The sequence below is a fragment of the Mytilus galloprovincialis genome, chromosome 13 (genome assembly GCF_965363235.1).
Source record: "Mytilus galloprovincialis chromosome 13, xbMytGall1.hap1.1, whole genome shotgun sequence".
Taxonomy (NCBI): Eukaryota; Metazoa; Mollusca; class Bivalvia; order Mytilida; family Mytilidae; genus Mytilus; species Mytilus galloprovincialis.
Window position 1 is genome coordinate 24385075 of NC_134850.1, and position 72089 is coordinate 24457163.

The 72089-nt window shown below is 31.7% G+C and overlaps 2 protein-coding genes across 5 annotated transcripts; one reads left to right on the forward strand and one right to left on the reverse strand.

Moving 5' to 3' along the window:
- Nucleotides 1–10000: 10000 nt before the first annotated feature.
- Nucleotides 10001–50551, reverse strand: LOC143057733 (sodium/myo-inositol cotransporter-like). 3 transcript variants are annotated; one of them, XM_076231107.1, is made up of 17 exons: nt 50336–50551; nt 26162–26320; nt 24970–25105; nt 23780–23851; nt 22250–22354; nt 21486–21545; nt 21076–21180; nt 20140–20245; nt 18941–19021; nt 18440–18657; nt 17356–17491; nt 16647–16754; nt 15965–16115; nt 14834–15002; nt 12437–12655; nt 11567–11795; nt 10001–10255 (listed from the first exon to the last, which is right to left on the reverse strand). In XM_076231107.1, exons 3-17 carry the CDS (start codon nt 25090–25092, stop codon nt 10032–10034), a joined length of 2106 nt encoding a protein of 701 aa, XP_076087222.1. In that variant the 5' UTR covers nt 25093–25105; nt 26162–26320; nt 50336–50551; the 3' UTR covers nt 10001–10031. The 3 variants fall into 3 exon arrangements, with proteins under 3 accessions (XP_076087222.1, XP_076087221.1, XP_076087223.1); XM_076231106.1 differs by lacking the exon at nt 50336–50551 and adding an exon at nt 50244–50331; XM_076231108.1 differs by lacking the exons at nt 26162–26320; nt 50336–50551 and adding an exon at nt 50244–50267.
- Nucleotides 50552–56872: 6321 nt separating this feature from the next.
- On the forward strand, nt 56873–60985 carry LOC143055902 (uncharacterized). Of its 2 annotated transcripts, XM_076228947.1 has the most exons (4): nt 56873–58229; nt 58740–58808; nt 59488–59649; nt 60023–60985. In XM_076228947.1, the coding sequence occupies exons 3-4, from the start codon at nt 59562–59564 to the stop codon at nt 60490–60492; spliced, it is 558 nt and encodes a 185-aa protein (XP_076085062.1). In that variant the 5' UTR covers nt 56873–58229; nt 58740–58808; nt 59488–59561; the 3' UTR covers nt 60493–60985. The 2 variants fall into 2 exon arrangements, with proteins under 2 accessions (XP_076085062.1, XP_076085063.1); XM_076228948.1 differs by lacking the exons at nt 56873–58229; nt 58740–58808 and having other exon boundaries at nt 59428–59649.
- Nucleotides 60986–72089: the final 11104 nt, after the last annotated feature.

Below are 72089 nucleotides of genomic sequence, written 5' to 3' on the forward strand. Positions count from 1 at the left end.
AACTCTGATGACAATATAGAAAATTATATAGCTACATGAACATGTACTACGACATTCATTAAAGGTGTTTTTGAAGTCAGGTACTTCCAAGATGACCATTATGAAAAAAACCAAGGGAGCTACCATTTGATTTTTAGGGGGGGGGGAGGGGGGCTAGGATGAAATTTGAAAAAATAGGCAGGACAGAGTTTTGAGTAAAAAAAAAGGCAGGATGAGACACTTGCAAAAAAAAAAGTCAGGACAACAATTTAGGTAAAAAAAAGTCAGGATAAACTTAAAAAAAGGCAGGACAGAGATTACAGCTAAAAAAAAGACAGGACAAAATTTTTCATCCTAGCCCATCCCCACAACAACAACAGTACAGATCAGAGTACTCGCAGTTACTTACTGCTAGTTCAAAGTCAAAAACAACTACTTAATCATGCATCTAAGACTAAAAATCAGTTGAAAAAAGCTTAATTCATCAGATGGATACAAATAAAAATACTACACAGAGTGGATGTGGCCGGGTACTTGTACATCCCCACAACAACAACAGTACAGATCAGAGTACTCGCAGTTACTGACTGCTAGTTCAAAGACAATAACACTAAAATACTTAATCATGCATCTAAGACTAAATGTTAAATGGTGTACTGGTACCGATATTAATATTATGTAAGTCATATATCTGCATTGACACTCACAATATGCTAGTTTATAGGGATATTCATGTATGTAATGCAATATATGCGGTGTGTATAACACTGAACTAGTTATAAGTTATATGAGTACTAAACAATGATGAATACAACCACTTAAAATGATGTATCAAATGAGGATTAATTCGGTGCACACCCATTCAAATTGCACTAACTCTATTTAAAATATGACAGGCTTGTCAAGTGCTTGCTATTGTTTATATCGTATTGACTTACATATATTACTAACTTAAAATAAGATAGATGGAAAAGACGCCGTGATTTCAGCTAAATGTATCTTCCGTTTACCTTTGTTATTTTTATGATAACATCTCAAATGTATAGCAGGGGCTGTGATTGATTTGCATCTCTAGTAAGATACAGGTGTGAATGGCTGTTAGTTTTCGGACTCTTCTAATTTTAGATATATTATGTTTATCTCATTACACGTTACTATATTTAAATGTTTTAATTTCTAGATAGATACATGTATATCATGTTATGCGTATCGGATAACAGACGTGACAGACTAAGAGGCAATGAGCTAAACAAGGTAACAACAATATCCTTTATTAGAAAAAAAATTAAAAGGTCCTTCCGTATGGTCTTTTTTTTACAATCATAGATGTTCAAATGGTCCGCAAACTATCAAATATAACAAGGACCTACTATCTACGGTTCCACAGCTACACAATGTTTGTATGTCCATATTCAGAATCTTCATATAGATTGTCTTATGTTATGTCTTTAATATTTAGAAGAAAAAAAAGGTGTAAAAGAGCGATTTTGATAGGATTTTGATATTAGTAATGCGACTTTTTTTTATTAATGTATATCCATCAACTCCTCAAATTTACTTAAATCTGGTTAAATATTTATGTATGTTGTTAATTTATGTCGTTTGGTTTTGTCACAAAACATATTTATCTACTTCCCCAATTCGTGCATAATGCTTTAAACAATTTTTTTTCTGTTTTATGACAAAACTCAAAGTTGATTGTATTCAATGTACACCTCTCGTTATTCATATCTTGAAAAGAAAAATATTTTAGCTTTGAAACTAGAGCGTAATGATATAAGAAAATAATTTGAAAATTATAAAAAGGTTTAAGATTTGTCAAGAAGTATTTTTCAGATTCTTTCAATTGATCAATCTAAAAGGCAATATCAATTGAAAACCAAACGAATTATTGAAATATTGAATATTAAATACTTTACAGTTAAATAAATAGGCCATTAAACAGGTCATTTATTGAGATAATGATAAGTATCATTATAAATGTCATTTAATATCAGCATTATGGAATCTATATATAATATCTATTTGGAGACGTCTAATGTCAACAATTGTAGATGATATCACTGAACTCTTTCATTAAATCACATTGGTCCAGCAATTTGAATGGGTGTCCTTCAATAGTCAAGTATCCGATTAACAATTTAGATTTTTTTTAAACTCTAACTAGAGGCTCTCAAGGGACTGTGTCCCCCTCACCTTGGTCTATGTGCATATTAAACAAAGGAAACAGATGGATTCATGACAAAATTGTGTTTTGGTGATGCTGATGTGTTTGTAGATCATACTTTACTGATCATTCTTGCTACTTACAATTTTCTCTATCTGTAATAAACTTGGCCCTTTAGTTACAAAGGAAAACCTTTTGTAAAAACTTACCAAAATTTACCAAATTAATAAAAATTGACTATAAAGGGCAATAACTCCTTAAGGGGCCAACTAAACATTTTGGTCATGTGGACTTATTTGTAGATCTTAAATTGCTGAACATTATTGCTGTTTACAGTTTATCTCTATCTATAATAGTATTCAAGATAATAACCAAAAACGGCAAAATTTCCTTAAAAATTACCATTTAGGGGGTAGCAACCCAACAACCAGTTGTCCAATTCATCTGAAAATGTCACGGCAGATAGATATTTACTAGATAAACAAGTTAACCCCATGTAAGATTTGCTTTAAATGCTTTGGTTTCAGAGTTATAAGCCAAAATCTACATTTTACCCATATGTTCTATTTTTAGCCATGTTGGTCATCTTGGTTGGTTTGGCGGGTCACCGGACACAATTTTTAAACTAGATACCCCAATGATGATTGTGGCCAAGTTTGGTTAGATTTGGCCCAGTAGTTTCAGAGGAGAAGATTTTTGTAAAAGTTACATGTAACGACGACGGACGACGACGGACAACGGACGCCAAGTGATGAGAAAGGGCCAGGTGAACTAAAAATAGAAAATAAATACAGAGTGTATTTAGTCACAATTTTATTCAGTGTACTTCAAATAGATTTTTACAGTGTCTGCGTCGAAGGACGCGTCTATCGTGTTCGTCCCAAAGACATGCGATATTGTTTAAATCATAAGGCTTTGAGGACCATAGACATACACCAAAGACGTTTCCAATGAATGAATCATTGGCTACTCTTAATGTGGGGATATGCATTTCCTGCTGAAACACTTCCATCTTTCAATCAATACTATTGTACATGTGTGACTGCAAAATATTGTATCATTAACGTTGAGCCATCATGAAGCAGCCACTGCCAACCATATCATTTTCTTGTTCTCAGACAGCGAAATGCTTATTTAGACGCCTAAAGCTTTCGACAGATTTGTCCTACCCAGCTTTGGAGAATAAAAACAAGAGTCGTCGCTCTACGAAATAGTTGAATTTTTCAGAGCTTCAATGAATAAATAATCCAAGGTATATATGCCCATCTGTGTACCTGTGTCAAAATATGTCCACCATAAGATCATTTATGCAGCAATGCATTGATTAATTGAGCCTTGAATTAATTCCTTGATCAGTTTTCGTTGCGTTTAAAATCAGTATCAATTGATACTAGCAACTTAATCAACACTGTTCTGTGTCTCATAGGCAGGACAGCGGTATACTAATGTTGCTTCTATTTGATCTTATTAAGCACGAGCGAAGCCTGTTGTCCATTATCGTGACTGAAAGTCTTTATAAATCCTGTATACTATTAGCTGTACTCGTTCTTGAGAGAATTGACAATTTAAACTTTAAATGTGTGTGATTTATAAAAAAGCATTAGGCCCGATACAAGTTCCTACGTTAAATACTATGTGTAATGCATCGTTTAATACTGGTGGTATGTTCGTTATTAAATACAACAATAAGCAAACATATTGTATGAGAGGGGACCGTTCAGGGCCATTGAACCAGCTAATGCAAGTTTCGGTGTGTTACTGCAAACTATCGATTCGTTATCATTCAGCCAGCATGATGCTTTCACTGCAAAAAAAGTATTTTTCTTGTTCTCATATAGGGTTGCGCTTTTTTTTCACACTTGAAAACAACAATTCGTCCAACACATTTCTGGAGAAGAAAACTACTTATCGCATAATCAAGTCCGTTACAGTTCCTTAAAGTCCATAACTTCAATGAATAAATGAACCAAGGAACATGTGCCCATCCGTGTACCTAGGTAAAAGTTATGTTCATCATAAGATCTTTTCTACAATTATGCGTTTCTAGATTGATCTTTAATTTAATTCATATTCGACTATCTTACAATACACTAAAATAAATTATGACTGACTACTAAGTATTTACCCATTTCTTGTTAATAATCTTACGTATTAATGTGTTGCACACATAGCCGGTCTACAATAAGGTTGAGTGTGAGTTTTTGTTATCTTTTTCAATGGTTGCTTTTATTACTTGCCATCACTATACCATGCTCGATTGTGTCGGTCTAATAACGGTAATTAAGGATAGGGTTTGCGTTTAAGAACGCGTCTATCATGTTCGTCCAAAAGATATTCAGTGATGTTTAAATCCGGAGACTTTGAGGGCCATGGACATACACCAGGGGCGTTTCGAATGAGTGAAACATTGGTTACTCTTAATATGGGGATGGGCATTGATCGCTGAAAAACTACCTTTTTAGTCAATAATAATGAACATGCGTGTTTGCAAAATGTCGTCTCTATAACGTTGAGCCATCATGATGCTTTCACTGGCAACTAAATATGTGTTTGTCCACAGACATGGAAACGCTCATTTTGACACATGCATACACCGTTTTGTCTAATACGTCGTTGAAGAAGAAAATATGACTCATCGATTAGCGAAGCCCATAAATTTTAAGAATAAAGAACCAAGGCATATGTGCACATCTGTGTTCCTCAGTCAAAATATGTTTTTGACCGCATTATGATAAGAGCGTCACTGATGAGTCTTGTGTAGACGAAACGCGCGTCTGGCGTACTAAATTATAATCCTGGTACCTTTGATAAATATTTACACCACTGGGTCGATGCCACTGCTGGTGGACGTTTCGTCCCCGAGGGTATCACCAGCCCAGTAGTCAACACTTCGGTGTTGACATGAATATCAATAATGTGGTCATTTTTATAAATTTCCTGTTTACAAAACTTTGAATTTTCGAAAAACTAAGGATTTTCTTATCCCAGGCATAGATTACCTTAGCCGGATTTGGCACAATTTTTTGGAATTTTTGATCCTCAATGCTCTTCAACATTTTACTTGTTTGGCTTTATAAATATTTTGATAAGAGCGTCACTGATGAGTCTTGTGTAGACGAAACGCGCGTCTGGCGTACTAAATTATAATCCTGGTACCTTTGATAACTATTAAACGTGAGCGGAGCCTGTTGTGCATTATCTGGGTGGAAGTCTTTGTCAAACAAGTGTACATGTAGCAATGTTTGTTCTTTAATAATTATAGCTTTCATTTTATTTTGATGTATAAATACTGTGGATTTATCATTTTTGTCGGATACGGATTTTCGTGGAATACGTCCTTACAGAGAAACTATGAATTTACATGTTTGAATATTTACATATTATGGTAAAGAAAAATATCTACGAAATGCACCTATATCCTCCATACACTAAAATTGATAACCACGAAAATAAGTGAATCCATAGTTCGCCGCGCATTAAGTCCTACTTAATTAATATGTGCAATGTATCGTTTAATACTATATGGTCTCTCAATACTTTAAGCAAATCTTTGAGGGTCAATTATTCAGCCAAACTTCTGCTTCCTTCCATTAAACTCAAATTGAGCAAGTCCAAATTTGGTTCCTTAATCCTGGTCGTTACACTTTACAGAGTCTACCTACACGTATGTGATATCTAGCTTAGTTATATGAATTTTGGAGAGAAAAAAAAACATTCAATTACAGTTGATATACAAGACAGCAAAGCAAGCAATATAAAACAATAACCGATTTCCTTCGTTACAAACTGACGTTATCCTTACAAGTTTACTATTATTTAAGGTAACAGTAGTTTTCCGGTGTTCCAATCTTGAAAATTGATTAAGAAAAGACGAATCAAAGTCATACACAAACACGGATGCTTCAGAAAGGTAAGTAATCTGCTTTCACTTACATAACCTGCAATGCAAATCCATCAAAAACGTAAATAGGTATTAGGACACATTTGGTACAATTACAATTTAGACTGGTTATACTGGTATCTAAAGATATAAAACCTCGAAAACTTGTCGTTACCTGAAGTGCGTTGAAACTCATACACATCAATTTATTAAGTAGTTTTCAGCATAGCTCAATATTTCTCTAAGGAGAACATCCCTTTAATAACGATGTCAGCAAATCGAAACATTCAAGAGACTGAATCTGAGCTATATTTAAATGTCATACAACAGAGCCGATGGTGTGTTATTCGAAAAATTTTCACGTTCATCATAGGTTTCATTATAAAGTCTTCCATCTGTGCCAATATCGAGTAAAAGTTCAAAATATGAAGTAGAACTTCTTCTTTTGGTGGTAACATTAGCTCAAAGGTCACTGGTATATATGAGATGAACGCATTCGTTGAAATGTGAATAATTGAGTTGCAGAAAATCATCAAATTATCTGCTGAAACTTTCAAAGTTGTTTACTCTTAGGGAGCTACCATTTTATTTTTATGGGGGGCTAGGATGAAAAATTTTGTCCTGCATTTTATTTAGCTGTAATCTCTGTCCTGCCTTTTTATTTTTCACTCTGTTCGGTCCTGCCTTTTTTTTTTAGTTTATCCTGACTTTTTTTCATAAATTGTCATCCTGCCTTTTTTTTTTGGCAAAGTGTCTCATCCTGCCTTTTTTTTTTTACTCAGAACTCCTGTCCTGCCTATTTTTTTCAAATTTCATCCTAGCCCCCAGCCCCCACCCCCCCATTAAAAATCAAATGGTAGCTCCCTTAGTTTTTGGGAAGGTTCTGTGTGAATTCGGCTTCGTATTAGTACAAATAAAATCAGACAGCAGTTGTTCATGATAAGTTCCAATTGGAATTACAACTGTCTTCTGAAATATTAACCTGTAAATTGCAATCGGAACAAACATGTTATCGGTAAAAAGAAATCCAGCATTGTAATATGTTATTGTCGGAATCCGTGTGGTTCTTCACAAATCAAGATGGGTCACGACCCCAAAAACAATTGAGTTTTTATCCAAGTTTTCATTTTTTTTTTCGAAAACATCTCTTTTAAATGACACGATTTGGTCCACATTTTAATTGATCATTAGTGATAGGAGTGTAACGTGTAGAAAAATCAACGGTTTTAATAATATTACCAAAAGGTTAAGGTTTTTGAGTGTCTGTATTAAAAAAACAAACCCACATATGATTGACACCGTCTGATGCTTGTTAAATATACATCATCATGATCATATAGAATTGAGAATTAAAACAGGGAGTATGTAAAAGAGACAACAACCCGACCAAAAATTTTTTATGAAGGTCATCTATTATTGTGGATTTAATTACGGTAAGAAAACACATGAAACACATTGAATAATGATTTGTTTTATTATAGTATACATAAATATATGTAACAGATTTATTTAATGTAAATGATTGCATACATAATACAAATTCGAATCAACTGTAATTATATTACTTAAAAAAAATATAGATTCCACAACAGCAACAAGTGTATTACGATATATTTCTACACTCGAGACAGTTAGATTTTAATATTTAAAGCGTGAGGCTTGCCGAGCTTTTTAAATTATTAAAATTTAACTGTTGAGAGTGGAGAAATATCGTAATACACTAGTTACAGTGGTGGAATCTGTTTCTCTTATGATTTTTATCCTTCCTTTTCAAAGATTTGAGGAAAGTTGTGTACTTTTGATGTGACGTCTTTTTTCTATGACCTCACAATAAGAAAATTCAGAAGAAAACAAGAAAATTCAACTTCACAATTAAATTTCAACCAATCATTTGCCGAGAACAGATTTTTTACTAGTGAGAATAAATATTTTTCTCACACCGATCAAGAAATGTGAAAATAGCACAAAAATTAGAGAAATATGTATATAAAAAAATCATGGGGATATACATCAAGAAGACATTAACCCAACAATACAAATAAAATACAAACAAACCCCCAACTCCGAAACTGGTAACGTCTTCCATGCTACGCTACGGTGATAGTTAAGCGAAGCAACGTCACCAATGTTTTAGAGTTTGTAAAAAGACCTTACATACGTACAATGTATAAAAAAGTGTAAATAAATCTCAAAAACAATCTCAGAATAGATATCGAATGATGCCGATACATGTTAAGAAGTATGTTAAAGCTGCTTACATCTATGTAGTCACTATGTTATATGTGTTCTACCACTACACGAATAACTGGGGAAAATATGAGCATTTGATATGTTTAAATTTAAACAATAATACATTTCGTTGCTTTATGCGATTATTGATAACAGTTAAAGCTTGGTCGTTGTTAATATGAAAAGAAGCATCGCATATATTTTAGAAGTTCCATGTTGAACAGATCAGGAAAAAAACATTCCATGGAAAATTATTCTTCAATAAATGAAATACAAATGTATACACTGTAAGACAATATAATTACATTAGATGTATGTTTCATTATAAAACGTTATTCTGATTGGCTAACTGCACATCACGTGTTATTCCTTAAGCAATTTCATTTCACTATAAAACTTATCATTCATGATAACACGAGGACCGTCAATAAAGTGCACAGGTGAATTAAATAATAAAAAATTGATAAAATTCGTATTTTTATTATCCTAGCTAAAAAAATGTAATTATAAGTATTGAATGCTTCTTTTTGTAACTTCATATGGTTGTAAAAGCGTTGACCGTGCGCACTTTTTTATCCTTCGGTCAACGCTTTTACACCCCAATGAAGTTACAAAAAGAAGCATTTAATTCTTAAATAAAGTAAAGCACGTTTTGGAATCAACAATATTAATACAACTTCTGACATTCACACATATGTTCGCGCTGTTTTATTTTTATTTTATTCAAATGCCTCGGCACAGAAGGACATGCAAGTCCGTATAAGGATGATGAACAACTTCCACACGTGTAAGACATTCTAAGTCTCTATTGCGTTTATAAACGTTGTATTTGGGAAGTATACTTTTACAGTTTCGTACAGTACAACGTGAAATCAAGCTGAACTTTATTCCTTTAATCATGCCTCTTTCCATTTTTGTTAAATTTTCGATGCACATTTAGAAGTTATCACAGTTTTTCCAATTCAAAATAGAATATAGACTAGGAAGACAGACATTGGATAGGCACACCTATATTTTTGTTCTTCCTCAAAAGTTCAAGGAGGTTTAAATTTATACAGCGGAAACGATTTTTTACAGTGGTGACATAATTGAACTTAGATCTTGACTACGATTTCCTTCCTAGTATATGACACAACATTTATCTGTGCTGAATAATCACGTCAAGCCTTATTACCTAACTTCAATGGATTTAGAAGTAAACAAAAATGAAACATTTTGTGGCTGAAGGACGGACATACGGAAATACATTCTGCAAATTGATGCGTGGTACTTTAATCATTCTATATAAATTTATTATATGATATGTTACTTTTAGCTTTTGCACTTTAACACTAATCACTTAATTCTCAATATTTGCACTCACTGGAAATGAAACATTGCGTATTTGTTTTTCATTTAATAAAAATAATTGGATATTTTTGCCATTATATAAAATTATTCGATAATTATTTCATTGAATTATAAAGAAACAGACATTGCGTTCTCAAATTATAAAGAAAGATTGCATGTTTTCAATTGATACAATAATGTATATATTTGTATGATTCCGTAACATTTATAGTAATTAGTATTTATAAAAAAAAACTATTGTTTAATCTTCTAAACGTTTTTTCGAAGTATAAAAATATACCTTTTTCTACATTGTATTTTAGGAATCAGAATGCACAATGTCACTTTTGATGCGTTCTAAAATAAGGATACACAATGAAAACTGCATGTTTTCATTTCTGTTATTCTAACTGTGCATTTTTCTTTCTTTCATACAATAAATAATAGTTAAGGTTCATATTTCCAGTACGACCAGAAAAAGTACAGAAATGTTCCAATTGCAAGAATTACAACCATTCCAAATCGTAGTCCAATCTTTGTAACAGAACCTTGTTGTAGAGATTGAACCTTTTTCACATGCGCCTCTAATGCTTTCGCTTGCTCTTCGTCTTGTTTTCCCTTCCCAAATCCACAGAGTAAATTAACAGCCTTCTCTCCACACGAGATGTCATCTGCAAGACAGTTATATCAATATAGTTAACGGTATTTATGTTTTAGTTAATGAATTTCTATATATCACTTAAGGGGGCTCGCGGGTCTAAATCATTTTTTTTTTAATAATATGGGATTTCGCCGTCTTTTCCTATGAATGAACTTTATCTTATACTTGATTGAAAAATAAAATAAAAAAATGAGGTCACCGTCCATTTACGCTCACAATCTGCCTTCGAAAGAAGCATAATTATTTGAAAAAAGTACTTATTTTCTGTTGAACTGATATAAGAAAAAGAGGTAATATCGAAATAAAAAAAGAACCTGTTGGTGACCCTCTGCTGTTGTTTTTTATTTGGTCGGGTTGTTGTCTCTTTGACACATTCCCCATTTCCATTCTCAATTTCATAATTTACAGAAATCCCTAAAATTTTACAATAGTTTAGTTTAAGTACAGATTATTTGAAAATAATGATAAAAAATATAGGTCACCGATGATTTAAAAAAGATATTTCAAATTTAATTCCAAAAAATGGCAATTTTGCACCAAAGGGAGATAATTTGGAGCTTTTTCAATGATAAATACATTTTAAAAGTCATTTGGGGCCAAAACGAATTAATTTATTTGAAGGATTTTTTTACTTCATGATAAAGTAACAACTAATAAAGTAATAAATAAAATTTGTAATGAAAAAAAACAAAATTTTTCTCGATCCTCACACACTAAACGTACTTCAACTTCATGAACACTCTACGATTGTCACCATCTTTCATTAATTTCATGGTTTCTCTTTAATTGTTTTGAGAGTCTTTTAATCTTTATTAATGGTTTTGTTTTTTTGTCTATCTATGGTGTTAATTGTTCTGCTATTCATGACTTCTTTGCATTACTATTTTGTTTATCTTGCAAACAACTTTATCAAACATTTGTGAGTTTCTACAAACTGAGATTTTTAACAAAACTATGGCCTTTGAAAGTTGCATTTTTCTTTCGTTTTCTTATTTTTAAGGTATGCGAGTGTTTCTGTAAAAATCGTTACCAGATATGTTGACACATTTCTAAATGTGTTGCTGTTATTTTTTTTATATATAGTAAGGTGAATGGATGATAATTTCTGAAACTTTCGTTTCACATGTTATAGATCTTTCTTTTTATATTTGCTTTATGTTAATCAGATGCGATATTGCTTTGTAACTAGCGATTCACTAGCTATTTGTGTTGTCCTTTCGTTTGATGTGTTTGAGCTTTTGAATTTGCCCTTTGATTAGGGACTTTCCGTTTTGAATTTTTCCCCGGAATTCAGTTTTTTGTTATTTTACTTTTTATATACCTGATGCGCTTTCTGGTTTATCGAGGTCAGGATCCCTAAACACCTGTCTCTGTTCACCAGGATGTACAGTAAAGACTTGAGGATCTTTGTCCCCGTTCACACGCAGATGAATGTCATTTTCACTGGCTGTATATGCGATATTGATTTGTGAATGTTTAGCCCCAAGTGTGTCTTCTAGGTCTGGTGGAGGATCATTTCTGTGTCTTGTCCAAAACGTTGTTCTGTACAACTGTAATGAGAGTACATGATATGATATACAAAGTTCAATTCAATATGTTATCGATGGCTCATCACTCAATCAAATACGACATAGCAATAAGTTTACGATAAACGGTTCTTAACTCCAAGAAGTCCACTGGACTGTTCTAAGGGAAACTGTCAGAATCGATTCTAGGGTGAAACTGTTGCATCAGTCTCAAATGTTGTGGAAAAACATGTTAATCATTAAAATAGCAGTGTTCCACTTCAGCAGATTATAAACCCCAAAATTAAGTCCCAACTATTTACGGCTGAGAAGGACATTTGTATTGGTTAATGCAGCTATATTTTGTTTATGATACCAACTAAAAGTTAATATGCACTATGAGGTTAATGACTTTCTCTCGAGTAATGATAACGATAAAGTTTATCACGTTTAACTCTGAAAACGATATATGACTTTTTACTTGTCGGTATATATATTCATTGCATATGCTGTATTACATTTGTGGATACCCCGTCCACAAGTGCTCCCGTTTTAAAGGGGTAGTTTCTAAATAAATAAATATATATATATATATATCATTCTCATCTAAAAATAGTTTTGATATATTTATATATTTATCCAAAATGTATTTCAGTAAATAAAAATTAAATTAACAAAAAACATACATATTTATCTGCTGGTGGTTCTGTAAATAAACTGATGATGATGGCCAAAGCACCTGTCATGAGTGTAATGAACAGTGAAAAATACATATAATGAAAGTTCTTTAATATATCTGGTCTGTTGTCTGGTTTGTCACAACCACCTGAATCATGGTACACAAAAACTAAGATCATTCGAATTATTCCTGTCAGCAATGCTATCATCAATGACCAAAACGCTCCCTGAAATGAAATAAAAGTGAATGATGCTGAACGAACGGCAGGTATCAACTAGGTTTGTAAGCTGCAATGATGCACATGAACTCCTTTGTAACAAAACGAACTTTGTTTTCGTATCATCATTGTTTTTTTAGGTTGGCTTGCCACCTTGTTGTCCCGATTTACACATGTGCCTAGTGAAACTTGTTACACACAAGGAGATATATTGGTGTTTTGAAAATTTATATATAAATACCAGTGGCGTAGCTAGGTCATTTTTACGTGTACGCCCGAACTTCGGCGAGGAGTCTAAGGACCTGCCGGTAGTCGGTCCAAGTGAGGGGACAAAGCCCACGAAAGCAATATTGTATCGATAATGATATACCATTCCTGTCACTAAATAATCATCAATATTATTATACTGTGCTCAGAATCTAAATGATTTTTTTTACGTATAATCTATTCATCGTGTTAATTTAGAATCTAACGGTCATTGGTTTTAGAGAAATCGTCCAAACCAATTACTTTCAAATATGAGTAAAAGGAGCTGTTGAGCCAAGCATTCTATCAACAACCAAAAAATCGTTAATGAACTTGAAATAATTAATTTTCAGAAATTTTCTGGTGCAATATGAACTATGATTCGCATTCTAAGAGTTCTGTAGAACCCTGGTTCTCGCCTGGGATTTCTTGCAGCAAAAAGTGAATCCATTTATAGGTCCTTTACAGCAGTTAAAAAGATCGATCATTATTTAAGATATTTTTTCTTAATCTGGAATATTGACCTCTGTACAGGTGTCATTACTATCTATGCAGGTTTCAAAGTTAAGGAAGCTACCATTTAAATTATAGACAGGACAGGGGTTTTGAGTAAACAAAAAGGTAGGATGATCAACTAGGAAAAAATAGAAAAAAAGAAAACAGCATGTCAATTTATGTAAAATAAAAATTAAAAAAACCGGTATACTTATAAAAAAGGCAGGACCGAAAAAAAGTGAAAAATACAAAGACAGGACAGAGATTACGACTAAAAAAATACAGGACAACATTTTTCATCCTAGCACCCTTTCCCCTAAAAATCAACTGTAGCTCCCTTAACAAAATCTGAGACGTTTGTTAATTGCGTAAAGATAAGTCTGTCAGTTTGGTACTGAAAAATGTACGATTATTTTTCAAAATTTTGGCTTTAAATATTAATCATTATAAAGCTTCTTCCAAAGTTGACGCAGTAATTGATGTATAATAAACATTAACCCCAAAATGTAACTACTTTTTACCTGCAAAAAAAATCTTTTCTCAATAAAATACGGGAAAATTAAACATTAATTCTATTATTAAGCTCTGGATAATCTTTTGATCATAAACAGTTTCTGTGCAACTTCCGTAAAGTTTCACAAATATTTTACAAAGTTATTTATATTTAAAAAAAACTTTAACCACATACTGAAACTAAACTGACGCCGCCGACGAAAATTTAGGGTCGCCAATTTCCCTTTTCGTGACATAAATCAAAGGCTGGACACAAGTTCAAATCACATAAATTATCGAATCTCATCGGGGTTGCGTTCAATTTTGTAGCAGTAACATATTAGGGCTACATACATTTTTGACTACTGAACGTGTAGCTAACCTTAAGCTTGCTGCTGTCAAGATTTAAAAATCCACGTAGCCCTATGCAGATTTATGTAGCTGCTACGATATTGAACGCAACCCATATAATGCATTTCTTTGAACAAAAGAAAAGTACTCCGAACTCACAGTATTTCATACTTTTAGTATTACAGAATTTGAACAAATATATATATGATACGATATCATTTGGATAAAAAATGTATATTTCGTCCCTTTTATTCGCATACAGTATTACAAGCCTTTGAAGAAAGAAGTGCACGCGCGTGGCTGATGTGCATTTAACAAGTTCTTTTGATTTTATTCAGATTTGTTTTTTTTTTAATCAAAATTCAAGTGTACGCCCGGGCGTTTTGACGTAAATGTAGCTACGCGCCTGAATACTACAAAACCTTAAAAAGGAAGAGCAATCAAACAATTATAGAATTAATATTAGATGAAATCCTTGTAAAGCGAAATGCAAGTTTTCGTTAGGACTGGAAAAGTTTGGTTATAGCCCTATTTTGTAAACAAGCAATACAGTAACTATTAATTGCAGATTGCTATAAAGAAAATATCATTTGTAATCAATACCTTTTCATTCACTCTTGGAACAAGCACAGCTAACAGAAAAACAGCAGCAAAAGGAGGTGCGAGATAGTCTGTTATTTCTTGTATATAGATGAAAATCTGACCACCTTGGATTTCTTTGATCACTGGGATCCATGCAATTGACACACCAATCATAACTAAGATAAATATTCTAAAATAAGATATATAACATATTTAAAGAAACCAACTGCTTTTGTTTAGGTGGTTAAAGGAGGAGCGAAAGATACCAGAGGAACAGTCAACCTCATAAATCGAAAATCGAAAATAACCTGACAACACCATGGCTAAAAAAGAAAAAGACAAACAGACAAATAAATATACACAAAAAAACAACATAGAAAACTAAAGACTGAGCAACACGAACCCCACCAAAAACTGGGGGCGATCTCAGGTGTTCCGGAAAGGGAAAGCAGATCCTGCTCCACATGTGGCACCCGTTGTGTTGAACTACGCGTGTTGTCTTGTAGATCCTAAGTAATTGATTGTCACACTCGAATCTTATTACAGTGCTATCAATAATTTAAAGTTGTGTCTGTGTTCGTAACGGTATTGTATAACATTAACTACTATATCGTATACAGGAATATATTGCATGTGCAAAACTACTGTAGCAAACATCATCCTATCCCTGCACAATAGAAACGGTTGTTAGATCACTAAACATGACTAGAGCAAGATATCACTCTTTAAATAAATAGTTAATTGTCGTCATACGTTAACTGTTCCCAACACAGCAAATGAAACCGTTTAAAATGTATGGTAATTTGTTGTTATGTAAAAAGACATGTAAATCACTATTTGGTTTACCATTTTTATTAGTATACTGTGGATTCATTAAGATTCGTTGGATACACATTTTTGTTGTTTTCATGGGTACAGGGAAACAACGAATTCAAAGGTTCAACGAATGACAAGTTTTTTTATTAGAATGTGTGCAGACTTTGCAAAATCCACGAAATTAAATATCCACGAATCAATATGTAAGTTTTCCTCAAACCACGAACATTGGTACCCAAGAAAATAAATGAATCCACAGTATTTCCAGAAAGAACCGATGCTATCAGTTGACCCTTTCTCATGGATACTACTGACAGATATGTTGTTTGTACTTACCTGCCAACAATCATATCTTCCCTTACTGAAGAGTTCTTCCGTATTCTGTTATAAATATCAATGGTGAACAAGGTACTAGCACTATTGAAGATGGAATCTAAATCGCTCATCAGAGCAGCTACCATGACGGCCATCATTAATCCTCTCAATCCTACGATATCACGAGGAAAATAAAAATATCATGTGCACTGATATATTGTAGGGTAAAAAGGAAATGTAATGAATAAAAGGTAAAGTTGTGTATACGTAAAGAGACAGCAGACACCAGCGATACACAGATTAAAAACATAATTACAATTACAAATAGACAAATATCAGCGCATGAGGAGACTTTTAAAAAAACATTTTGAAAAGAAAATTTAAAGTTTGCCATCGGAAATGAATTTAAGGTATACCTATATAATATGCTAAATAAAACACTTCAATTAATATTTTTAGGCATGTGTTTCGTGTTGCTAAATCTTTTTCTGCATAGTGTTTGTGTACTGTTTTTTTTTTATCTTTTAGTCCTTTACATTTTAAACATTGAGCTTTTTTTTCTATTTCATCACCAAATGATATTTCAATGCTTCTTTTGCTGCTTTTCTTCTTCTAAGAAAAAAAGGCATATGAAAATACGTTTAATGCTGGAAAGAGAGACAACTCAGTCTTGTATTGTATCGGTTTGAATCACCAAACTTACCATCTGGCATCAATCCTAGTACTAGTCTTGGGTAAGCTATATTAGTACAACCAGCCTCACTCTGACAGATATGGTAACAAATGTCGGGATCCACACAAGCAACCTCGTCTGATAAAAAGAAAACAAATGTCACATATCAAAAGTGATATTACGTGCCCTCAATAAAAAATTGGTCTGTTCTGTGGCTAAGTTAAAAGGCTGATAGCATATTAAGTAGACACTATAATGATATTGACCAATACTGGTGTTTTCTTGTATAAGGAACATTAACAAAGACTACATGAAATACATTAATTTATTGATTGAATGATTATTGTTGGATAAATGACCAGTGGCAAATATTTCAGTCATCTTCCAGAAAAGTAATAAACTAAAATATAGAACAATTTTAAATGAATCAGGGAGGTTCGATTTCCGTTAAAAATGATCGAATATGCTTTCTATATATAGACATTATAAAAAAAGAAATTTATTTAAACAAAGACCAATCTTATAACAAAATGAAGATTTCAGATGCGCCATTATGCATAAATGCGTACTCAAATCAGTTAATTATAAATGTTGGACAGCAAAGTTACATTTAAGTCAGTATTCATATCACTCCAATTTGCATAACATACATGCATTGTTCACAGTTGTGTATGTATAAGCGCACTTTGCAACCGTATCACCTGAGTAACCTACAATGTATATGAATAAATCATAATACCTGCATATAATATGCGACTAATCATTCCAGGCATCACCATCATAAACAATGGCAGTATTTTAATAAATCCCGCGAGAAGTGTGGCACCTTGTGCATGGGAAACACTTTTGGCTGCCAGTAGTCGTTGGACAATAACCTGTAAAATTCAACGTTAGCATTCGTATCAACACAAATATTAATACGTGTAGTTAGATTCTCTCATGTTTCACATACGCTTTTTTTTTTAAATATCATAATGTTTACAACAGCTGTATGTTTTAAATGTATATTTTGTGTTATTCGTTAATATAATAGTGTAGTGTCAAGCACAAATACGCATGCTCACCTACAAAAAAGTGTTCATATATTTCTCAATATTTAAAAAAAACTTTTCCATGAGGTATTTTAAAATCTTGTTTTCTATTAGTTTATTCATGCAAATAAAAATCCATTTCTTCCAACTGATTGAATATGAAAAGTTCACAGACATTCATCAGTATCAAATTTTGCATTTTTAATTTGTTCTATACAATGTAACACAAAAGAGGGGCGAAAGATACCAGAGGGATATTCAAACTCATAGATCAAAAATAAACAGACAACGCCATGGCTTAAAAAGAAAAAGACACAGACACAGACAAATAATAGTTAACAAGACTCAACATAGAAAACTTAAGACTATCAAACACGAACCCCACCAAAAACTGGGGCTGATCTTAGATGCACCGGGTGGGTAAGCAGATCATGCTCCAAATGTATGTGGCACAAAACAAATCTAACATTTCAAACCGTACGCATACAAAATACAGCAATTGATATTCTTCCAATATGTATTTGAGTTTCAAAGAATTTAACAACGTTGATCTAAGAATCCTCAACTAGTTTAATATTTTAAAAGAAAAAAAGTGCAAGAGAAAAAAAAATGGTTGCTTGTTCCTTAATATCTTATATGTACACATCCACACGATGCCAAATTTTAAGTACATAAAAATATATGTCATTTTTTAAAGATAAAAACATACGTAAATTCTGAATTTTGGTGTTATTTGTATATGAAAATAGTCAGAAAATAATCACGACTTTTTAATTTAAAAGTCAGACGAACCTGGTCTGCGCACCAGTACCATATTGAACCAGGAGTCTGACCTAGCAGAAAGCCTGGCCATGGCATGTAATCGTCGTCTGCTTCTCGTAACATTCGGAACGCATTTGGATCTGGCTCGTGGCAGGTAGTATTCGGAAGTCTGTATGAAACATTCGTACTTGCTTCTTCCGACATATATCTTCTCACTAAGCCGTCATAACCTCCAATTTTGTTAAAAGCTGCAAATAAATCAACGCAAATGTAATGATAGCACAGAAGAAACTGGGATATTATACTCACTACCTATAACCCCGCATAAAGAATTCTGTAAACGGGAAGCTGATGATCAATGAAGCTAGAAAAATTTCAAACGGTAAAACATGAAGCCTGTCAACAATTTCAGAAAGTCAACGGACTATAAAGATTTTTTTTTTAATTTTCTTATTATTACACAATTGGCTTAAAAGACACAAAATTAACATCATAAAAAGATTTAATTGTATGACAAATTGAAATGCTTACATATGCCCATAAGGGTCAAACCTCCTCCAACCATAAGGATTGCCTGCATAGTATCGGTATAAATGACAGCTGTCAAACCACCTATAATAAATATTAATGGGTCGATGATGAAAGTAAACAACCACAGAGGTTCCTTAAAGGAAAACACGTATAGTAGTCTACGAATTGTTCATTACTGTAAGTGAACCATCCATCTGAAAGTATTAAAGGTTAACTTACATTGTTAACTCTATCCTTTCTGTAAATGAAATAACAAAATAGGTACTTGTTTAAAAAACAACTACACCAGCTTTTAATTCATTATTATATGTGCAGGTAGTCTAAATTATAGTCCTATAATATAAGACTCTGAAGGTTCATATCATTTACATCAACGTTTTTTATCGGATTTTTTTTTTTACTATCAATGTTGAACCTCAGATACTGACATAAGTTTACTTAAAATTCCTGTAAACATTGTCAAATTGTTGTTCAAAGTTCCCACAAAAATTCGTTGGGAATCCACTACGAGAAAATGGATGGTTGTTATAAGACTCTGAGGTTCAACATTGATAGTAAAAAAAAATATCCGATAAAAAACGTTGAATGTAACTGATAAGAACCTTCAGAGTCTTATATTGTAGGACTAGTCTAAATTGATGGATGCTTGCTTTTGGTTTGTAATACTGTGTTACTAATCGTAGGTCGTTGGGGCAATATATTTTAATACTATTAAGTATTGTTAAACGCTAAAAATACTATTCGGTGCTTGTGTGTTGTTCGGTTGACATACCTTCAACGTACCGAAAAGTCCTTGTCAAATTATATAAAAAAATCCTAAGACATGAAGAATATGTTTTTAAGGTGGAAGAATTAATTGTATTTTGAGAAGACAAAGTATAGAATTTTGTTCAAACGACGAAACTATCTTCAATTAACCAACTGAAGTATAAACCGCAGGACTGTGTTTATTTTAACCTATGATAGGACCCCGTTGCACAGTCGGACGAATAATGTTTGAAGAAATATGTTTTTCTTGCGTTTTTTATATTGTTTCCTTTTTCATGTCTCGTTTTCTGCCTTAGAATCTATCTATCATGATATATAATGGAACAATGCATGTCGACTCGTTTCAGACTAACAATTCGGGATCTTAGTCTTTGTCAAAAAAGTGAAAACAACACGATAGAAACTGCATGCGCCAAATACAATGCATTTACCTGCGATTGTAATGATACCAGTTATAACAATGAGAATGAAAATGCTCAGGTACAAATCCCAACCAAGAGATTGCTGAATGAACAAGGCTCCGGTAAATAAATCGCCCTATAAAAAAGAAAATCAGTTGGTATTGAAAAAAATCGGGTAAGTATACATGGTATCTGGTATTTTCTCAACAAGCACTTACATCTTTGTAATGAATAAGTGTTGCAATGATTGATATTATATTTGAATCAAATATATGTAAAATTGATATGTTAAAATTGTTTTAGCTTAAAATGGCTGATATTGAAGTAAAAAAGCTTGTCTGTAAAAGAGTCTAAGGAGTTAACTTACAAATAAAAAAAAAATATTATTGCATGCCTGTCGTGGGTTAAAGTCATAAGAAACGAGTGACCGGTAAAACACAATGTTATTTCAATTCGTGAACCAATGCATACAAACATCATAAACTTAGTCTTCTGTGCACGATTTTATCATTTTTTTTCCGCATAAATTTCGTATAATCGTCAATTTTTTTTCAATCGGTTAGGTTGTTGTGAAAATATGGCAGGTAATAAAGTTCGTGTTTTGAAGCCGATGTTTAACGATTGTCACCTGTGTGTCAACAATCAACAAAAAAGCATGGATATTGAGGACGTGTTTAACATGTATAATCAGATAATAGTTTATTTTAAGGACATTCATGCGTATTGCGATCACCGCATTTTTACGAGATGGGTCACACTGAGGTCACTTTGCATACGGAAAATATATCGGGAATTTTCTTCAGAAAACAGTAAATATACATACAATTTATAATTAAAAACTATCCATTGAGTTATAAAAACACATTTGCATTATTTTTTTTCAATTTGAGGTTTCTTATTACTTTAATATTTTAGTTCTTGGAATTATTATCTTGTAATGATTTATAACATCAACATGAAACTCACAGAACATTTTGTAAAAATGTAGAGGATAAGAGATAACACTGCAAAGTACACACGAAGTCTGACTCCTCCAAATCGTTTTGACAGATATTCTGGCATAGTTACTGTCTGAAATAGAAGTAATAATGCAAATATGATTATATCATGTGTAATTTGATTTATTATGTGACTATCTTCACTGGACATCACAGAAATGTATTTTTTTATAATTTTACCATAGCAATCGAACTTTGAACAAGCAGTTTTAGTAAACATACAGGTTTCTTTTTAAATTACGTCGTGTAAAATAATAAAAATGTCGAACGAAGCATATTTTGTTTTGTCTGAAATTTAGCTTCATGACAAGAAACACAAATCGATGGCATCATGCAAGATCAACTAAAGATCAGAGTTCGTCCACAAAATATACTTACTCCACATGCTATATAGACTGGTATAAATACGAATCCCAACAGTTGTAGTAACAGAATAGCCTGTAAAGAAAGAAAAATGTTTTTTTTTTCTTCATAAAGCAAAATAAAACCAATTGAGATGAGCGTAGAACATTTTGCTCTGTAAAAGGTTTCTGAAAGAAAAAGATTTCAATAGGTGAATCAGTTGGTTTTGGTTTGTTTTCATTTTAAAGGATTTATTCAGATTAAAATATCTTTATATATAGAAGAGAAAGAAAAAGAACAAATATAATTTATCCATATTGTCATACTAAATATTTTAAGGCAAAAGCGAAAACGCAAAATAGAGAAAAAGCCAAATTAAGAAATGATTTCGCGTTTTTGCGTTCATGATTTCGTTTTTCAAAAAACAAATATAAACCCGCTAAAAGGCATAATTGGTCGCATCTGGCATGCGCTACACGAACTATTGTATCTTACATTTATTTAGGAACCTGACCATAGTCTTTACGCATGTACATGTATTTGTGAAAATCATGCATACATCTTTTTTTCTTTTTTTTTAAGAAGAAAAAAAATATTAATGATATGATGAGGCTTATAATTTTGTATGCCAGCCGCATGCAGATCGTTTATCTTTTTATTGTTTATCTTCTATTGTTCTTGTTGTGGCATTGTTCGTTTTATTAAATGAATACTCTTTTGGTAATTTCCATCGCTCTGTTTATTTTCTAACACAATTGCATGTACTTCGTTTTGAAATTTGATAATGTACATGTACATACATTAAATTCCCATGCTCCAACACTTATGCCATTGGCTGCTCCAGATCCTGACAATCCAATGAAATGCTCTGTTCCTATGTTGCTGACAAACAGTGAAAGACCAACCTAACAAAGAATAAAAATTGTTTGTAAATAAAGTAAACAACATTTTAAATGCTTAAGAAATCCTTTAGTCTGTTATATGTTTTTTTCTGAAAAAAAAAATCAAGTATGTATCTATAGATATGTGTTTGTTAAATTTCATACTCGGAATACTTTGGAAAAAATATCGATAAAATAAAAAAAAAATCCATGTTAAAAATAGTAGGATAATGTCAAATCTGCTTAGGTAAATGAATAAAGGTCGGGAATTTCAACTACCACTTGAGAATAAAGGTATGTCGAATTTTACAAATTTTGCATTGCAACATGCCAGCTTTAGACCCCTCAGATGGTTGAGTTGTTCCAAAGTTTATTTTATTCCAAAGAAGCATGGTACTCTATTAGTTTCTACATTTTACACCAATTTTCCGACTTTACGTGTCTGCGTATCTATAATACTAAAATAACGATGTTCAATTTGTCAGCCGTCATTGGGTAAAAACGACAAATCAAAGAATTCAACTTTATATATAGCTAATATAGGACAATGGTGTTGATTAAAAAATAGTTATATACTTTATTCCAGTCACGGACCCGCGATATCACGGGTGTGTTCTAGTTTATTTGTACATCTCGCACATCAATCTAACAAATTCTTTAGTTCTTGTTTCACGGACCGATAGAAGAAGTATACACTATGTTTCAACGACAGCATTTGTTATCTACATTTGAAATAGTGACTATCATATTCAAGATTTTCAGTTGGTGTATTTTATAATAAACAAGATTGTGTCCAATGTACCCATCCGCACTATCATTTTCTATGTTTGGTGGACCGTGAAAATAGGATAAAACTCTTATTTTGCATTAAAAGTAAAAAGGTCATATCAAAAAGTAACATGTGTACTAAGTTTCAGGTTGATTGGACTTCAACTCCATCAAAAACTACCTAGACCAAAAACTTTAACCTGAAGCGGGACAGACGAATGAACGGACGAACGAACGGACGCACAGACCAGAAAACATAATGCCCATAAATGGGACATAATAAATGGGGCATAAAAATAAAAGTGAATCAATAAAGATTGCATACATTGTGCATCGAAACTTTGGTCCATGTTGTTTTAAACTCCCTGTCGATAGACTGAAATATCAGTCTCAGTACTTTGAGTTTTGTTTAATTCAAATTTCAAACAGTTATCTCTCTTTCAATATTTTTCCACTAAGTTATACCAAATTCAATTTTCTGTATCATTTCAAAACCAGGAGTAAAAAATAAATTATGCGTACACCACGATGTAATTGGTTTAAGACTTAACGTTATTTTCATTTTATGGTATTTATAAACAATGAGATTACCATTTTAGATTCTTAAAAGGCGAATTCAGTGTTGACTAAAACTATACATATTGTAATAAAACAATATAAACATAAATAAAATTTATTTACCGGAATAAAATACATTGCTCTTCCTGCCAAGAAATATCCACTGACTGTACCCCTGTTTGCCCTCCACATAGCCTGGAAGAAAAAAAATTATACATGTACAAAAATGCCTATGATTTATTTAATACTGTGCACATCGACAATTTAGTACATAAGTATGGTTTTAGAACTATGCACATTTGTTTTTCAAAAATTAGATTTAAAATCGTTTATTTTTAAAAATGGGTAAACTCAAACAGACTATAACAAAAGCTGCAAAACATATAGTTATCAAGAAAAATAAATATTTACTCACTAGTAAAATGGATCGACATTTAATTTCGTTCTCACAAATGCTTAATTACATTGTACTTGGTTTGATGATCAGTTTTTTGCTTTAATATTAATAAAGGAAGTCTCTCCAAGCCTGTAGTGTATGCCCATATATTTTTACTGTTGGGGTTTTTTGCTTGTGAGAGAGCTGTTTACATATTTCATTATTTTAATATTTTATGTGTTTTATTGCATTGTTACCCATATATTTTTACTGTTAGGGTTTTGTGGCTGTAAGAGAACTGTCTATATATATTTCATTATTTGAATGTCCTATTTCTTTTACTGTTTGGTCTTTTGTGGAGTGTTGTCTCATTGGCAATCATATAACTTCTTTCTACTGCTAGACCACCAAAAAGGCGTTTGAGAACTATTTCAAATTTGTAGAATCAATAACCTGAAATGACTTTTTCGAATGTTCTCTGCCTCATTTTTTACCTGTTTTTGTTTTAAAATAATTAAGAAAACCAAGAACTCTCAAATAAGACATGTTCACCGTTGCTTCAGAGAGATATCAGTTGCTGTTGGTGTTTAAATTGTAATACCTATTATTTGTCTTTAGATGTTCGATCGATCGATCTTCTTGTTTGGAATTTTTGGTTTTATGTTCATGTAGGACCATTAAAAAAAATCCCCGCTAACCCCCCATTATCTTTTCATAATTTTATTATATACAGTTTAAAAAGCCATATATGAAAATCCAACAATTCTTATTATGTTAACGGACTGAAGTACGTTCACTATTCACTTTTCACTATTTATTATGTTTCACATTTTTTCAAAGAAAAAGGGTACTGATGTTAAATATATGAGAAGTCTAGAAATAATTATTTTCAGTCAAATTTTCAATTGCTTATATATCATTATTTTGTATTACTTACAAAGATTCCAATGAGAACAACCAAACAAAAATAACCAACAATGACGCCGATATCATTTTTGCTCAGTTTGACGAGTTCTTGTGGATGGTTTTGCTTAAACAGCTCCAGCCTTTCTTTGGCCATTTTGAACGGTTACCTGTAACGGTAACATAACACATAGTAAGAGTAAGGCAAAAGTGCAAGAGCTAGCTAGTTCATATGAAATCAATAGAAAACCAGCAGTTGCATTCAGAAATATAAATAATTTCAAATCTTTATTTACATTCACAAATTTTGTTTACATGTGACATGGGGTCAAGTTACAAATCAAACATAATAAATAACAGAATGGACGGGAAGACTCTTAGCTTTTAACTGAAATTTACATTCTAAAGATTACTAAACTGTGAATGCATCTATTCGGATGAGTTATTCAGATGAGTGTAGATAGTATAACAATAAATATAGATACAAATGTAGTATCTCTAACTTCAAATGCACTTGAAATTTCATTTTATCGATTACACCTTGTTCAAATTATCTATGAGGCCCTACATGATTTTGCCTGTATAAGTATTATGCATATAATATGTAGATACGATAAAGGTAACGACAGAATTACACCGTAAGAATATAAAATATTTAGTAATGTATAAAGTTAACAGCGTATACAAATGTTTAAAAATAAAAGTTATTTTTCAATTTGACTATTAAAATCATGAACTGCCCAGACCACATTATATAAACACATTTATAAAGAATTTTACTAATACATTTTACATAAAATACTGCGTTTTATAATGCCATTGAAAATTCGTTGTCTTACTCTATCGAATTATTGTACTTACACCCGAGAATTCCCGACTTTCGTAACGTTATAACATTGTGTAAATATAAAATATGGAGTTGTTTCCTATTATTTAGTTAGATGTATTTAAGGTATTGAATTTGCCTTTTTATAAAGGACTTTCCGTTTCAGTGAATTTCTCCTTGCCGTTCGGATTTCTTGTTGTTTCACTCTCTACTGATGTCCACTGATGTTTGTAATTTTAAGAATATGCCAAAAATAAAACAAAGATCAAATTCAAAAATTTTAAAATAGAATAAACAAAAAAAGATAACAGTAAAATTTAAAACTTGCAAATTTTTAAGTAAAGCTATTTAGCATTAACATATGATAAATGTATTTTACAAATATAGCAATGACACTGACCTTTGATGCGTGAGGCTTCCGAAGTTACATGCAGAACGACCCTTTCACACCCAACCTGAAAACACAGTAAAACAAGTTATTCTAGGTGTTAAACAGTGTTAATCTTAAGTTACAGGGTAAACACCATTTCAAAAGATCGCCAAGGTTCTAACACTTCACCTATTTAGAATAAATTTGTATTAAATGTAAATTAATGAACTCAGTGTCATCTTCAAACACGCTAAGATTTGTTTAAATTCCTAAACCAGTATTCGCATTGGGCGCATTGTCCTCTTACACACTACTTCTAAATCAGTATTTGCATATATAAACATGATATGTAATTACTTTCCAGATCACGGTATGTTTATTCATCAATCTTAAGGTACATGTTTATATTGCTACTACATGTACAATGTAACATGTATATAATATAATGAAGTAAACTGTAAATTTACTATATATTCACTTTTAAAAGTATCTCTACTATCTTGTTTCATTGATAGTTTGTATTTGAGTAACGATGTAACGAGTATGGGTCATCTTGTGTCCACAAGCAACACAAAATGGTCAATTAAAAATATTATTTTTTTTTTTTTGTTATTTTGTCTCTATCTAATGCCACAAGGGCAACACGTAAGAATTTATTTAGTTATAGTACTGACGAGACTGTTGATGGCGTTTTTTTGGCGCCTGTCCCATTTCAGGAGTCTTTGGACTGGGTTATTAGTCTTGTATGTTTTTTTTAAATTTAAGTTCATGTATTTGTATTTGTTTGCAGTGATATTGTTGGCTTTTTTCAAAACTACCTCTACCCTTTTTTATTGGGAAAATATGCGTCATTTTCATCAAATTGGGAAAATTAAAATAAACCATGAATTTGAATGAAACTTCAATTTACTGACCCATTTTCAAGAGTCATACCCTGCTTTAAAATAAGACCCCATTTTGTCAGTGATGATACATGTACATAAATAGACCCTCAAATGTGCACAAATAGTCATTTTAGGAAAGAAAATTGTTGAAATGAGTGTTTTTCAGTTTGTATTCATGCACAATTACTACTGTGACTGCACTGTTTGGGAAAAAAGTTGTCTTTTTTGGGAATAATTTTAAGCCATTTTTTTTTTCAAATTGGGATTCTTTTCCAGGGTAAAAGACTTTATTCTCCACTAATTTAAGGCAAACAATATCACTGGTTTGAAGTCCATTTTCACTGAACAAGTAGTACTTCACATTTTTTTATTTTTGGGCCAGCTTAGGCCCACCTCCGTTTGTGGGATTTTCTCGCTATGTTGAATACCCATTAGTGGCCTTCGGTTGTGTTCTGCTCTTTGATCGGATTGTTGTCTCTTTGACATATTCCCAATTCCCATTCTCAATTTTAGTACTCCTTATACATGTACCTCTCCTTTTTCTTCTTAAAAAGGAAACCCCATACTACTATATATGCAAACAACCAATTATATAAAAAAATATATATAAAACTAAAAATACATCAATGAATACATTAATATGATAAAAGAAAACAACACAAGATGATCATATAAATATGAAGTAAATTTAGAGCAATGTATAGAAGTCAACTGAGGACACAAGCATGCATTGGTCTAATATCAGTACCAAAAACAGACGCAATAAAATGTAAATGTACAATATATAAAATTTTAATTTTCCTCATTGAATTACCAAAATGTTCATTTCAGAACATACATCTACATAAAATTCATTGTACGACTTTGCCCCCCGCAGAGCTATAGAAAAACAGTACATTAACGGGTGTTACACGGACTCTTTTTAGACGATACACGGACTCTTTTTAGTTGTTACACGGACACTTTTTATGAATAGAATCACTCGTGCATGCTCAGTGAGTTCATGGGCACTTTATCTTTCAATTAGATTTGAACTTTTTGGTTCACCGACTTATTTCTCGTCTTTTTATTGAACAACATCAATATCTTTTTTTTTCAAACATTTCCAGTTAATTACTATTCACATCAGTACACTAAGGGATTAGACATTTAACTTCAATAGTGGGGGGTATTTTCTCCTAAAATAGATATTTTGGTCCCAAATTATATGAGAAAAAAATTATTATGGTCAAGCAGATGACAAATTAATGTTTTGAATGATTCCTGATTTTCCAAATATCGTTAATAGTGCTCATTGGCGGATCCCAGGGGGGGGGTCCGGGGGTTGGAACCCCCTTTTTTGTTGGCCGATCAATGCATTTGAATGGGGACATATAGTTGGAACTCCCCTTTTTAAAATGACTGGATCCGCCCCTGGTGTTAATTTAAACAAAAACATTTGGGTGATGGCGTTGAAAAGTAAATAGTTAATATACTAAAAAAAGAACATACCGCCCCCTTTATGAAGCAAAATATTCGGTCAATAAATGTTTTCTTAAATATATGGACATGAATAGTATTTTGGACAATGCTGAAAGTAAAGAAAGGATGATACTGACGTGAACATTTCAATAAAAAATAAGACAGGAAATAAGTAAATAAAAATCAAATCTAATATCAAAAAACATGTTCTTGGATTAATTTGCACTTCTCATAAGTGCAAATTGGAACCACACTTTTTTTTGTCGTAGAATCATCAAATTTGGCAATAATGTACCTCTGGGGATAAATAACACAATACAAAAACAAAATTTGTGTGGCTCGCCCGGTTCGGCAACTGGAGTGAAAATAGTGACAAAATCCTGTAGGATATTTTTTTCTCCCATAGGATTTTTAAAAATCCTACAGGATTTTGAGAAATCCTATAGGATAAAGTCATAATCCCATAGGATATTTTTTATATCCTACAGGATATTTAAATCCTAAGGGATTTATAATCCCTTAGGAACATAAAAATATCCTATAGGATATAGTTTCGCCCTTAGGATTAAAAAAATCCCTTAGGAAAAATAAAAGCATTTCCTATAGGATATTTTTTATCCTACAGGATATTAGTCTAATAAAATAATCCCATGGGATTAAAAATATCCGATAGGATTAATAAATATCCTAAGGGATTTCATAACAGAAAAAATATCCTGTGGGATAAAAAAGAATCCTAAGGGTAATAAATAAATCCTCAGGGTAATAAATAAATCCTAAGGGAGATTAAAAATCCTAAGGGAGATTAAAAATCCTATGGGAGATCAAAGCAACTCATAAGAGAGAAAAAAATCCTATGGGAGAAAGAAATCTCCTATAGGAGAAATAAATATCCTATAGGAGAAACAAATATCCTATGGGAGAATGAAATATCTTAGAGAAAAATCTACTTGTGAACTCAACCAAAGAACAGAGAATAGTTTTATATGTTTTTGTAGTAGGTAAGGATATTATTTTATTGGAGCAGACCAAATATTCCCAGATATTATTGTTTAAGAATTGTTAATTTTTCTACCAATGACACAAATTACCGATAAGTGTACTTCAAACATGGAGCTTGCATTGAGTTACTGCTACTGGTCCGTTTGTTATTTTATGTTTATTATTGCCATTTGCGTAGTTTCTTCTGTTACCTATTTCTACATTTGACTCTGGCTTCTTTTAAATCGAGTTTTCTCTTGTTTAATGCATTGTGGTTGTTTATTCCTCATTTGCTAAAGGAATAGGGGCCGGTTGAGATATCAAAAGTCCTGAGTATACATCCATCGCCTGTCTCAAAGCAGAAACCTTTATCCTTTGGTAATCTCATGTGCTTTTTTTCAATTTAAGTTCAAAAGTGCATTTTAGTGTTTAGTGTAGCAACCATTTCTCTGAACTATTATTCATTATTGTTTAGTGACCAAAAGAGGCCCGCCTCTATGTGCGGAATTTTCTTTCTGCATAGAGGACTCATCATTTTGAACTCATCAGGGTTCCTGTACTCAGCCGACTTGTTGGTTACTGAGACATGACTGTGACACCATCTGAACAAAAACTGTGAATAAAATCAGAAGCAATTTTAAAACAACACATGGTGTTGGGGCTAAGAATACCACCAGCTTTTCATTGAAAGTAATGACAAGACAGAAACATGCGTCCAACGGGTATATCCAATACACTACAATTACTTAAACAACTTTGAAAATCGTACATAAGTGTTTTTTATTTTTTTATTTAGTATAGCTTGCTTTCCGTGAAGATATTTTTATTGTGGAGATGCCTGGATAGATTTGCCAGTAACCATACTTCTTCTATTGTGTCCTCAATATGCATGTAGTATTTGCAACTGAACATTTACATTAACTTTCACCAATAAATTCTTCAACAAAATTTGATAATAACTGAAATTTTATGGAACTAAACACTAGATGTAACTAAAGACAGTATTGTTCACCTAGGTATATGTGCATCTCTGACAACAGACACATCAACACGTTAGGCTAGAATATCACGGTACGTCTAAACACTGCTAAGGACTCCTTAGTGCACTAAGGACTCCTTAGTGCACTAAGGACTATACAATGCCACTAAGGACTAGAAGGAGTGCTGTTGTGTGTATTATTTTTACATATTATGTTAGAGATTGATATTTTATGCATAAATTTCAAATTTTATACAAAAATAATCATAAATAAACAAGATATTCAACATTATTTAGGCACGTGCCCGTTTTTCTTTGATATGCCGAAAATCAATGAACCGTTTGACACGTGCCAAATGACAAAACAATTCATTAAACAATCATAATCTTTTTATTTTAGGTAATAAACAATTGTATCTAAAAAAATGTATGCTTAATATTTATAATTAAATGTGTTGTTCTTATGAAAAATGATTACAGAACAAATAGTTTTGTTTTTGTTTTACTTCTTTCCCGACAAAGTTATTTGCCACAGGTGCACGACTTTGATGTGCGCCTACTAAATGACTAATAAGTTAGAGTGTGGTCAGCTTGTTATGTAAGAGATATGAAGACAAAATAAATATATATATTGATAAGTGTTTTGTTTTTATTTCAATTTCGACAAAGATGCGTGTATATATACAAATGGTTTCACTAAAACAATACGATGGAATTGAGAGAGAGAAAAGTATGTGTCGTTCTTGGGGTTTATACAAACCACTAGTTTTCAACCAGCTTGATATTTGTTTACAAAGGCTTCATACGGTACTTATTTGTTTGTATATTTCGACATTTTATTATTCTTCTAAAAGTAAAAGAAGTTAAAAAAAATCATTTCCCGATTTTAAGTCAGATTAAGTTTCATTTTCAAATATATAAAAGAGACAAATGTTTTAAAAATGTTCCACAGTTTTTAGTACAGTATTCACGAATTTTTTTTTCAGTATGTGTAAATTTAGAGCTAAAGATATAATTCTGACAGAGAAAGAGAATGCTTCGTATGAATGCAAAGAAAAACAGGCACGTGTCTAAATAATGTTGAATATCTCCTTAATTTATTATTATTTTTCTATAAAATTTGAAATTTATGCATTAAATATCAATTTCTACCGTAATATGAAAAGAAATTGCATGTAACAGCTCTCCATCTAGTTCTTAGTGGCATGTTATCAGTCCTTAGTGCACTAAGGACTCCTTAGCAGTGTTTAGACACACCCAGAATATCATTCGTAACTAAAACTTTTAAAAAAAATCATTATTGCTGATAATTTCAGAGATTAAAAGGACAAATCATTTTGCTTTTGTTTTATTTCTCTTCCTATAAATATTTTCGTGTGCATGGCTTTGATGGGCGCCAACTCTTAAATTAGAATATGGTGAGCTTGTTAAAATGTTTATACATGTACATGTATTAAAAAGGTTTATCAAGAAAATGTAATAGAAATATCGACAATAACAAACTGAGATATTCTATGCTGAAAATAGATATAAATATAATTAAAATGTCAATTGTTCTTGAACAATTGAGAGGTCTTTCCTTTTATAATGTAAAATATATGTTCCAATAGACGTAGAATGTATTGAAAAGCTTTAAAACACACTGAAAATCCCTTAAATAAGGTCAAAAACACATAATTCGCTATATGGGACATGACCTTGACCTTTGACCTTGTGACCTTTGTCAAGGTCATTAGTCCCCAATGTCATTGCTGAAGACCCCATGGGTCTAGGACCTTTGGTTATATAGTAAAAGCTGATTTTGTCTTTTCAGAAACCTAAAACAGGGGTTATGCTCCTTATAAAAAGGTCAAATCTCTTTGGTCAAAATGTAACAAAGTTGCGCCGTAATGACCCAAACATTTTCCACTATTTAAAACATCTGTAAGTATAATGGTTGCTGAGATTATCCCATAACAAGGTGTTAGGTCAAAGGTCAAGGTCAACATACAAATTTGACCTTGAGGTATTTTTCAAAGATACATGAATTGATGATGATTGGTGAAGATCCTAGGTGTCTACGACTTATAGTTTCTGAGTTTTGGTGGCCAACCGACACCGGTTAATTTTCATAGGGGCATAACCCTTCCAATGAGTCGTTGAATCTTTTCGATCCAAATATAACGAAGAACCAGGGTTCGGTCCTGAACAAATTTCACCCTTCGGTTTTTTTCTACCTATTACGGTTACGGTGTTGGAACGATAACAAGGTTTTTTGGTTTCGGAGGGATTACTCCGAACCGACAAAATATTTTGACTAACAGGGTGAGTTCCAGATAGATATTCATGACACCGATACAAAGTGTGAACATGAAAGCGACACGTCTTACGGTTAAGGCTGCTAACTTCGTCAAAGTTTGGCGGAACAAAAAGAATAATAATAATAATCAGAAGAAATACAGTAAGGTCTTTCCTTATAGAAAAAGGAAAGACCTTAATAATAATCAGAAGAAATACAGTAAGGTCTTTCCTTATAGAAAAAGGAAAGACCTTAATTAGTGGTATGAGTGCTAATATTACAGTTGATTTGGCAATGGAGAAAAATGTTCGTATACATCAAAAATTTTAAAACTTTACACACTCTGTGTTCTCTTTGATTTTTTTTCTCCATTTCCAAGTTGTGGTCCATTACGCGGAATTTTGTTGAAATTTGAAGACTATTAAAAATTTAATAGGTCAAAGAATAGCCTTCAACATTTGAGGCTTTTTATAGCCAAGGCTGCGTTTAGTTTAAACATATTTTATTTAAAAATTGAATAGGTCAAAGAACAGCCTTCAACACGGATCCTTGGAAATTAGAAAATTTGCAATTAGAGGCCGCAAGAATAGTAACAGGTCTACTAATATTTACAAAACCTGAAACTTTATATTCTGAGGTTGCCTGGGAATCTCTTTTTGAAAGAATAAGGATGTAGTCGTAATTGCGTGTCGATATCTTGTCAATCGTACTGTTGTTTTATTCGACTAACTAACTTTATACGGAAAAATTTTGCATTTTTTTTAAGTTACCATGGTCTGTTGTTTTTAAACTGTTAATATTGGAATTAAGTAAAGAGTCAAAGTTGAAATCATGAATAAGTGTTCCGTGAAAATTGTTTTCGAAAATATAATTTGTTCATAATTCTTTAAAGTAATAAACTTTTTTCAAATAAATTCTTATCTTCCCTCATCTGATCACCAGCATGGCTTAAGGTATTACTTCCAAAGGTATTGTAAGGGGTGTGAGGTGACACTTCCAGGTATTCAAGCGATTTCCTGTCGGACTTGCAAGTTCATGCATCGTTTCACTTCTGCAGGTAATATTCAGTGTACACGGCCGATAACTTATAACTTTCCATTTTGAACTATCAGATGTATAATATACAACTCTGTCTTACTTGTCATAACTAAACTCATACGCTTGTTTATAAATAACATTTCTGGTGTAAAATAAAAATATAAATAATACCCAAAAAATAAGATTTGATGAAATTACAATCTATTTAAATATTTTTTCCAAGGTTGACTTTGGGAAAATGTAATATATACTCGATGTCAATAGTGAAGGACAGATTGGAACATACCAGAAATATTGATTTAAAAAAATGTACGCACTTGTCGATGATTCGTCTATACGACTGGGTAGAAAGTTACGGAACTATAGCGTAATTTAAAATATATACATGTATACATTAAACATAAGAAAAAAAAATATATTTTGAATAAATTGGGGTAAACGTTTTGTAAATAGACTAGTCCACGTATGCCAACAGTGTGTAATCATCGAATGTCGATAGACTATTGTATACCAAAAGAAGAAGACGAAGAAGAAGAAGAGAACCAATTTGATTTAGATACAGGTCGATGTTTAACTTGCTTTGGTTCATCGAAGTTGTGGACATAGTAAAATCACAGATTTATATTGACGTTACGCACGGTATTGGTGCCACTTAGCGTTACACGACGTTCCTAATAAAACAACGATTTTGACGTTGTTCCAAAAAATGTACGCACTTGTCGACGATTCGTTTATACGACTGGGTAGAAAGTTACGGAACAAGACTGAAAAATACGGAACAAGACGGAACAAGACTGAAAGTTATGGAACAAGACGGAACAAGACTGAAAAAGTTTCAAACGTTGACCTTATATTTTACTCATGTGAAAATGCCGCTTAAAGTACAGAGAATTTCGATGTTGCTTCTTTATATGTTTTTATTTTTTTCAAGCGGGTGCAAATGCAAAATTCCATTTAATTAAAATAATTTTTAATATTTGAAAAGAATTGTCTGCAACAGTAACACAAAATAACAATTTGATGTCTTGTAAAATGATTTAAATATATAAAAAAGATGTGGTATGATTGCCAATGAGACCACATTACACAAGAGACCAAATTGTCACAAAAATAAACAACTATAGGTCACTGTACGGCCTTCAACAATGAGCAAAGTCCATACCACATAGTCTGTTTTACAAGGCCCCGAAATGACAATGTAAAACAATTCAGTCGAGAAAACTAACTGCCTCATTCATGTTACAAAATGAACGAAAAAGTCTGTTTTGTATATTTTTTTACTTTTTTTTTTTTTATCTTCGAAATGTTTTAAAACTTTCAAATGTGAGGCTCTTATTTTATCAACACTTTAATTCTTGGACTATTATACTAACGTTAATAAAATAGTCCCAGAATTTTATTTTTTATTTTTCTTAAACAGTGACTTATATATTGTAGGCAAATAATTAAGAAAATTCAGGTTATCAAGGAATTTTCACATTTTGTACATAAATCAGGCCGTTAGTTTTCTCGTTTGAATTGTTTTTACATTTATCATTTCGGGTCTTTTATAAATGACTACAAGGTTAGGGTTTTGCTCATTGTTGATTGCATATAGAAATAAGATTGTTATGTATGCCACTGGACGAACACTAATTGTGAATATTTTGATGGGAAACTATTGAGTATCAAAGTTCCAAATTAATTTCGGGATTAATTTTCTTTCTCGATATTCAATAACAGAAAAAAAATGCTTGTCCGCTAAATATGGATTTTCTTGTTAAACATCGTTAAAAAGATGTGTGTCTAAGGTGAACGCCACAAGAACCCTGTAATACTAGTACGAGAGTATAGCATGTAAACATTCCTTCTTAATGATATGGTTGTTTTGGAAATCTTTTCTTACAACTCATGTCGGCGCTAACATGTCCTTTAGTAGTTATTTTTTTTTCCAAAAGTCCAATTTCACGTTTCCGCATTTTCGTGCATTACTTTTCCGAAATAAGTAGCGGCGTTTTTACGTTTCCGCAAATTGGTATTACTTTTCCAGAAAAAGAATTACTATTCCGGAAAAAAATTAATTAAAGTATACCTGTTGATTGAAATAATAAAAAAAATAAATATTTATTAAGTTAAAGGTCATCATAACAAAGTCTACAGTAGTACATATACATTCACCGTTTACTAGTTTTGTATTTTGGTCAAGAAAGAAGTCCATCTTTTCCTTTTCATATTTCTGAACGTTTTTTTTTTAAAGTTAAAGTTATCATCTTTATGCAAAATTGAATGATTTCGTATACTAGTAGTATTACGTTTTCTGTGTCTCTTAGATTTTTTAAGAATACATTTTCGTATGCTTAAACATGATAAAGAAAGCACGTCAACTGTTGGACTCGTGAAAATATTTTTCAACTTTTTAAAGCTTCATCTGTGTGATCGAAATTGTCGAAAGATTTTTATGACAATTTTAATAAAAAGTGATGCAAGTACAAGGGACCAGACGATATGATATAATTGGCACTAGGGAATGAATTATAGAAGTAAACTATTTCAAAATAAATAATTCAGTATTTTATATTAATAACATCTTTAAGAATTACAAAATTTAATGTTTTATCGACACATGCCACGTTCAATAGTGATTGCAATCTGTGTAATCGATTGAAATTCATGATCATTCAACCATGGACCGCTAATCACGCACGTGTGTACAAACAGTTTGACTATGAATATGTTTTTTCGGCGACTGTTTTTTCGTCATGTGTTTGGTATTTCAGTTGGTTTATAAAACAGATTATGGATATCAATAGGTCAATCGGGAAAAAAAATATTCCATTTATCATAAAAAGCTTCACAAGTTCCAAGAAATGGTTTGACACGAAATAAAGATATGTATCTGCTTTTAAGCTATTCTATAAAATATATATATTATAACGTTACTTAAAACTGCGAAAAAAAAACTGAACCATTTGTCGATAAAAAAACGGACGAACGAAATTGTAAAAAATATATATTATCTTTAAAAATTTTTAGTATATTTATTCTAGTTTATAAATCAAAGGTTGATCACCAGCAGTATGTGTGCCTTACTAGTTTATAATGTCGTGGACTGTGATGTATGCTGCCACCTTCGAGACGTATTTGCTAACGGTTCATTAAAATAGAGGGTCAGGATGGGGTCGATGAATAGTGAATAATGGGTTAAAAGTGCTGAATAAAGGAAAATTAATAATGACTACAGAAACATAGAGAAAAAGATAAGGAATAGAGAATGACGAAGTGCTTATATATATAAAAAACACAGAAAAAGACTGAACAATTATAGAATTAAGGACCCCCGTACAGGTCCTCATACAATTGACACATCTTATTTTCACACCTAGCAGTTTCTTGGTATATACACATAGTGGTCAGCGTACATCTGCAATGTTCAATTAGGTGTGAAATTTTAATCTGGTAATTGAGATTAAATATAAAAGATGAATATAATGATTATTTCATTATAGTGTCGCACATTGGTCTTACAGTTAAAACAAAGATTGATAGCCAGCCTTCATAAAATTACGAGACACTAAATTTACAATAAAATTAATTAAAATATATACAATTATGAATTAGTTACAACAAGGATTTGTATAGTTACACACACATCTTTATCAATGAAATCCAGGATTTGTTTAGTAAATCTTTGATGAAATTAAAATAATATCCACATTTGATATAAGCAGAGACATATAACACATATGTATTATATGTCCCTGATATAAGTAACAAAATAAACGAATAAAATCTTTATTAAAATGCTAATATTCTGATGATGGATATTATAATGAAATTGTCAATTGAAATTATCTTTGCAAAAGAAAATAAAGGTATATAAACTTGGGATTTTATTTGAAACACATCACAGTAACCTTTATGTAAGAAACAAATATGCACAAAGAAAGACAAAAATAATACTGAAGATATATTGTTTGTAAATCATAATTTCGTAAAAACTTTTTTCTTCTAATAAAAAAACTATTTATTGTACGAGCTAAAAACTTTTGTTTGTATTTACAGTTCATATGAGCAATACATCTTTTCTCTGTGTTCATTCTGTCAAAGTTAATATGTTCACATGATGTTTTAAAAAGTTCATTTCGGAAGTCTGTATATAAAAGACAGACCATTAAAACATGTATTTCGTTTTCCACACAGTTCGAACTACAAAATTTACAAAGTCTATCATTAAATGGTATCTGCGGTATGGAATATCGTTCCGTCTTAACGGCTAGCAAAGTTATGATTTCGCAGAAAAAAATATGAAGATGTTAAATAAAATTATTTAAACCTTTCTCACAGATTTTTTCCCAACGTGTACACTTTGATTACATTTTTGTGACTTTCGTCCTACTTATAAAAACATGTGCGACTTTTCCCTCAGCATACATGTAAATCATGGGATTCGTAGAAATACTACAAAGGACCTCCTTAGTGCACTAAGAACAAAATTGTACACTAATGACCTGATGGAAAGATACTATCACAACGGATATGGCATCTAGAAAAAGACTTTGTAAAAAATCATAAAATCAAATTTTATAATTATGTCATTTTTAATTAGAAAGTTATCTAATATTTTCTCGACACGTGCTTCAATCGGTTGATTGCCACCTTTAGTGTAATCAGTAGAAATTCATGTTCGCTCAACCCTGTCCCGTTTATAATCCGCTTGTATATACCGATTTTAACATGTATATGGTATTTCAAATTGTTCTCTTGGTTTTTTTTCGTTTGTTTGTTTCTGCCGTGTTTATTCTGTCTGGTAAATTTTTTACTTCTAAGGTAATAGCGTCTTCTCAAATATTTTCAGTTTTTGGAAATGTTTATCCTTTTTTATTTTTATTTTAAAAATACAAATAATTGTAAACACTTCACGGAAAGGTGAGGTTTAATACTTGGTTGCTTAACGTCCAGTGGCCTATACTTCACTTTTTTTTCTGATGTCAGAAACCATGCCTCACCGCAAGGTTTTTAAAAGGATAGAACACAGGCAAATGCAAAAAGATTCTAATGACTATCTTTGCTGCCTAGGTCTCTATATAATGATTTATGTTTTATGGGATACTAAACTCCTGTTCTACAAAATCAAATATATTCAGTTTAAGTGAGGTTTTAGTCTGATCTAAGTTCTGATGTGATTTACTGAGAATGTTTCACTTATTTATAAGAGGCAGTACCAAACATGTTTATCTTTAACATGTGGTCAGGTTAAATACATATAGGGTTAAACACTTTCCTCGACATGTTTAGGAGAGGAACATATTTAGGGTACGAACTTGTTTACAAATGCATTACAAGTATAGATATGTGTAATTTGATGTTCAGGCCCCGGCTAAACACATTTTTAGACTGTAAATATGACTTATTTATTTCTTACAGCTACTTCAATTTCAACGTTTGTGGATAGGTGTTTCATTGACAACCATACCACATCTCCTTTTGCTTATTTTTGTTGTAGATATTTTTTTTCATTTTCCTTGTCTTTTAAAAAATATTCCATTATAAATTTTATTTGATGCCGAAAATAAGAATACGAAGAGTTATTTGTTAAATGCTATAACTAAGCGAAGTAAAACAACCATTAATAATTGTGTATAAGAACATCATATATATTTATAAAAAAAAAATCAAATACAAGCAGACATACCATTTGTGACACCAATTTCATTTATTTCCAAATCTTAAAATCTTATATTTCCACAGTTGTCCAGTTCTTTAGCGTCTCTTAATAATGACAGAACGGGCTTTAGAGTCATATGATTAAGTTAACTAAATTATTTAGTTCTCCCATGCACATTGTTAATTATATTTCTTACATCACTGCTTATTACATTATACAATAAAATGGTATTCATCTTCAATTGTTGAATAAAGATGAATTGTTAAAAAAAAAGCATTGACATCAGTTTTAAAGTTATCGTTCATAGAAGACAGTTATGATTTATATTCTCTTTTAAAAACGTAATATAGTATTTACCCCTTGGAGTTATTCTATATTACTTCTGTAATCGAATTTGAAGAACCCCACGGATGCCACATACTCTCATATGTCTCTCAAGGTATAATGATAGTCTGTAAACTCTAGTGTTGTAAATAAGGAAATGGAATCGCAAAAGCTTTGTTTCTCACTTTGTATCTCAAAATTGGCTTCTTTAAATAAACAAAGAAGCGTACGCAGCAATTTCCTTAGAAACAAAATAAAACAAAGGCAAAGTAAACACAAAAATTTTGAATTGTGGTTCCATTTTGCAGGCTTTCCCTGAATCGTTTATTCCTTCTATAGTTCCTGAGTGGAATAAACCTGATACAAAACATTGCAGTGTCAACTCTATATCTAAATTTGAGAAAGAATTGAAAACAAAAACCAATATCTTTTGGTAGGAAATTAAATATTAATTTTTAACGCAATTGCGATGCTCCGCTTTATTCTAAAACTATGAAATTTTTCCAGCTTATATTACGAATGACCTGTTTTGCAAATGTGTGTCAGATATTGTGGATCGGTACGTCTAAATAACAACACAGGACTTCCTGTACGAATAGGGACATAAAAAGTATACCCAAGGCAAGTTATAGATATAGGAAGATGTGGTGTGAGTGTGAGATATAGGAAGATGTGGTATAGATATGCATTCGGCACTTTATTTATTTCAAAAAATATTCGTGTATTGAAAAATTTGTGTAAATTAATTAGAAATATCAATATAGACGTATGTTCTCCAGGTTGATCCCCAATCTCTCATTCTTGTTGCTCGTTTTGTGCAAACTTGTCATGCGCAAAATCTGTATGTTATTATATGTAAAAAGATCGTTCCTTGTACCATTAAACTTGGTTTTATAAGAAATAAAGAATCTTGATAGAAAATTTAATTTTTGATCTTATACTTTTTGTTTTGATAAAATCAATTCAATATTTGAGAAGCTATTTACAAAAAACGTTAAATACACTTTTCGTTTTGTTTCAACTTTATAATGAAACTCGTCCTCAATTTCACCTAATTTTACATAAAGTATATATAATAAATAAAATGTTCTCTTTAACTATTTTGCCATCTACCAATTTCAATAGACATTTTTTTAATTGTGTTCAAAGTTCTAAATCTACAAAAGAATAACTATTTTTGTAACATTGAATACCAAAGAAAGCTTCACAAGTTAAACTGTTTTTTGGCATAATTGTTTTTATTCCCCCTTTTCTGAAACTCCTGATAGAATAGAACATCACAAAACAGCTTACACATGCACATTTGTTTAAAAAAATATTTTTCGCCATTAAAACTCATTCTTGTCCCGTATGACATTTCCTGAACGAGTGAAAATCTCAAATAATTATTTTATTAAGCTTATATCTTTATTGCGGTAGCCTATTATTGAAAAAAGGTATAATTTTAAATTTCATGAAGTAAGATTCATACCACCAGAGACATTCAATATACTAGTAAACAAAAGAAACGACATAAGGCAATACATTAATCATATACAATAAAATTAGATACAAAAGCTTTGCTCATTGTGGGAAGCCGTAAGGTGAACTACATGTATAGTTGTTAATTTCTATGTCATTCGTCTCTTTGGCAATCATACCACATCTTCTTTTTTTTATATAAATTTGCGTTCATCAGCTTCATGTGGACCTTGGTGGAAAGCAATAGTTTGAAGTTGTCTCATTCACAATCGAACCACATCTACTTTTTATTCTGTCCAAAACCGGGAATGATAGCTGCAATAGGCAGCGATTAAAAAACAACAGCATAAAGCATCGTAGTGGCCATCTTAGTCTGTTAACTAATTTTCACGTTGGTAGGAATAAGGGGGGGGGGGGGCTTTACTTTTTCAGCAAGGTTAAGTCGAAAGTCGAGCTGATGAAGTCAAGAGTGGACAATATTTCTGTGCTCAAGTCTACCCTTTGGGTTCGAAAAAAGGGATTAAGAGTAAATATTGATGAGACAACAACCCAACAACACAGACAATCAAGATATTGAAAGTTTTTTTTACAGTCTTTTGGTGTTTTTTTTATTATAGAGAGATCCCTATACACCTTATCAAGCCAAACAAAAACGTTCCATGTATAAATAAAGTAAGGAGCTAATTTCATATTACCTGCCATTAAAAATATCACAAAAGGCACATACATATTTTGTGAAAAGTTTAACCATACCATTTTTATAATATCAATTCGTGGAAATCAAACCAAGTACATGAAATAAAAATCAGTACAAGGAAAATACTTCTCTATTTATTAACGATTTAGTAGATATATAATGAACGTTGAATATGCCTTATATCCAGACCTGTCCAGAGACAAATTCAAGTTCCAAATGTTATACTGAATATGAACCCTGTTCTAGACTGATAGTGTCGAGAAAGATTTTTAACGTGCTAGTTCACAAGGTAACACTCCGCATTTGGACATCATTTAGCCACTCGAGCATACCAGTCTTTTTTTTTTACAGATATATCATGTAATGGAGGAGAGGTGTAATTAAATTATTAATTCCACTTGCTTAGCGGAGGAACAGCAATTTTAAATGTTGACGTATTTGGATTGACCAGGCCGGGATTTGAACCCACGATTTCCCGCACTAAGTGCAAAAACATAACGAAGAGAAATCTGAAATATAGTATCATACTAAAAAAACTAAAGTGCTATAAATAATCCAATCTAAAAGAACTCTCCCTTTTATTTAAGCCATCAAAATGCATTTAACCAGTTGATATTATTAAAAACTGTACTTGAAAAATGATGGTCGATTTAAGCATAGATTTCATGCACGGAAGACTTCTGCACATTTGGTACTCTTGCACAATTAATTGAGGCAGCTCTGTTTTTTATTCAATATATCCTCATTTTGCATTACCATTCCAAGTTCCATGTCCATTCTCTCAGTCGACCTTTTATATTTGCTATGAAAAGCCTACCTATTGTGTTCTCGTTATGAACATAATGTAATATTTGCCACAGGACGTAAAGCAAACAACATTTATTAAACAGACTCATTAATAATTAATACATGTATCATGAAAACCATATACGAAGGCAAGATTTGCACATTCCTATAAAGTAATATTTCCATGTATCCGTTTCGATAATTATTGAAACTATAACGACCCTTTTCAGGGTTGCGTTCAATATCGTAGCAGCTACGTAGTGCGACGTAAATTTATGACTATTGAACGAGAAGCTAGCTTAGCTGCTATTAATATCTATGTAGCAGCTAGGCTAGCCACCCGTTCAAAAGTCATAAATCTACATAGCCCTATATAGCCGATAAGATATTGAACACAACCCAAGGTCGTGTTCAATATCGTAGCGGTTACGTAGATGGGTCGAGTTCAATATCGTAGCAGCTACGAAGTGCTACGTAGATTTTGACTATTGAATGTGTAGCTATAGACTAGTTGTTACATAAATATTGATAGCAGCTACGTAGCCGCTACGTAGCTGCTACGATATTGAACCCAACCCTGGGACGCGTTCAATATCATAGCAGCTACGTAGTGCTACGTAGATATTGACTATTAAACGTGTAGCTATAGACTAGTTATTACTTAGATTTTGATAGCAGCTACATAGTCGCTACGTAGCTGCTACGATATTGAACTGATCCCTGGTATCAATATCTATGTAGCAGCTAGGCTAAATACAAAGGTTGAGTTCAATATCGTAGTAGCTACGTAGTGATCAATATCTATGTAGCAACAATTGTTAACGTTTGTAAGATACCAACAAAACTGACGAATCCATCTTAGATGACAAAACGTATCAAAATTTAATCCTATGGGAGAAAAAAATAATCCTATAGGACAAAGTTAATCCTAAGGGAAAACAAAATATCTTACAGGACAAAATTTATCCTAAGGGAGAGAAAAAAATCCGGTAGGAGAAAAAAATATCCCATGGGAGAAAAAACATCCCACAGGACAAAATAAATCCCTTAGGAGAAAAAAATATCCTAAGGGACATTAGTTTCTGTCAAAAAGTCTTTCATGATAATCCTATAGGATAAAAAAAATCCTACCGGATTGAACACTTTTTTTGAAAATCCTACAGGATTTTAAATCCCATAGGATATTAATTTAATCCCATAGGAGATAAATTTTCCTATAGGATAAATAAATCCGATAGGATTTATATATCCCATAGGATATTTAAAATATCCTACGGGATTATGACTTTATCCTATAGGATTTCTCAAAATCCTGTAGGATTTTTAAAAATCCTATGGGAGAAAAAAATATCCTACAGGATTTTGTCACTGTTTTCGCTCCAGTTGCCGAACCGGGCGAGCCATATCAAATTTATTTTTGTATTGTGTTATTTATCCCCAGAGGTACATTATTGCCAAATTTGATGATTCTACGACAAAAAAAAAGTGTGGTTCCAATTTGCACTTATGAGAAGTGCAAATTAATCCAAGAACATGTTAAAAGATAAAATACCTATCAACTCACCAATGCACGATTGATCCTATAAACAAAAAGTGTTCATGTAATACACGTCCAAATAAGCAGCAAATCTAGAAGAAAATCATTCAACTTGTCATCAATTTTGGGCGGTAAGCTGCGATTGGATCATATGGTAACACGTGTTTAATCCCGATCAACACTTGCAGATCTAGAGACGAGCATGAATTAAAAAAAAAAAAAAAATCAAAGTATATTCCTGAATATATATAATATTAAGACAAAATCCATTTTTTTTCATAAATATTTCATTCACTAATGAAGTAGGAAATTCATTCTTTTGATACCTTTATATTGTTATCGAATTTATATCAGTGGCGGATCCATGTCTAAATCCAGAACAAAACAGGGGGGGGGGTCCAACTTTATGTCCCCATTTAAATGCATTGATCTTCAAAAAAAGGGTTGTTCCAACCCGCGGGACCCCAACCACTGCATATTAAATTCATGTATTTGGCAACAAACGCGCGATTTTTACGATTTTTTAAAGGGGGAATGGCGGGATTTAATGGCTCATCCTGCATTTTTTCATCAAATATAAAGATCACAGCCTGTGTATTTTAAAATGAATTAGCCCCCCTCCCCCTCCCCGCTTTCCGTTTTATTCATAAAAATCAAACATTATCTTACTTACCACCAAAATATTCCTTAATATATTACTTTTTTTACGAAGTTGCATTTTAAAAAGTCTTAAATGTGTACAACATTTATATTTTACTTGAAATGGTTCTTTTTTTTTTTATCAAATTATTAGATTCCTGATTTTTTTTCTTGAAAAAAAATCTCGGTTGAAGGGAAATGAAAAAAAAAATGTGTTTATACTATAACTTACATTTACTGCTTTATGGCTATCAAAGATTCTCAAATGTTTAGTCTTGCTTAACGTATTATTACTTGAAACGTCGTACAAGTCAGATAAAAAACAAAAGTAACAAAAGAAACAGGCCGGTAACAACCAGCCGAATAGTTTTTCTGCACTTGTAGTCAGGTCAAGGTCCTCGGCTATCGCCTCGGACCTTGACCTGACTACTCGTGCAGAAAAACTATCCGGCAACGGTTGTTACCGGCCTGTTTCTTTGTTACCTTTGTATTTTATCTAATACTTACATGTGTTACAATGAGTTGTATAAATAGTTTAATTTGAACAGATAATGACTTATCAATATGCACCTACAATTAACACGCCTGGTAAACCATCTAATCTCAACCAAATGTTGAGACGGAAAAAAGTATTCTGGCACTTCCTGTTGATCTTTTCTGGTTCAAAATATTCAAAATAAACACAGGGTAGGTCGACTTTTCGTCAATTTACTGAAAATCAATGCGTTTTTTGTAAAATCGGAGAATGTCATGCCATAGATATTGGAATTACGGTTTATCTCGTGTATAACATAAATGAATATGATTTAAAATGACATCGTAATGACTTTTCTCCAGCAGGTAAATGTAGCCAGCGCAGTCAGCTATTGACAAAATGACAGTGATATCATTGATAAACTAACGTATATATCAGTAAATTAGTATTTTTCTAAAACATTATAAACATAAAATTACAGTTTGTTCTTTTTCTTTACTAATATAATTTCATTAAGCTAAATATGTTATAAAGTATGTCATGTTGAGATTTTCTGGTATCGGTTGAGATATTCTGGAACAATGTTGAGATCTTCTGGTGAATGAAATTTTCAACTATAAAAAAGAAGATGTGGTATGACTGCCAATGGGACAACTGTCCACAAGAGACCAACATGACACAGACATTAACAACTATAGGTCACCGTTCGGCCTTCAACAATGAACAAAGCCCATACCGCATAGTCAGCTATAAAAGGCCCCGATATCACAATGTAAAACAATTTAAACGAGAAAACTAAAGGCCTTATTTATATAAAAAAAAAAAAAAAAAATTAACGAAAAACAAATATGATTCAATATGTAACACATAAACAAACGACAACCACTGAATTACAGGCTCCTGACAGGCACATACATAAATAATGTGGAGGGGTTAAACATGTTAGCGGGATCCCAAACCTCCCCTTACCTGGGACAGTGGTATATATAACAGTACAACATAAGAACGAACTATAAAAATCAGTTGAAAAAGGTTTAACTTTTCAGATGGACAAAAATACAATTGGACGTGGTCGGGTTCTTGAACATCCCGACAACAAAAAGACGCTAGGAACAGATATGAGAGTACTCGCAGTTATCTGACAGCTAGTTCAAAGCCAGTAACAACTAAAAAAAATATCATGCATCTAAGACTAAACTATCAATCCGTACACATCCAACATCCAATGAATTTAGTGTAAAGACGTCATAAACAGTCAGAGAAAAACATGACCTTGTGTAGCTTAGTATCAATTACATATACAACTGTCAAAATGCATAAACTTGCCGTATATTGTTTGACATTTCAACAGTCATTTTAATCTTGTCTGTAGTTATCACAGCAGCTTCTAAAGAGGCCTTTGGTTGTAATAGAGCCTAAATAGTAAATAGCTGTGTTTTTTAAGTACTAGTATTAAAATTATAACGCTGGAGATTAAGCGTTTGAGATGCAGTTTTGCACAGAAGCATTAACATATTGTAATTGACATCTCCAGGGCTAGAATTTATTTATTTATTTATGTGTAACATATTTGTTTTTCGTTCATTTTTTTTTTTGTATATTAATAAGGCCGTTAGTTTTCTCGTTACAATTGTTTTACATTGTCATTTCGGGGCCTTTTATAGCTGTCTATGCAGTATGGGCTTTGCTTATATTTGAAGGCCGTACGGTGACCTCTAGTTGTTACTTTATGTTACTTTATGTGTCATTTTGGTCTCTTGTGGAGAGTTGTATCATTGGCAATCGTACCACAGAAAGAACATTGATAATAAAACGGATACATACAAATTGAAAACAAATCGCGTAAGAAAAAGCAATTATTGGTATGTTAGTTTTCTTTAGTATCATGAATATTTTTGGCTCAACTTCTTAATCATGATCAGGCAAAATTATGGTTTTTTATACTGACTTTTTTTTTCTTATTCCTCTTCCACCCCATTTTTCGGCATATTACACGTCCGTTTTATTTGGTCATTACATCGCGGACTCCTAACGGATGCAAATTTTGTAAATGAAAAACTTTTGTTTATCCTTTCGGAGTTCGTTCGAGCTATCTGGTAAGGTGTGACCACAGTTTTTAGCATATAACTCGTAACACGACCATACTGCACTACGATCGTCAATAGCATTATTTTTTAGAGATCGTAGTGCGATCACGGCCTAGTGTGACGGGGTCCGGGTTATAAAATAAATGTTGCTGAATACTACCAAATATTAAGGATGTGCCCTGAATGCAGTTGTGAACAAATATCTAAGTTTTAATTATTTCAATTCAACACCCGTGATTACACGAAGTTGGACGTCACTTATAATACTTACAAAGCAATTTTAAAATCGAATCATATTTTTTTTGGTGATAAATATTATAATGACAAAAGTTACATCTTTTGCTCACATTTAAATTATCACCACCTTAAATAATGTGTACGAAAAAATAAACCTAGAAAAGGGGTCCTGTTCGATTGTTTAGTTTTTAACTATTTTATTCCTTTATAAATGTACGCATTTTCGGCATTAAATAATGTCTGTTAGGAATCGCATTCATCCAAATCATATTACAGCAGATTCCATTGAGTGTGTAGCCAAAGGTAATATCTTTGGTTAGCTTTCTTGTTAGCTGGACCGTGAAGTCATTGTTAGGTTAGGTAAACTACCCTACTTTAAGAATAGACTAGTCCGACAAAAAAACAATCGATCTGTCTGTTGGACTATTCTACTTCGAAAGGAGGGTAGTATACCTGACCTAATCATGACTTCACGGTTCAGCTAACAAGCAAGCTAACCAAAGATATTACCTTTCACTACACACTCAATGGAATCCGCTGTAATAAATACACATTGTAAAATAATCTTATTTATATTTGTAAGGCATGCATTTTTCTATCGGCAATGCTTAAAATTGTATCTGTATTTAGATTTTATGTTACCACAGACAGAAAACATGAATCAGGTTAACCGTAAAAAAGGTAAACTCGAATAGTACAGCGCAACCAGAAAGTCTCAACATTGTGACAGAAAGACTCAACCAATACCTTTATATCTCAACCATTTATATTTTTTTATTTTTCTGCTCGGAGTAGGCTTGATAAACAAATATTTGTGCAATTTACAGACGTGGTTATCGTAAAGCCTAAAAAAAACCACAAATAATTGACATGTTTTCTTGCTAAGTCATTAATATCATAGCAGTTTTATCAGATTTAAAGAATTTAAACATTACAATCCGTAGGAGAAAAGTGATTGTGACTTCAATTTAAAATATTTTAAACCAAGAAGAGACATATAAGTTACAATTATTATTTATCTATGGCATGACATTCTCCGATTTTACAAAAAAGTCATTGATTTTCAGTAAATCGACGAAAATTCGACCTACCCTGTGTTTATTTTGAATATTTTGAACCAGAAAAGCTCAACAGGAAGTGCCAGAATACTTTTTTCCGTCTCAACCATTTGGTTGAGATTAGATGGTTTACCAGGCGTGATTAATGTATTCGATTTGCAGATGAGAAGAAAAAACTCGTTTAGATGATCACCCCCGATGAGGGTATTTCCCGACTTTCATATTTATAGATCCCATTACTATGATTATACTTTCAATGCGCAAAAAATATCTCAACTCAAGGAAAACCGACATTTCTAATTTTAGCTACTAAATAAACATAAATAAAGCAACAACAAAAATCAAGATTTAAAAACTGTACTTATATTTGTTTTATAAATAATTTATAAGACGTAATTTATTTACCTGTGTTTTGAAAATGGCTTGCATTAGTGGTATAGTAGTGATTTTGTTTTTATTCTTAACTGATATAAAATAGCCATTATGTTTAAAGGTCATTTCGAAAGATGGATTAAACATTATAGAAACTTATAAATGGAAAAAAGATTGGTCAAACAACATTTGATCTCTTACGTTAAACGTGACATCTGGTTATACCTACTATATTTTTCGTTTTCCATTCTTTTCCTCAGCCTTAATACAGGACAACCATGATTTAAAATTTTAGATGTGAGTTTTATTGTAATACGACATGTTGGAAAAATATACAAAAAAGTCATGAAAATTGCACTTCACCTAAAAGTTCTAAAAATGTTTTGAGGATCCCATGCCGTGTTTATAATGTTAACATATCATGCATCTCTTGTTAAACGAACAATTTCTACTCCGATCGCCAAGTATGTGCGTGTATATAACCTACTGCACTCAATTATAGTACATTTGCTTCACTAATTCACCCAGGCTATACCCGAGGGTTTTGCAAATCTTTCGACGACGACACTACACCGATTGATTGATGAATCCAGCTACTAATAGAATGAGAAGTATTTGACATTGTTTTATATGTTCCAATTGTATTACTAAACCTCAATATTGCCTTCTTTTCCTCTTTTTGAAATTGCAATTGCCAACATGCACGAGGGTACAACAAGTAGAGCAGGATCTGCTTACACTTCCGGAGCACAATTTAGATCGCCCCAACGTCTTTTTGTTTTTATTTCATATTTTTGTCAAAGATATTTTTCTGTTTCTCTTTGACTTATGGGTTTTAATTTAATGTCCTCTTGGTATCATTTGCCTGTTTGGTATCCGCCTCTTTTTTTTACTATAAGTCCAGTAGCCAAATAACATCTACCAAATATATAGGTTTTACATACTATTTTTAGTCCAAATGGGATGATTGATCGGAAATTTATACTGTCACTGCGAATGATAATGTAACTATGTTGCTGCTGATAAAACATTGCAATATTCTTATAAAAGTAATAAATAAGTTTAACAAGACTTGATAGGAATATTTATAAACCCCAAAACAAAATAATAAGCGTTGTAAAATATAGCAGGTGCAAGTTTACATCTACGTTCAAAGATAAATGAGCGTTCTTACCTGTAAATCGTTTATAGTACAAAAAACGAAAGTATGCGGATGTACCGATTTCTCATTAGAATAACACTGCATTGATCTTAAAATAACGTTACCTGTGAAGGCGTCTTCAATTGTCAATTTGTTGTTACACACCAGTAGACATCAAGCTATTAACACGTTCATCTATTTTGTATAAAATTCGGTCAATACTAAATAAACAACGCCTTGCGACAATTTTAAATCTATGCATGCCAAAAGGCTTATTTTATTTTTCGTATCTGGGTCTACCATTCAGTTTTACTCCTGAATATCGCGTACTTGCAGCTAGTCCCTCACTCTAGGTCAGCCTTTCGACGAACAAGACGATTCAAATCAGACAATACTATAATAATTTGTTAAGTCGGTCAACATTTGTCGTTCGTATCCTTTCTAGTATTTTTAAAGTTTTAAAAGTTTACAAATTTGCTCACGTTTTGCATGTTCTTGAACGATCATAATCTGTTATTTGTCGGTATGAAGCAACAGTATCCCGTTACTAGCTAAAACAAAAAGATGTATTCAACTGAAAATGAACACAAGGAATTATAGTTTGGAAATCGTCAATGACACCTAACCCAACATCTACCACGGTATAGGGAGCTCAATAATTAATTAAGCAAACAAGTTAAACACCGGCTGCTGACTTCTATATGATGCTTTCATTCAGTGGTTTTAATTTTTTTATGACTGTCATGATTTGTGTTTTTCTTTAAAATTGATTTGTTATAAATTTTGGTTGCTTTTCAGTGACGGATTCAGAGGGGGGCGTAGAGGGCGTAACCCCCCCCCTTTTGCTCGGACTTTTTTTTTTTTTTTTTGTAAAATGATTAATCAGACTAGACTTCGTGAACTTTGCCATTTCCCGTGCATTTAATTTTTATACGTCAATTCTTTACTTATAAAGATATTTTAGCTGATATTTACTGATTGTCAAAGTCATGTGATTTGCTATGGTGGAGGTGACCAGTGCGTTGAAAAAACGTCACTCGGTCATTTTGAAATTCAAATTACAGTAACACATTGCTTAGGCTGAGGATGTAATGACAATCATGAAAACTTCCAAGCGACACAGGATTGAGCAAGAACGTATTTACTTCTATTTCACTATTCCACCAAATAGAAAGTAATAGTAAATACTCTATAAACTATTACACTCTCATGAAATAATGTCCCACCATCCAAATTCAGAGCTGTATCACGCTTGAATGTTTTGTCCATACTTGCCCCAACTGTTCAGGGTTCGACCTCTGCGGTCGTATAAAGCTGCGCCCTGCGGAGCACCTGGTTAAATAATTCTTTTTTATAGCTGCTCTTCTTTTTCTGAATTTTTTTTACTCATGTGTTATATTTTGTAAATAAAGTCTTATTAGATATGACACATTGTATATGGATATTTCATATTTCAATGAATAAAGAAAAGACAAATATCATACTATCATAACAAATACATTTGTATTTCATATCTAAATCAGCACTGAATTCAAAACCCAATTTTAAATTTGCATGTACATGTTTTATTTTTAATAATAGCATGAGAAACAAACACTTTATAGTCTAATACATATAACATAAGAATTATTGAGAGGATTAATATTCAACAGCATAGTGAATTGCTCAAAGGCAAAAAAAAACTTTTAAGTTCATTAGACCACATTCATTCTGTGTCAGAAACCTATGCTGTGTCAACTATTTAATTTTAGATTTAAAAAGTTTGAAGAAGAAATCTTTAATTGATTTGTAAAATCTTGACATTTGTTTTGTGTAAAAAAAAACCATGTAATGTCAAAAATTTGATCACAATCCAAATTCAGAGATGTATCACGCTTGAATGTTTTGTCCATACTTGCCCCAACTGTTCAGGGTTCGACCTCTGCGGTCGTATAAAGCTGCGCCCTGCGGAGCACCTGGTTAAATAATTCTTTTTAATAGCTGCTCTTCTTTTTCTGAATTTTTTTTACTCATGTGTTATATTTTGTAAATAAAGTCTTTTTAGATATGACACATTGTATATGGATATTTCATATTTCAATGAATAAAGAAAAGACAAATATCATACTATCATAACAAATACATTTGTATTTCATATCTAAATCAGCCCTGAATTCAAAACCCAATTTTAAATTTGCATGTACATGTTTTATTTTTAATAATAGCATGAGAAACAAACACTTTATAGTCTAATACATATAACATAAGAATTATTGAGAGGATTAATATTCAACAGCATAGTGAATTGCTCAAAGGCAAAAAAAAAACTTTTAAGTTCATTAGACCACATTCATTCTGTGTCAGAAACCTATGCTGTGTCAACTATTTAATTTTAGATTTAAAAAGTTTGAAGAAGAAATCTTTAATTGATTTGTAAAATCTTGACATTTGTTTTGTGTAAAAAAAAAACCATGTAATGTCAAAAATTTGATCACAATCCAAATTCAGAGCTGTATCACGCTTGAATGTTTTGTCCATACTTGCCCCAACTGTTCAGGGTTCGACCTCTGCGGTCGTATAAAGCTGCGCCCTGCGGAGCACCTGGTTAAATAATTCTTTTTTATAGCTGCTCTTCTTTTTCTGAATTTTTTTTACTCATGTGTTATATTTTGTAAATAAAGTCTTTTTAGATATGACACATTGTATATGGATATTTCATATTTCAATGAATAAAGAAAAGACAAATATCATACTATCATAACAAATACATTTGTATTTCATATCTAAATCAGCACTGAATTCAAAACCCAATTTTAAATTTGCATGTACATGTTTTATTTTTAATAATAGCATGAGAAACAAACACTTTATAGTCTAATACATATAACATAAGAATTATTGAGAGGATTAATATTCAACAGCATAGTGAATTGCTCAAAGGCAAAAAAAAACTTTTAAGTTCATTAGACCACATTCATTCTGTGTCAGAAACCTATGCTGTGTCAACTATTTAATTTTAGATTTAAAAAGTTATAAGAAGAAATCTTTAATTGATTTGTAAAATCTTGACATTTGTTTTGTGTAAAAAAAACCCATGTAATGTCAAAAATTTGATCACAATCCAAATTCAGAGCTGTATCACGCTTGAATGTTTTGTCCATACTTGCCCCAACTGTTCAGGGTTCGACCTCTGCGGTCGTATAAAGCTGCGCCCTGCGGAGCACCTGGTTAAATAATTCTTTTTAATAGCTGCTCTTCTTTTTCTGAATTTTTTTTACTCATGTGTTATATTTTGTAAATAAAGTCTTTTTAGATATGACACATTGTATATGGATATTTCATATTTCAATGAATAAAGAAAAGACAAATATCATACTATCATAACAAATACATTTGTATTTCATATCTAAATCAGCACTGAATTCAAAACCCAATTTTAAATTTGCATGTACATGTTTTATTTTTAATAATAGCATGAGAAACAAACACTTTATAGTCTAATACATATAACATAAGAATTATTGAGAGGATTAATATTCAACAGCATAGTGAATTGCTCAAAGGCAAAAAAAAACTTTTAAGTTCATTAGACCACATTCATTCTGTGTCAGAAACCTATGCTGTGTCAACTATTTAATTTTAGATTTAAAAAGTTTGAAGAAGAAATCTTTAATTGATTTGTAAAATCTTGACATTTGTTTTGTGTAAAAAAAACCCATGTAATGTCAAAAATTTGATCACAATCCAAATTCAGAGCTGTATCACGCTTGAATGTTTTGTCCATACTTGCCCCAACTGTTCAGGGTTCGACCTCTGCGGTCGTATAAAGCTGCGCCCTGCGGAGCACCTGGTTAAATAATTCTTTTTAATAGCTGCTCTTCTTTTTCTGAATTTTTTTTACTCATGTGTTATATTTTGTAAATAAAGTCTTTTTAGATATGACACATTGTATATGGATATTTCATATTTCAATGAATAAAGAAAAGACAAATATCATACTATCATAACAAATACATTTGTATTTCATATCTAAATCAGCACTGAATTCAAAACCCAATTTTAAATTTGCATGTACATGTTTTATTTTTAATAATAGCATGAGAAACAAACACTTTATAGTCTAATACATATAACATAAGAATTATTGAGAGGATTAATATTCAACAGCATAGTGAATTGCTCAAAGGCAAAAAAAAAGCTTTTAAGTTCATTAGACCACATTCATTCTGTGTCAGAAACCTATGCTGTGTCAACTATTTAATTTTAGATTTAAAAAGTTTGAAGAAGAAATCTTTAATTGATTTGTAAAATCTTGACATTTGTTTTGTGTAAAAAAAAAATCCATGTAATGTCAAAAATTTGATCACAATCCAAATTCAGAGCTGTATCACGCTTGAATGTTTTGTCCATACTTGCCCCAACTGTTCAGGGTTCGACCTCTGCGGTCGTATAAAGCTGCGCCCTGCGGAGCACCTGGTTAAATAATTCTTTTTTATAGCTGCTCTTCTTTTTCTGAATTTTTTTTACTCATGTGTTATATTTTGTAAATAAAGTCTTATTAGATATGACACATTGTATATGGATATTTCATATTTCAATGAATAAAGAAAAGACAAATATCATACTATCATAACAAATACATTTGTATTTCATATCTAAATCAGCACTGAATTCAAAACCCAATTTTAAATTTGCATGTACATGTTTTATTTTTAATAATAGCATGAGAAACAACACTTTATAGTCTAATACATATAACATAAGAATTATTGAGAGGATTAATATTCAACAGCATAGTGAATTGCTCAAAGGCAAAAAAAAACTTTTAAGTTCATTAGACCACATTCATTCTGTGTCAGAAACCTATGCTGTGTCAACTATTTAATTTTAGATTTAAAAAGTTTGAAGAAGAAATCTTTAATTGATTTGTAAAATCTTGACATTTGTTTTGTGTAAAAAAAACCCATGTAATGTCAAAAATTTGATCACAATCCAAATTTAGAGCTGTATCACGCTTGAATGTTTTGTCCATACTTGCCCCAACTGTTCAGGGTTCGACCTCTGCGGTCGTATAAAGCTGCGCCCTGCGGAGCACCTGGTTAAATAATTCTTTTTTATAGCTGCTCTTCTTTTTCTGAATTTTTTTTACTCATGTGTTATATTTTGTAAATAAAGTCTTATTAGATATGACACATTGTATATGGATATTTCATATTTCAATGAATAAAGAAAAGACAAATATCATACTATCATAACAAATACATTTGTATTTCATATCTAAATCAGCACTGAATTCAAAACCCAATTTTAAATTTGCATGTACATGTTTTATTTTTAATAATAGCATGAGAAACAACACTTTATAGTCTAATACATATAACATAAGAATTATTTCCATATAGTTCATATTGCGAAAAACGAGACACAGATGTACACATTTGAATGTTCAAAGTTCATTTAGTTTCCATGTTTGAGGATGCAAGATGCCGCATCACCATACTAAGGTTAATATGTTGGTTGGCAATGTTTTCCAGGAGATTAAAGAATCTTATATAATTTGGACCAAGCTTGAAGAAGTCATGTCATAGTATACCATGTAATTCACAGGTTGTCGTTTGTTTTATGTGTTACATATTTCTTTTTCGTTCATTATTTGTACATAAATAAGGCCGTTAGTTTTCTTGTTTGAATTGTTTTACAATATTATTTCGGGGCCTATTGTAGCTGACCATGCAGTATGGCCTTTCCTCATTGTTGAAGGCTGTATGTTGACCTATAGTTGATATCTGTGTCAATTTGGTCTCTTGTGGAGAGTTGTCTCATTGGCAATTATACCACTGGCACATCTTTTTTTGGGGGGTATTTTTGCATGTATTATCTTTATTATATACAATTATAATAACACAATTTTAAAAAAAATATATTATTTTATTTATTTTATTAAAGTTTCTGTAATACATGTAAACAAGTTTGTGGGAATACATTTTTTTCTTTCTTTTTTAAACTCTTTGTGTTGCACAATATAAAGGATAATTGACTGATTATTAAGAACTTTCTGGTTGCATAAAATTTATACAATTGAAACTTATATTAATAGAAAGAAGCAACTGTCCTACTGACTCATGTTTTATTGTGGATTTTTCTTTTCTGTTAAAATCATATAAATTGTCACAAAATTGTCACTTTTATTAAAAATAATAATTAAAGAGAAAAAATTCCCTAATTCAATGTTGTTAAAATTGCTAGAAAAACACAGAGGTTTAATTTGTTTATTTAATATTTTTATCTAAATTCACATTTCGCCTTAGTTTAATTCCCATCTGGCCTTAGTATATCTTTTACCTTTTTTACCTGGAATTCACAGCTAAGGCGAAATGAGAACACACCCATGGTATATAGTAGAGAGGTAGAACACTAACAAAGTGATAATTATAAAAAGATAAATTCAGTTCCTAAGAAACACATGCAATGACATGTAAAAATATACAAATATCATTTTTTTTTATGAAAAATCTCAGGCTAAAGATTATAGTGTTTTAATTTAACATTGACAATAAAATCATCTTTTACTCCTTATTTTGTAAGAAGCTTTTATATTAAGATACATATACATGAACTATCACGTTATCGTCATTGCCTGCGAATAGACACATGAAAAATTATTTGCAGGAGCTATATTAAATATAGGATCAACTAGTGTTGTTCCGATGATCGGAATAAGTCGGAAATCAGTTGGTTGGGCCTCACGATGTCGATAATCGATTGGGATTTTGTTCAATCGATTGTCGCTATAGTTTCCGGACTTTTTGCGTATCAACTTCCGGTCCGTTTGCGGTTTGAATTTTATTTGCTCAGTCAAACAAATTGCAACAAAAAATATCAGTGGATGACAATAACAATGTCAAACATCCTATAATTAAAGACAAAACCATTTTTTCCCCTTTAAAACGTGACAAAAGTATTGACTATATATATACAGATTGATCTTTAAAATAAATAACTTTGTATGAAATACTCTCTCAATACCGGATACTTGTTACTTGAGAGCGTACATGAAATCCTTCAGATTTTAGACAAAATAATTTCTTTACTTCATTAGAGCGTATCGCAAATTGCCTTTTATTAATGTTTTATCCATTAGTAGCGTCAAAAGCGTCATATTCCTTCCCAAATTGCTTGTCAAACATCGTTTATGTTTGTAAATTTTCTGAAATTTGTCCGCCATTGAAATACATTAGAATCACGGATCGGATACGGTTCAACTATGTAATAATTCCGCATTTTTGCAATTATAAGTTCAAACGCTCGCTTGACACAATTGACAGAAAAATGATGATCATAAAGTGAAAAAAAAGCATTCTACACGAATTAACAGACATTGGCTGGATCCTCTTTGTTTACTGTATATATTTCAATGCAAATGCATTGTTTTATTTTTTTCTGTTAATCTTAAATTTCTTAAAGTAAAATACTTTATATATATCTTTTCTTACTGTGAAACATTCAAATGTTTATACTGCTAAGTTATTGAAATTATAATGTGAGTTACACCATTGAAATTTAGAAAAGTTAGTGTCACTCTTGGTAATTAATGTTGTAATTATGAGATAAAATATGTTCAATCTGAATCTGGATTCTAATTAATTCATTTTTATAATTGCTAAATAAAATATGAAAAGGAAACAGAAGATCAAATATTAACATATAAAACTCTGCAATGAAATGAAATATACACATTAGACATGACCAATGAGACTAAAATGCATGATTTCATTTAAAAAAAGGGCAAAGTATTCTGATGCGATTATAACCGATAGTCGGTTGGTTGCTGTCAAACGATTGTAATAGATAATCGGTTGGTAATTTCAACCGATTATCCAACACTAGGATCAACTATCCAGAAGCTAACATAACATGTGCTGGCATATAATATGTCCACTTTATTTTTATTTATTTTTTTGACAGTCAAATAAAGATACCACTGAAGAAAAGAACCAGGATAAAAGAAATACCACACAGCCTGTTATGACACATGATAAGGTAAAACAGTAACAACATTATAAATTAAAATATACTAAAGCTTTGGTTGAATCATTCATTGTTATTTTTCCTGTCAGCTGTTTACAAGGCCAATCAATACAATGGAGAAATTGGGAATGTGTCAAGGTGACAACCTGACAATAACTAGATGTGCTTGTACCATCTTAACAATGATTTGAAAATACATTTTAAAACTGTAGTCTGCAATATTTTAGGTTATATATATTTCATTTTTAGATTTCTATGCCCCCTCTGCTAACCCAAGGGAATATTAAATTTGACCCATGTCCATTTGTATTGATTTCAACTTACTGTTATGAAATGCTTATCACCACAAAACACAGATTAGATTGAATTTGGTTGTGTCACTTTAACAGTTCTAGATTTATGCCCCTTTATAACATTATAAATATGCAAGCCGAGATATTTTTGACGTAGACATTCTCTGTTTATTTTACATGTATATGGAAAGTAATCAATGTTTTTTTTAAATGTTTTTTTCTTCTTTAGATTGAAGCTGATCAAGATGACATATGTGAGATTGCAGACCATAACAAATATAGATTACGACCAAAACAGGTATTTTACTAATAAAAAATTTACATAGATAAACATTTTTAGAGGGAAAAAAAGTGCCTTTCCACAACCCCACATTAATTAGATTTTAATTTCATTAGTTTAAATTGAAGGATGAATAATATAAAAAAAGAAGATGTGGTGTAATTGCCAATCAAACAACTCTTCACAAGAGACCAAATGACACAGAAATTAAACACTGTAGGTCAACAGAAGGCCTTCAACAATGAGCCAAGCCAATCCCGCATAGCTATAAAAAGCCCCGAAATGACAAATGTAAAACAATTCAAAGGAGAATACTAACAGCCTAATTAATGTATAAAAAAATGAACGAAAAACGAATAAGTAACAAAAAACGTTATGCTATTAGGTCACTAAATCACATTACAAATCTAAATCAATATCTTGATATGCTGCAATCATAAGTGCTAAATATAAAAAAGCATTTGACAGATCATAAAATTATCCGAACAAGAAAAAAAGACACAAAAAATATTTAAGAATACAAACAGAAGCTTCAACCAACCTAGTTCAAAGCTATTAAAATAAATAAAATACTTCAAAATATAAGCTTTGGTGATATCTGAACTTTATTATAAAAGTGAATTACACAATGTAATAAGATATTTATCAGTTGTCTCTCTCAAATCTTTGTTCATGTTTATTTTGTGATTTTTTGCAGGTATTCAAATAAAGTAATATTCATATTCTGAGGCTCAGGCTGGAAAGTCCTACTGTGACTCAAAAATTGCTCATATGAGAACCAAGATGAGATTCTTTGTGGCAACTGGAAATAACATTTTGAATGCAGATGACATGAAAACTGCAATTGATTATGGAAAAGGTACATTGTGAATTTATTCTATAAACATAAGAAGATGTGGTATGATTACCATTGAGACATATTTCTATCCAAGACTTAAATTAGTAAATTTAAGCAATTATAGGTCACAGTGTAGCTTCAAAGTGAGACCTTGACTCAATAGCAGAGTAAAACTATACAAAAAAAAAAACAATTATAAAATACAGCACAAAAGACAATCACTTACTTGACAGTTGACTTCAAAAGATTAATAGGTGTACAGAATACAATTTTAATTTACCAGCTCTATAAACAAAATCACCTTAAACTATGTGTTACATAAATCTCGGAGGTCAAAACATAATCATTGTATCTGTTAAGTTTTATATAATAAGTTCAATTCCCTTTCTTACAGGTGTAGCTGGATGTCAAGTGGCCCATGTTATTGTTGAAACGTCAAAACATGTTCTCAAGACTCATAATTTAAAAAATATCACACATTACAACGATGTTCAGTACACAGAATCTGGTGTTGTATTCAGAAAAGCTTATGGTATTGGGGATGGGTTGTCAATGACTTATAGTGAGTTAACTAAATTATCAGGTCATTGTCAAAATGAAACTGGATGTACTCTTGTAACCGATTTTGTTCTGCCATCAAAGGTCAAAGGAAAGATCAAGTTAACAAAAGCTGAAAGTAATGCTGTACAAAATGAAATGAGTACTGAGACCACAACAATAAGACCAGTCAGTTCATCTGCTTTGCAGACAACACTCTCCTTTGAATGCCCAGAACCAGGTTGTATTAAGCATTATGCTTCTTACAGAACTCTAGAAAATCATGTTCTATTAGGTACACATGATTTAAGATTAGAAAGAGAATAGGTATATGATATCATTCGCAAGCAATGGGCAGAACTCTGCAACAATGTTATTGTTACAAGGAAGAAAAATGTTGTCAGCCAATGTACAAGCTGTAGAAACCCTTCCTATGGGTTGGGCATTAAAAAGAGCCAGAAAGGTGAATAGATTTCCTTCCAAGATTAAAAACTTCCTTATTAAGAAATTCAATGAAGGAGAGAAAAGTAAAAACAAATGCAGTCCAGATGATGTCGCATCAGAAATGAAATCTATGAGGGATACTGAGGGCAGACGGGTTTTTCAGTTAAATGAATGCTTAAATAGTACTCAAATTACATCTTTCTTCTCTCGATTGGTATCAGCTAATGCAAGTAACAACAAGAAAATAGTACCTGAAGATGATGACTTGGTAGCTGCTGCTGTTGCAATAAATCAATCTGAATTAATTGATTCAGTTAACTCTGCAAATCCAACAAATGACTGTTAGAATATAGTGCATATATATTCACTTTAAAGCTTGTTAATTTTGAAAAAATTCAATTTTATCCATTTATTTTCAATGTATTTATAAGTTTTATGATTTTAATTGTATAATTTTGATAGAATTTTTTCTTTAATAATTTGAAAAATATAAGAAAGTCACTCAGACTGAAACAGATAACCTACTTGCATTGTCAATTTATCATTTTGAATCATGTAAACTTTCAATAAAAATTATTTTCTCTCTGAAATAGATCAAGAACAATTTTAATCCTTAATATTGGTTAAGATTTGGATAAAGCAAAAAGGTGGATTACCTCCCTTTTATTCAATGAATTTACTGATTTTTGATTAACTTGCACATTTTTTTCTTCCTTTTTGAATGAATTAGTTAAAACTGTAATTAGCATAAATGTATTATAGTTTTACATGGAGAGTTTTGTTAGAATTTTAGTCCTTGATTGTGATCAAAACTTGGAAAAGCAACAAAATGGATTTTCTCCCTTTTATTTCAAAAATTTACTCACTTTTTTTGAGAATTTTCACAAGCTTTTGGTGTTGTTTTTTTTAAATGATATTCAGTTAAAACTCTTTAATTAACATAAAAGTATTATAGTTTAACATGAAGAGTTTTGTTAGAATTTTAGACCTTGATTTTGGTCAAAATTCGAAAAAAGTTACAAAGTGGATTACCTCCCATATATTTAATGAATTTGATGATTTGTTGTGAAATTGCACACCTTATTGTTTCTTTTTGAAAGATTTTCAGTTAAACAAACTTTAATAAGTATAAAAGTATTATAGTTTAACATGAAGAGTTTTGTTAGAATTTTAGTCCTTGATTTTGGTCAAAATTGAAAAAAGCAACAAAAGGGATTACCTCCCTTTTATTTAATGAATTAACTGATTTTTAGTTAACTTGCACACATTATTGTTTCTTTTTGAATGATTTTCAGTTGAAAAACTTTAATAAGCATATAAGTATTATAGTTTAGCATGAAGAGTTTTGTTAGAACTTAAGTCCTTGATATTGGTCAAAATTGAAAAAAGCAACAAAATGGATTACCTCCCTTTTTTGTTATGAAATTACTGGTTTTTAGTAAACTTGCATACTTTTTCATTTCTTTTTGAAAGATATTTATTTAAAAAGCATTAATTTGCCTAAAAGTAATACAGTTTTACTTGAAGAGTTTTGTAGAATTTTTATCATTAAATTGGTCAAAATAAGGAAAAACAGAAAAATGGATTATCTCCCTTCTGTAGCCATTCATCTATTTGAATTTTTTTAAATTTGCACAATTTTTTTTTTATTTCTGGTTTAACTCCAGTAAGTATTCTTTAATTTGTCTATACATAATAGGATGTTACTTGTTGGGTTTTGTGAAAAAATTTAACTTCAAAATTGGTCAAAAACAAGAAAATTCCAATATTAAGAAAATTGTGTTTTACCCCTTTTTGGTAAAGAGGTAACAATGAAAAAAAAATTGAAATATCTCTTTATTTTTTGTTATTGTGTTTAGATAATATCTGAAAATAAATAATATATCACAGCAATTTGTCTGCTTTTTTAGCTCACCTGACCTGAAAGGTCAAGTGAGCTTTTCTCATCACTTGGCGTCCGTCGTCCGTCGTCCTGCGTCCGTCGTCTGTCGTCCGTTGTCCGTCGTCCGTCGTCCGTAAACTTTTACAAAAATCTTCTCCTCTGAAACTACTGGGCCAAATTCTACCAAACTTGGCCACAATGATCCTTGGGATATCTAGTTTAAAAAATGTGTGGCGTGACCCGTCAAACCAACCAAGATGGCCGCCATGGCTAAAAATAGAACATAGGGGTAAAATGCAGTTTTTGGCTTATAACTCAAAAACCAAAGCATTTAGAGCAAATCTGACATGGGGTAAAATTGTTTATCAGGTGAAGATTTATCTGCCCTCAAATTTTCAGACGAATCGGACAACCTGTTGTTGGGTTGCTGCCCCTGAAATGGTTATTTTAAGGAAATTTTGCAGTTTTTGGTTATTATCTTGAATACTATTATAGATAGAGATAAACTGTAAACAGCAATAATGTTCAGCAGAGTAAGACCTACAAATAAGTCAACATGACCAAAATTGCCAGTCGACCCCTTAAGGAGTTATTGCCCTTTATAGTCAATTTTTAACAACTTTTCATCATTTTTTGTAACTTTTCTAAAAATCTTCTTCTCTAAAACTACTTTGCCAAATTTAATCAAACTTGGCGACAACTATCATTGTGGTTTATAGTTTAAAAAATGTGTCTGATGACCCAGCCTACCAAACAAAATGGCCGACATGGCTAAAATTAGAACATAGTGGTAAAATGCAGTTTTTGCTTTATATCTTTGAAACCAAGACATTTAGGGCAAATCTTTCAAGATTTTAATGTCCATCAGAATAAGATATATCCCCTCACAAATTTTCAGTTGAATCGGACAACCTGTTGTTGGGTTGCTGCCCTTAAATTGGTTATTTTAAGAAAATTTTGCAGTTTTTGGTTATTATCTTGAATACTATTATAGATAGAGATAAACTGTAAACAGCAATAATGTTCAGCAAAGTAAGATCTACAAGTAAGTCAGCATGATCAAAATTGTTAGAGGACCCCCTAAGGAGTTATTGCCCTTTAGAGTCAATATTAAACAACTTTTCCTCATTTTTGTAACTTGTATAAAAATCTTTTGTAAAACTACTTGGCCAAATTTAACCAAACTTGGCCACAATCATAATACTAGGGCATCTATTTTTAAAAAGAGTGTCTAATGACCCCGCCTACCAACAAAGATGGCCGACATCAGTAAACACATTAACTTCTTCTCCTCTGAAATTACTTAGACAATATTAACCAAACTAGGCCACCATCATCATAAGGGTATCTAGTTTAAATAATGTGTTGAATGACCCCGCCTACCAACGAAGATGACTGACATGAGTTAAAATTGTACATAGGGGTAAAATGCAGTTTTCAGGGAAGATCTCTGAAACCAAAGCATTTAGAGCAAATCTGATGTAGAAATTTTTCTTATTTTTTGTCAACATCTAAATGCCCTGAACTTTTTAGACAAATCAGGAAATCTGTTGTTGGGTTGTTGCCCCTGAAGTGGTAATTTTAAGAAAATTTTGCAGTTTTTGGTATTTATTGAATTGTGTCCCTTTTTATGATATTTTGGGATAGACTTATATATATTTTGGTATATAGATATATTAATGAAATATTAAAACAAACCATGTAGAGAATTTTACATGAACAAAGGCACTATTTTCAGTCTCATAAATATTTCAGATATATTTATTGAACTTTGTTGTGATATGGTTCTTTGTGGTATTAAGGTACAGAAACTCTCTAATAAAAAGTACAGTTTGTATAACTGCCCTTGGAAATTTCAAAAATTATGTAAGTAACACATGTGTAGCAGGTTTGAATTTGTTGTTAAAGTTTAAAACAAAAGCAAGACATATAAATTAACACATTTAGAACATGAAATGATGATGAATTATATTGTAAAGAATATTATTATAAAGCCAGCAAGTAAAATTTACTCAGGAAAGTAGTTCCTCGATTGACGATAATTTTTACAAGTGGCAGTCAGGGACGTCTATATAAGTCCTTGTGGCAGTGTAGTAAAATTGTCATGTACATTAGATAATAGTCCCAGCTAAAACCTTTTTTTGCAAACACTAAGTCATTTATCTCTCAATGTTTTGGGTGTTTTCAACACAAATGATGCTGATTATCCATCAAGAAATATTCTGTTAAAAAATATAGACCAATTTAAAATCTGGGAACAGTGCAATTCCAAATCTGATGATTACTAACAGTGTTTTCCTTTTTTCACTAAGGTAAGGTGGGTGTATTAAAAAAAAATCACCTGCAACCGGGTGGTTTTTTTAATGTCCTACCGTTTATTTTTTTTTACTTACTGTGGGGGTCACAAAAATAAAGATTAGTATAATATCCACATTTAATGGAGTTGAACAAACATAAATAGAAGTAGTCATATTAATTGTCAAATATTCTTTGATTTGATTTTTTTCAACAATTTGCAGGACTCCCTCCTCCTGTGAATGCAAAGTTTATCGATCAAGGGTTCTGTCCTATTTCTTGCTGTTGTGCTGTATTTTTGGCACACAGAACAGTAGTATCCTTCTCAGTGACTATAAGCCATTTGAAGTCTTGCTCATTTTTGTATTCACTTACATGTCTTTTCCGTTGTTTGGTTCATTTTTGTTCAATTTCCACAACTTCAACATTACTGAGGGGGTATAGGACCTTTATCGGGACTCCGGGATCGGGTGTTTTTAAGGTCGGGATTGACCCTTTAGGGATCTGGGGATTCTTTATTTCGAAATTCAGGATTTCATATTTATAAGCCTTGGATTTTGGGATTTCATGTTTTTAAGCCCGGGATGTCGAGGTCAGGACCCCTCCTACCCCCTGCTCATTACTATCAATTTTATTTAACTTATTTGGTCTGGTATTTTCTTTATCATTATTACCATCTGTCTTCTTTTTTCCCGATTGATAAATGAAAACGATTGGATGTCATCTTTGTCAAACAAAAAAAATCAGGGGCGCGAAAAGTATTCAAAATTTTAGCGCTACGGAACCGAAAAAAATCTGGAATTTGAAAACAACCGGTTTAAATGTCGAATGGAAACACTGAGTATTGCATATAATTCGACAACAAGTTTGGTTTGCTGTGTACTGGACACTTCACACAAAAAAATGTATTTGTTGAAGTTAATGAAATAAAAGTTGAACCAGTTAATGTTGTTATTCATGTTTTAATTAAATTTTGTTAAATGACATGAAAAGATTGATATCGTCTATTCTTATAGGATTTGCATATTCAGGAATATGTTGATATGATTGTTAGAGAGGACTTAAATGATAAGAATTTTTATGGATTTGCAACAAAGTTATCGGGGCCATATAGTTTTACCCTTGTCTTTCATTGTGTCATTCTGTCATTTGTACAAAGTATTTATGCTATTATACAGATTTTTTTTCTAAACACCTTCAAATATTGGGCTTTTATGGCCCCACAACAAAGTTGTCAGGGCCATATAGTTTTACCCTTGTCTCTAATTTGATCATTCCGCAACAAAGTATTCATGCTAATATACGGATTTTTTTCTAAACACCTTCAGATATATACTGGTTAATATTTGGTATGTGAGTTAACCATGATGAGTTACAGATCAAGCTCAAGTTTCATTCCATTCTGCTAATTTTTGCCGAAATTATGGGATTTGGTTCGTCATTTGATCATTGTGTCATTCTGTCATCCAGCAACACACCATTATACATTTTTACGCCCCACCTATGATAGTAGAGGGGCATTATGTTTTCTGGTCTGTGCGTCCGTTCGTCTGTCTGTCCCGCTTCAGGTTAAAGTTTTTGGTCAAGGTAGTTTTTGATGAAGTTGAAGTTCAATCAACTTGAAACTTAGCATACATGTGCTCTATGATTTGATCTTTCAATTTTAATGCCAAATTAGAGTTTTAACCCCAATTTTACGGTTCACTGAACATAGAAAATGATAGTGCAAATTTCAGGTTAAAGTTTTTGGTCAAGCTAGTTTTTGATAAAGTAAAAGTCCAATCAACTTGAAACTTAGTATACATGTTCTTTTATAAGATCATTCTAATTTTAATGCCAAATTAGAGAATTTATTCGAATTTCACGGTCCACTAAACATGGAAATTGATAGTGGGAGTGGGGCATCCGTGTACTATGGACACATTCTTGTTTTTTCTAAACGAATTCAAATATTGGGTTCATTTTTGGTATGTGAGTTAACCATGATGAGTTATAGATCAAACTTAAGTTTCATTCCACTGTGCTAATTTTTGCTGAAATTACAGGGCTTTTTTGGACTTTGTATACTAATTTATAACTATATGGTTTTTTTCTCAACACTTTGAGATTTGACTGATATTTGGTATGGGAGTCAACCATGATGAGTTACAGATCAAGTTTTAGTTTCATTCAACTCTGCTAATTTTTGGCGAAATTAAGGGCTTTGGACTTTGATAAATTGTTGAAAATCACAATTATACAAAAAAAATTCTAAACTCCTTGAGATATTGGTCTAAATTTTGGTATGTGTGTTCACCATGATGAGTTACAGATTAAATATAAGTTTCATTCTGCTCTGATAATTTTTGCAAAAATTACTAGCTTTGGACTTTTCATATTGTTGAAAATCACAGTTATACATATTTTTTTTAAACGCCTTTTGAAATTAGGCTGATTTTTGGTTTGTGTGTTAACCAAGATGAATTACAGATCAAGTATAAGTTTTGTTCTGCTCCACTGATTTTTGCAGAAATTAAGAGTTTAAGACTTTAAAAATTGTCAAAAATTGCAGTTATATTGACTTTTTTCTATATGCCTTGAGATTTTGAGCTGAATTTTGATATGTGATACTACCATCATGTTTGTGTGTACATGTGTTGTTGAAATTTCAGATTGATGCAACTTTTTGAGACAGGGCCATTCATGTTGTTACAACACATCTAGTTGTAGTTTCCTTTTTATCAGATAACAAATTTCAGTTTTTACCAATTTTTGCATTAACCAACAAATGTATATTAATGCGCCATGCCTATTCAATGACACAAGTTTTCATTAACGTGTGATAGAAGTTATAAGTGTAAAAAAATTCATAAACGTGTGATAAAAGTTATTAGTGTGGGAAAATATAATCGTTAATTCCAATTGAAAAGAGTTAGAAGAATTGAACTTTTTCTAAAGGAATTTATTGGTATATATATATACTGGACCAAGTTGGTTACAAACATATCTTTTATCTGTTTGTTAGTGAATTGATCAAGTTTATACACCAATGAATTCCTTTAAAAAGGTGTTTAATCCTATATCGTTATAGAAAACTTAACAAGGATCCTTAAATTAAATGGTCCCCCCCCAAAATTATAAAAAAAACCATCATTTACATCTATATAATTATAGAATATTGAAGATGCCAAGAAGAAAAAATTGGAAAGCAGCAGAGGCTAAACTTGGTGTGAAGAACCCAAAGAAACAGAAACTGACGAACTTGACTGGGGATACTGGCCCAATTAACAGTACAGAATTTGACCTTGACGTGGGTGATACTGACACCCTCGTCAACAGTAACTCAAATAACTTGGGGGTTACTGACCTTCACTCAAATTCAAATAACAGTATCAATAGAAATGTGAAAAAAAATTCTCAAAATTATACTGAAACAGTTAATCTGTCACTTAAAAATCAAATTGAACAATCTGAATTGAATCAAAATGAGTTATCTGAATTTAATCAGCTTGAACAATCAGAATTAAACCAACTTGAATTACCGAAATTGAATCTAAAAGAACTTTCTGAATTGAACCAACTTGAACTAACAGAATTGAACCAACTTGAACTAACAGAATTGAACCAACTTGAACTACCTGTATTGAACCAACTTGAACTACCTGTATTGAACCAACTTGAACTACCTGTATTGAACCAACTTGAACTACCTGTATTGAACCAAATTGTACTATCTGAATTAAATGAAATCAGTTACAATACTTATGCAAATGAAACTGCTCATAGCTCTTATAAACAAACAAATATTCTGTCAAATCAATCGAAAAACAGTTATGCAAAGAAAGATTCTCCTAGTATGATGCCAGAACAGAATTATCATGATTATAAAGAAAAAGAAGTATCTAAAAGTGTCAATTTTTTTAATAACCACTTTCTTAAATTTGGAACATTTGACCAGTATGCCACTAAATTTGATGACCAAAGCAGGGGCAACCAATGTACTTGTAATTGCTTAGTTTTCTTATCACTGGCAACTTTAAATTTTGACCAAAACATTGTGGACCTTGATTACATTTTAAATTTAGGAGATGAAATTTATAGGAAGCATGTTCAAAAACTAACTTTACAAGGATTGTTTCAATGTATGCTTTTAAATTTTGATGAAATTCCTGTTAAGATAGAAATTCCCCAAGGGATTTTTACATTTAAGAAACAACAAATACTGTTCGGTATAGCTTTACAGTACAAAGAGTTGACTGGATATCTCACATTACAAGAAGCAATTCAAAATTGTATTAAGCAGTCAAACAAATTTCTTATAATGATTGGAGCCATATGTTCGGCAGTTTATTATCATAATCAAATATACTACTTTTTTGACAGTCATTCTCATTCAGAATGTACACTGAATAATCCATTAGATTCCTCAGGCAAAAGTATCTTGATTGGATTTGCTGATTTACACGACCTTGTCAGTTACTTGTATGCTTTTTACATAAGTTTAAAAATTGATTTAGACTCACAATATGAAATTCTCCCTGTATGCATCAGTTGTGAAGATACAGGGACAGATATAAACAAGCAGATGCAGAACTATTTTGAAGATCAGAAACTAAGAAACACAAAACAAAAAAAAATTGGTTACCAGTATTTAAATTCTTGTGACCAGGAAAATTCTGTTAGCACTGACAATGATGATCAAGCAGTTCTGTCCAAGAGTAAAGTTAATACAAAGGTACCCAAATTTGTGTATATGAAACAGTACATGCAAAATAAAAGAAAAAATAAAACATTTAGGGAAAAAGAAAGACAAAGGGAGTTAAATTATAAAAGAACTGTAAGAAAGGACAAAGATTTTCGAAAAGCTGAAGCAGGAAGTAAGAAGGCTCAAAGAGATAATTTTGATTTAAGAAAGAAAGAGAGACAACGAGAAATTGATTCTAAAAGAAAAGCAAGAGAGAATAAGGATTTTAGAAAAGCTGAAGCAGAAAATATGAAGTCTCAAAGAGATAATTTTGAATTTAGACAGAAAGAGAGACAACAACAAATTGATTTTAAAAGAAAAGCAAGAATAAATAAGGATTTTAGAAAAACTGAAGCAGAAAGTAAGAAGTGTCAAAGAGAGAATTTTGATTTAAGACAAAAAGAGAGACAACGAGAAATTGATTCTAAAAGAAAAGCAAGAGAGAATAAGGATTTTAGAAAAGCTGAAGCAGAAAATATGAAGTCTCAAAGAGATAATTTTGAATTTAGACAGAAAGAGAGACAACAACAAATTGATTTTAAAAGAAAAGCAAGAATAAATAAGGATTTTAGAAAAACTGAAGCAGAAAGTAAGAAATGTCAAAGAGAGAATTTTGATTTAAGACAAAAAGAGAGACAACGAGAAATTGATTGTAAAAGAAAAGCAAGAGAAAACAAGGATTTTAGAAAAACTGAAGCAGACCGTAAGAAGTCTCAAAGAAATAAAAATTCCTTTTTAAGACAAAAAGTGAGACAAAGAGAACTTGCTTCTAAAAGAAAGGCTAGAAAACAAGATATTTTTAAAACAAATGAAGCAGAAAAGAAAAAATTGCAAGGCAGGACGAAGATTATAGAAAACATGAGTTCCAACGAGATTTGCTAAGGAAACAAGATTATAGGTCAAATCCAAAAAATTTGGAAACTGAGCGTTTGGCAAAACAGAGTTCTAGACGTAAAAACATTGACAAAGACAGAAGTTATAATCAATCAATCAAAAATTGTAAAAGAACAAACCCTAATTTTACAGATCATGAAAGAGATTTAAAAAAGAAAAAAACTCAGGGTACAACCCTTGACACCTGCATAAGAAATTTTAAAACAAAAATTAATGAAGGTCCTACATATATATGTACTTCTTGTCATCAAACTTGGTTCTGTGATTCTGTAGTAAATGCTAAGACTGTTAAAATGAATACTCCTGCAAACATGTCTCATTGTTTTTCCAATTTTGAATCTGTACAACACATAGAATGGATATGCCACACTTGTCTTAATGCAATTAAAAAACAAAAAACTCCTCGATTTTCAATAGCCAATAAAATGGGATTTCCTCAAAGACCTAAAGAACTAAATTTGTATCCTTTAGAAGAAAGACTGTTATCATTAAGGATTCCTTTTATGCAGATTCGACAGTTGCCAAGAGGTGGACAGTTATCAGTTAAAGGCAATGTTGTAAATGTGCCTGTTGAAGTTCAACCTACAATAAATTCACTTCCACATACATTAGAGAAATCAGGTACAATATCAGTTAAACTGAAAAAAAAACTGGCATTCAAAAAGTGTGATTTTAGTGAAAATGTGAGACCATTTGCTGTCATTTGTGCATTGCATTATTTGATGAGAACAAGTGACTTGTACAAGTCTTCTGGAATAGAAATAGATGAGCATTGGATTACTGAAATAGCAAAAATAAATGAAGAAGAAACACAAAATGAACAAAATATTACAGAACAAGAGGATATCCAAGATAAAAATGATTTAGACGATGACTCTGATCATTTCAGTGAAGTAGATGAAAATGAAACACATGTTGGTAATACAGATACACTATTGGATCACATTCCAGACGACAATCCACCATGTGATACAAATTTAACATTTGCTCCTGGTGAAGGTCAACGACCAATTAGCCTCTATAGTGATCCTGATGCAGAGTACTTATCTTTTCCATCTATATTTTGTGGTCAAAGACGGCCAGATAATAAAGACAGGTCTGTTTCTGTTCACTATTCTGATATTGTAAAATGGGAACTAAGGTCCATGGATAGGAGAGTAGCACAATCTGTACCGAACATTTTTTTTAAATTAAAGAAAATTCAGTTAAAAAACATAAGTGATAAGGTCAATCTTGCTCTGAGAAGGTGTCAATCAGAAGGAAAAAAATGGACAGCAAAAGATGTACTGAACCCTAACACTGTAAATGATCTTGTAAGATTGGATGAGGGTTATTATATCTTTAGAAGTTTAAGAAACTCTCCAGTATACCTTGAAAAAAGGAAAAAAGATTTATTCGCAATGATCAGACAGTTGGGTCTTCCGACATGGTTTGGCTCTCTTTCATCTGCAGACACTAACTGGAAAGATTTGTTAAGAATTCTAGGCAAATTAAATGATGGAAAAGAGTATACTGACAATGAATTGGAACAAATGGATTGGAATCAGAAATCAAAACTTGTTCAGAAAGACCCTGTGACATGCTCTAGATATTTTGATTATCGTGTCCAACAGTTTATCAACTTGGTGTTGAAAAGTGATCATGATCCAATTGGAAAATTAACAGATTTTTTTTATAGAGTTGAAT

Bases quoted from the DNA above. Each gene is read 5' to 3' on its own strand.
- LOC143057733 (XM_076231107.1), bottom strand. From the start codon at position 25,092: ATGGCCAAAGAAAGGCTGGAGCTGTTTAAGCAAAACCATCCACAAGAA. The intron at 22,355-23,779 runs GTAAATAAATTT...ATTCTTTGTTAG, and splicing joins GAGCAATGTATTTTATTCCG to GTTGGTCTTTCACTGTTTGT. The intron at 21,546-22,249 runs GTATGTACATGT...CTTTCTTTACAG, and splicing joins TTGGAGCATGGGAATTTAAT to GCTATTCTGTTACTACAACT.
- LOC143055902 (XM_076228947.1), top strand. From the start codon at position 59,562: ATGAGAACCAAGATGAGATTCTTTGTGGCAACTGGAAATAACATTTTG. The intron at 59,650-60,022 runs GTACATTGTGAA...CCTTTCTTACAG, and splicing joins TGCAATTGATTATGGAAAAG to GTGTAGCTGGATGTCAAGTG.